This window comes from Gymnogyps californianus, unplaced genomic scaffold (assembly GCF_018139145.2).
Source record: "Gymnogyps californianus isolate 813 unplaced genomic scaffold, ASM1813914v2 HiC_scaffold_170, whole genome shotgun sequence".
Taxonomy (NCBI): domain Eukaryota; kingdom Metazoa; phylum Chordata; class Aves; order Accipitriformes; family Cathartidae; genus Gymnogyps; species Gymnogyps californianus.
This window is the reverse complement of record NW_026114051.1, coordinates 17201-88996: the sequence shown is the minus strand read 5'-3', so window position 1 is coordinate 88996 and position 71796 is coordinate 17201. Positions and strand designations below refer to the sequence as shown.

At 46.5% G+C, this 71796-nt stretch overlaps 1 protein-coding gene and 1 long non-coding RNA gene across 4 annotated transcripts; one reads left to right on the top strand and one right to left on the bottom strand.

Annotated features, from left to right (window-relative positions):
- Positions 1-3274: 3274 nt before the first annotated feature.
- Positions 3275-7377, bottom strand: LOC127028071 (uncharacterized). The gene is made up of 2 exons (XR_007767925.1): positions 7218-7377; positions 3275-4777 (listed from the first exon to the last, which is right to left on the bottom strand). It is a non-coding gene; the product is annotated as an uncharacterized LOC127028071 (long non-coding RNA).
- Positions 7378-15046: 7669 nt separating this feature from the next.
- LOC127028070 (arrestin domain-containing protein 3-like) lies at positions 15047-51170 on the top strand. Of its 3 annotated transcripts, none has more exons than XM_050913896.1 (3): positions 15047-15487; positions 19621-19702; positions 49918-51170. In XM_050913896.1, the coding sequence occupies exon 3, from the start codon at positions 50309-50311 to the stop codon at positions 51038-51040; it is 732 nt and encodes a 243-aa protein (XP_050769853.1). In that variant the 5' UTR covers positions 15047-15487; positions 19621-19702; positions 49918-50308; the 3' UTR covers positions 51041-51170. The 3 variants fall into 2 exon arrangements, with proteins under 3 accessions (XP_050769853.1, XP_050769855.1, XP_050769854.1); XM_050913897.1 differs by lacking the exon at positions 49918-51170 and adding an exon at positions 20192-20302.
- The last annotated feature ends 20626 nt before the right edge of the window (positions 51171-71796 follow it).

Here is a 71796-nt window from a genome sequence, read left to right as displayed (position 1 = left end):
AAAACAACTACAATAAACAGCAATATAGCAGGAGGATTTCCAGATCAGTCCATCCGTCCAGGGTGGTCCAGTAGTTGGGCCAAGTCAGCGGCTCTAGGCATTTGCAACAACTTCTAATCAGGGGCTAGGACATGGGGTAAGCAAAAGGGTCTGCCGGAAAACAGAGCTAGGAGGCGGATCTCCTTCTGGCAACGGATACCTGCCCACAGTTTCTGGCAGCACCTTAGAGAGGGAGGAAGGAGGGGCCAAAGGAGTTAACACTGGGGCGCTGGGAGGTGCTACAAGGCTCACGGAGGCCACCTGCCGATGGCCATTCAAAAGCTGTAGCAAAACATTGTTCGACAATTTATCAATTTGGGGCGAGGGGGGGTAAACCTCCTTTCCAGCAGGAGCCGCCAGAGGCAGCCTCTCTCTGTTTGGCTGGCAAAGGTGCCCCGTCCTCTGCTGGGGCGAGAATTCCTCCATATCTGACCGCTGGGCACAGAAGCCATTGCCACAGCATGCACTCGAGAAGTAGGGGTCTTATCAAAAACTGACCACTCATCCCCTCCCAGTCTGACAATTTCTGTCCACGTGGGGGGTCCACCATCAGTACCCTGTAGCTGCTGTAGCGCTACACCCAAGGGCGTCAGATGGGGGGCCACGGTTTTGGACAGGCAACACTGTCCCCCATAGGATGCCTGGAGGGCCAGGGGATTCCTTCTGATACCAGCTTGATGGAGTAAATCGTGGATGGCTAGAGTGCTCCACAGTAGTTTCAAACTGCTCGACTGTGGCCCATGATTTGGGTTTCCCTTCTCACTCATCACAGGGCAGAGCCCACACCATGCCCAAGGTGGCGTCCCATAGAGTGAAAACATTACCTGCCCCTGGGACTGGTTGCAACTGCATGCTGGGTCCAAAGGACAGGACAGCCACTTCCCCCTCATTGAGGTAAGTTTGAGCTGCCCCAGTGCGCCAGAGCCACCTGAGCCACTCCACCCAGCCTTCCCTGGCTTTTTATGAAACCGGATGCCCAGGAGTATAGGCTTGCATCCAGTGAGTACTTGAGGCAGGTAGGGGAGGGGCTTCTGCCTGGGCTACGACCATGCCAAGGCCTGGAGTAGGGTCAGCAATTTCCTCCTTAATCACAGGTACAGCAGTATGGGGTTTCAGGTCTATGTAATCTTGCTCATTCACGGCTATGAAAAGTCCAGAGGTGCAGACACTGCAATAGCGGAAAGTGGAGGCACCTCAATAAACAGGCTTTTCTCAATCCTGGTCTGTGCTGGGGACACTTCAAACAAATTCAGCTCAGATTTGGTACATTTTATGAGCAGCCATGAATGAAAGCCATCCCTTTTAAAATATATTCCTTTTCTAGCAGTAGACAGGACCTCTTTCTCTGGTTTTCTGTTTCATTTGCACTGTTTGGCCTGACTTGTTCTTTTTCTTCTTCTTGTACTGGTCAGACTGTTGTCTGGTGCCCTCCTACCTTTTCCTTTTAAAGGGCTGAAGCAGGCCTTCCCTTTGGGAGCGTGACATGGATTTCTTTCTTTTAAGGCTTTTTTCTTTGGATATAAGCAAGTTCTGAACCCTCCTGATTTGACAGTGTTTCCAACTTGTCCATGAGAAACTTGGAAACATGTCCAAACATGTTTCTTGCAATATCTTGAACAGCGCTTTTAACGTGTGGCTTAACACATTAAACACCTGCACCATTCTTCACAGGAATGCCTTGAAAACCAGGAGACCATTGCCGGCCTAGGCTCTGTAATAATTCATGTACAAAGTGTTGTCCCAAATCAGGATTCTTTCACCCGGTGTGCAAAAAAGCCGATTAACACACAGAGCGAGATATTTGTTTATTTCATGTCTGCGCAGAGATGGGTGCTAGGTGGTAACTCCACAAAGCTAGCACACATGGTTAACACACGGTAAAGCATTTTATACCTTTCAAGCAACAGTTATCAGTATTTTTACAGTTTTGCTTAGTTACTCTCGTTCCTATTGGTTCTCGCAAGTCTCATCTCCACTTAAAGTCGCAGCGTCCTCCTTTTTTACTGCGCATGTTCTGTGAGGAAGGGGCTTCTGTTGGTAGGGGGCTCTCCCTACTCAAGGGTGGGTTTTCTAGTATGTTAATTAGGATAGTTCACTCACAGTTCAAGTAGCTCTTTGATTGCCCCTGTGCTTATCTTGGTATGTCTTTACCCACTGACTTATGGTGTCATCTTGTTTCTCTTCTCAAGGTCACGCCTCGTTAACTAAATAGCATCCTTTGTTTTTGTTTCTCGCATATCTCCAACAATTCCCCCTTTGAGACTTAGATAAAGAGTTCTTATTTAAAATAAGTCTCACTTAGATATTTTCATTCTAAAACTTCAGTCTCTGGGAGATTTCAAAATTTCCAAAACTGCTCATAGGTTCCTTCCCATTGACATAGTCTCGCTGGAATTTTTCCCTGTCCTTTATAGGGAAGTTTTCAAGTTTGAGGGATTTATCTCCCTCTGTCATGAGCGTGCATACCCTGGGTGATTGCATTAGAGCAATTTGCTTCATCATGTGCCAAACCTTAAAATACAGTATGATTATAAGCAGTAAACATAAACATGTTAGCAATAACAAGATCACAACAGGGTGTAGCATGAGATTAAGAATGCCTGTTGTCTTGGGTGACCATCCAAGGAAGGCTTCCCACCACCTATGTTCTCCATCTTTCTTCACCCGGTCCAAAACACGATGTATCTCTTCTGTGTCATGGTGAACGGTGATTCAAGTCCTTTGTCCTCTTCTCGGGCACGTTCCAGCAACTGGCGTAGATCATTATGTTGTAAAAATTTTTTTCACCAGTGTGAGATCCATCCCAATGGGAGTAAGCAATAGATCCTTAACTAAAGTATAATTGGATTGTATTAGCTGATAAGTCGTAACCGGAGCTGAATAGTTGAAATCACATCCTATAATGTTAGTAAAGTTACAAATGCAAGTATTTGAGTGATTTTTTATCCCGACAGTAATATTATCTACAACTATAAAATTACATAGAGTTCTTATACACACACATCCTTTCCCAATGTATATGAGTACAGTTCCAGGGATTTCTTTTGGATGTATCTCGAAGTGACAAACATTTTGCTCAGTGTCAAGACAAATGTCTTGAGCTTTGATGGTATTACTTTCGCAAATAAATCCCTGTTGTTCCCGTACCATACATGCATCAACTTCAACAGTCTGCCATTTGTTATTGTCTCGTTGTGCCCATACTCTATGCTCTAGTGGATAGAGTACAGTCCCATTGTGATTTAAGCCTAACGCAACGATCGGGTAGATGGTTTTTACCGATGCATTCTGTATGGTTACAACAAAGGCCGTGGCTTTGTTATCGATAGGATTGTGAGTGAAATTGCCCAGATACCACCATGATTGGAATTCTCTTTCAAATGCAGTTGCCTTTTCCCAGATTATTTTCCGAATTTCAGTAGGTAAGGTGCCATCTTCACCTTCTCTTACAATTGCTGCTATTGTATATTGCACCCACAGTTGAGCTTGGATGCAACTAAGAGCTAGAGAAATATTGTTTTGGGCTATACCAAGTACATCTATGATTAATTGGTGGTCCTTTTCATTAACCCTTTCCCATTGAGGCAATATATCAGACAACAGCCATTGATGAGTTCCTAAAGCTGACAGGGAGGATTGCAATGGATGTTCTAGTTTTTTTAGATCATGTGTGGCTGTACTGAGTTTGTTTGCAAGTATTTCATATCTATGCTGTTTAAGACTCCCAATCCTGTCCCTAGGATATCAGTTACATTTCTTTTTACTCGATTTGGAAGGGTAAGAGACCGCCCATGTAACCACGCTAACCATCCTGTATAGGACGCACTTACGAATGGTGAACAGGCTGGTTTAACTGCAGAGATATTAATCTGCATTGATAGTTCTACCCGTTTGAGGGACCATGATGGATTAAACAAAAGTCGTTGTTGTCCAACCCTTTTAACGACATATGGTCCAACTCTAGCTATCTGGGGGGTTATTTCCTTTAGTAATATCCTAATTACTTCCCTAGCCCCATTGTTGCGACAAGGGAAAGTCTCAGGCCATCCGGAAAACGTATCCACTAGAACAAGTAGATACTTATGTTGTCCACATTTGGTAATTCAGAGAAATCTATTTGCCAGTATTCCCTAGGGGTTATTCCTCTTTTTACGTCACCTGCTGGCGGCTTTCTTTGTATTTTGGGATCATTTACACAAGTTTCATCTCTTTGCTATTATATCTGCATTTGTCTGCATTTTTTCCCTACAGCGTATCTCTTAACACTGCTTATCATAGCATTGGCTCCCATGTGAGTTTCTTCATGTAGTTTCTTGAGGAGAGCTTCCATCGTTTTTTTTAATTTCATCAAAACTACTCCGACACTCTGGAGTCCCTTCTAACAACTCCCCACAAGGCCCTTTGTGTCTGCGTATAAGGGCTTGGTTGTAAGTCCGAAATTGGGGATCCATATCCAGCAGAATCTGGCTATTCCCAGAAAGTTTAGCAGGCTTACTGTGGCTTCTGTACAAGTCTGTTCTGTATCTGCTCCAATTAAGATATCGTCCACATACTGTAAGAGAGTAACATTATCATTATTAGTTCGCCATTGTTCTAATTCTTTGGCCAGTACTTCACCGAACAAAGTGGGACTATTTTTAAATCCCTGGGGAAGAACAGTCCAACACAGTTGTCCTTTCCTTCCAGTAGTCGGATTCTCCCATTCAAAAAGCGAAGAGTGTTTGACTCTGTTCATCCACTGGGTTTTTTTTTTTTGAAGCCCATACCAGGGGAATTACTGCATTTAATACAGCATCTGGAATATTCTCTTCAATTTCTTCCAATGTTTCATCTGTCAGCAAGCAGATCTGAGCTCTCCAGGCGGTTTCAGGTGGGATATGGAGCTGTACAGCATTCTTAGAAAAGGTTACTTGTGCATTTAGTTTGCATAATAAATCTCGCCCCAATAAAGGTAGGGGGCATTCTGGCATGTATAGAAACTCATGAATTAATTTAGCTCCCCCAGTTGTGCATTCCATTGGTTGTAAAAATGGCCTTACTGTTCTTTTTCCCTTTGCCCCAACAATAGGTATAGTTACTTTACTTAGAGGTCCTTTACAAGTGGTGACTACTGAATGAGTAGCCCCACTGTCAATTAAAAAAATCTATGGTCTCGTTCCCCAGCTTAACTGGAACCAGGGGATCAGCTGGGAAGATTTTAATGTTCTCCCCCGGTCCCCTTCATTCATTGTCTGAATCTTCTAACAAGATTAGCATTTTCTGCATGATCCCGTTCCTTTGGCCCCTCTCGTTTCAGGCATTCATTCTTCCGGTGTCCCTCCTGTTCACAGACCGCACACTGATTTAGCCCTAAAGGGGTTCAGTTTTGCGGACCTCTTCCCTGCATTATTCCACCGCATCCTCCTCTTCCTTTACTTTTTCCTCTACCCTTCCCTTCAACATCATTTCCATTTATTGCCGCTGCCAGCAAAGATGCGTGCAACTTTATTTTGTTCTGTTTTTCTTTTCTTTCCCTCTCATCTCCATTGTCATAAACCTTATACTCTATCAATTGTGAGATTGACATTCCCCCAGCTCCATCAACTTTCTGCAACTTTCTCCTTATATCCTGAGTCGACTACCCAATAAACAACATATATTGAACATCCTCTGATTTGCCTCATCATCCGGATTCAAGTCTGTCCATTTTCTAGCTACCTCACATAGCCTTTCGTAAAAGGCAGATGGATTTTCCTCCGGACCCTGCCTTACCTCATAAAGCTTAGACACATTCTTCGATTTAGGCACTCCATGCTGAACCCCATATAGTATCAGCTGCTGATACTGCTTCAGTTGAGCCCTCATTCCCCCCCTGTTAGGATCCCATTCTGGGTCCCTTTAGTAGGCAGAAACTCCTCAGAATCTTCTTGCCTGTTTCTCCTTCCCCCTTCTTCCCTGGCCCTTTCAATCACCATTCTCTTTTCCTCTGCTGTAAAGCACGTATTTATCAAAGCCTGTATATCTCCCCAGTTGGGATTATGTGTTAACATTATAGTTTCTAATAGTTGATGTACTCCGTCAGGGTTTCCCTTATAGGATCCAACAGATTGTTTCCAATTTAACAGCTCAGAGGTAGTGAACGGAACATGTATAAAAACCAGCAGTCTTTCCGGTCCCACTGCTTGTCTCAGGGGAGCCTGTACAACTGGTTCAGCGTGCCCTCTAGTCCGGCTGGAAATGGGGCTAAAGTTATCATTGCCCGATTGTAAATTAGGATCGATTGGCAATTGTCCAGCACTGCTTTTGTATAGTGGTGGGGCTGTCGGGACTAACAGTTGCACATCTTTCTGCTCTTCTCCCCCTGCAGTCTTTCTATCATCACAGCCTATGCAACAACCGCTCTCCTTTTTCTCAGAAGCTGTATACATCACTAGGTCAGTCTTTAGCTTACATTTTTCCCGCATATCAGATTTTCTATACAAAGTCATAAAGGCATCAACATAAGGTACGTCGTCGCATTTCCCCATCCAACGGCAAAACGACATCAATTGTCATATAGTATTATAGTTTACCGATCCATTTTCTGGCCAGACTTCATCATAACCCAATTTATAATTTGGCCACCATTGATTACAATATCTTTTCATTTTATCTTTAGTCATTAGATTTCCCCCAAACTTATTCCAATTTTTCAAAATACACCCCAAAGGGCTACAGGGAGGAATCACGGATTGGCTTGCTCCCATTTTAACCGAATTTACCTATTTGCCGGCTTTGACTCCCTTGGTCGGTAATTACCCTTCTGACCCCTTTGGTCAGTAATTACCACTCTGACCGCTTTGGTCAGTAATTTCCTCTCTGACCCCCCTTGGTCAGTACCGCTCTGACCCCCTTGGTCAGTATGCGCACTCAGTTCTGACCCCCTGGTCAATTAAGGCAACCCTTGCCGAACGTCTACGTGCGACTTTATGCGCCCCCTGGCGACTTGATGCGCACTCGGCTCTGACCCCCCTGGTCAATTACGGCACCCTTTGCCAAGCGTCTACGTGCGACTTTATGCGCCCCACCGGCGACTTTATGCGCACTCGGCTCTGACCCCCCTGGTCAATTACGGCACCCCTTGCCGAGCGTCTACGTGCGACTTTACCCTTTAACCTTCCATGGGAGTCATTGAATTTGTAATTAAATTTTATACTCACCAATCCAAGGATTCATTCCCCTTTCACCCTGATACAAATATCTCTGGTTGGCGTTGCACCTTTGAGTCGCTTGTCGCCCCGGCTTCGGAGGGAATCCGGAGGAGTCCCCGATCAATAGGTCGGTGCGCGCTGGAGCTCAGTCCGGTCCGGTCCGCTGTCGGGGACGCAAGACGATCCGGGCAAGGCCTTATGGCCGTCCCATCTGGGTCGCCAAAATGTTGTCCCAAAAATCAGGATTCTTTCACCCGGTGTGCAAAAAAGCCGATTAACACACAGAGCCGAGATATTTGTTTATTTCATGTCTGCGCAGAGATGGGTGCTAGGTGGTAACTCCACAAAGCTAGCACATGGTTAACACACGGTAAAGCATTTTATACCTTTCAAGCAACAGTTATCAGTATTTTTACAGTTTTGCTTAGTTACTCTCGTTCCTATTGGTTCTCGCAAGTCTCATCTCCACTTAAAGTCGCAGCGTCCTCCTTTTTTACTGCGCATATTCTGTGAGGAAGGGGCTTCTGTTGGTAGGGGGCTCTCCCTACTCAAGGGTGGGTTTTCTAGTATGTTAATTAGGATAGTTCACTCACAGTTCAAGTAGCTCTTTGATTGCCCCTGTGCTTATCTTGGTATGTCTTTACCCACTGACTTATGGTGTCATCTTGTTTCTCTTCTCAAGGTCATGCCTCGTTAACTAAATAGCATCCTTTGTTTTTGTTTCTCGCATATCTCCAACACAAGGACGGGTCCCCAAAATTCTACCACTACCATTTTGGTGTGGTTTCTTTAAAATATCAGAGAATTCTGGGGGCCAAAGATGCGGCTTCACACTTTCTCAAAAGCGAAATGAGATGTGTTTGTTCTTTATTTCAGTGCTGATTGTGTCGATGTGCTGGCAGTTTACAGGCACATAGTGCGATTTATCATACGTCACCGTAACAACCTCATCGTTATTACCACCAGTCAGAACGCAGCAGAATAATGGAACTAAAAGTCTCTGACAAGCTGGTGCTCTACAAGATCCGTGTAGAGGTGAGTGAGTTAAACCCACCGGTGATGTCCACAAAAGGGAAATTTTTAGCAGCCAACATCCAGAGAAGCCCCCAAAATATGTGCTAGATCCCAGTAGTAGAAAAAGTGTAAGGCTTTTCATCCCTTTTGAGCTTTGTTCCTCATGACAGGGTCATAGACAGGCCCGCTGCTGGAGAGTCAATGGCTGAAGCTTTGTTTTGGGGTTAATAAGATGGTTTCATCGTTCCATCAACATGGAGAGGGACAGATAATAGCCTTTCCCCACAGTATACTACCATGTCTTACCCTGCAGCGCTATTTCAAAGATGGTGTCTTCATTGATGTTATTCCAGCTGTGTGGGTACTGTATTTCTGCCAGCCCCACCTCCACTTCCTTGAGAACTCCAGGGACGTCACCAGCTGTACAGTAAAGCTCAAGCTGGTGTTTGTGGGAGATTCTGGCGCTGGCATTGCTGAGTAGCGTGATGTGGAAACTGCCATCCTTCTTCCCCCCCCGCACTAGATGTCCTGAACTTGGAAGGCTCTATCCAGCTGCTAAATTTCTGGGGCCAGCAACCCACTTCACCAGCAGCTGTTTCTTTCTTCCTTTCCCTTTTGCAGCAATGTCTCTCAATTTTGTAGATTCTGTGCTCATCGGGATTCACTTTTGAAGTTCTTCAGGGTAAAAATGTCCCTCAGTGCTTCATGACCATAGTCTATTAAGTGGTATACAGGTATCTGTCCCCCTTCTCAATTTCAGCTACTATGAAATTCCATCTGTGAAAGTCTGCTCATAACCTTTATCAAATCTCTCTTTTGTTCTAGACACCCTGATGTGGCCTCCCTTTTTGAGCAGAGGCGCAAGTTCTTAATTTTAAACGCAGCCACATATACGGTTTTCCAAACCCTCGCAGAGTTTAAAGGGTTCATGTCCACAGGCCTGGCTCTGATAGTTCTGTGGAAGCTATGGTTATAGCTCTTTATAAACTCCGACAACACATCAATGTAGCGAAAATTGTTGCGTGCTGTAAAATATCTCCACAACTTGGTTTTGAGCATCCTGCTAAAACACTCTATGACAGAGGCTTTTACTTCATTATTAGTAACAAAAAGCGAACATTGCACTGCTTTAACAGTTTGTTTAAAGGCTGCTGTCGTGGTTTAACCCCAGTCAGCAACTCAGCACCACGCAGCCGCTTCCCCTCCCCCTCCCAGTGGGGTAGAAAGGAAAAAAAGTAAAACTCGTGGGTTGAGATAAGAACAGTTTAATAACTACAGTAAATATAATACTAACAATAGTAATAATGAAATATAATAATAATAGTAATGAAAAGGAATGCAACGGGGAGGAAGGAAAAAAACCAGTGATGCACAATGCAATTGCTCACCACCCGCTGACCGATGCTCAGTTAGTTCCCGAACCGCGATCCGCGCCTTCCGGGCAGCTCCCCCTGTTTATATACTGGGCATGACGTTCCGGTATGGAATACCCCTTTGGCTAGTTCAAGTCAGCTGCCCCGGCTCTGCTCCCTCCCAGCTCCTTGCACACCTGCTTGCTGGCAGAGCATGGGAAACTGAAAAGTCCTTGGCTTAAGATAAGCGCTACTTAGCAACAACTAAAACATCAGAGTGTTATCAACACTATTCTACACTAAATCCAAACACAGCAAGCTAAAAAAGAAAGTTAACTCTGTCCCAGCCGAAACCAGGACAGCTGGTTTAAAAATTCTTTTCCCTGGTCAGTCTGTAATTTCTGAGGCTTCTGCCCCCTGCCTAAAAATTGTTTTAAAAGCCCCAGCTATTTCAGAACCTGTTTTGCCTTTTAGACCAATAGCCCAGGCATGCTTGGATAATATGTCTATCACCGTTAAGAAGCACTTAACACCATCATTGTTTCTGGAAAACTGTTGCATATCCACTAAGCCTGCCTGCCATTGTGCATCTACCTCTGCCACATCATCCTGTTTCCTTTAAAGTGCTTTCTTGCCACTTGGTTTAAACTGTAAGCATCCTGGCTTGCAAGCCAGGTTGCCGCTTGGCATCTGTTCAGAACAGCTGTGTGAGCCGGCACAGGCAGGACACAGGAACAACCACAAAACCACGATGAAATGCAAAGAGTAAATTTATTTTCGTTACCTCGCGAACCGGGGGATCCCGAAGCAGCACCCGGGCAGAGGCACACAAGCAGGAACGCAGGCACCGCGGAGCTCGGTCCATGCTAGAGGATCGCCGAACCTGCTGTTTTCACCTGTTTTTCAGGGATTTGCGCAGGCACAGTTACCACTGTGCTTTGATCTTTCCCACAGCAGGGCAGGAATCTCAAGCATGTTTGATAGGGTGCCTCTAAGTCTATCACAGGCCTATGTTATCTGAACACAGATGTTCTACTTGTCAAACACACAAGGCTAAACAACAATTAGTATGATATATGTATTTTTCGACAGCCCAGCTGCAAGTCACTTGAGCATGTTTACAATCCTCCTCGCCATTCTTCCGTTATTTTCCTACAACAGCGATTCTTCCTTTTAGCACCTTCAAAAAGGGGTTTATACCCCAAAGCTTCCCACCTCCCCAGGAGCATAGTAAATATCTTTTAACAGAAGTGGCGGTGTGACATGCATACATAGCTGTTTCTCTCACATATTCTCACTCCTCTCTCTCTCAGCTGCTTGTGCAGTGCTTTTTTTTACCCTTTCTTAAATATGTTATCACAGAGGCGCTACCAATGTTGCTGATTGGCTCAGCTTTGGCCAGCGGCAGGTCCATCTTGGAGCCGGCTGAAACTGGCTCTGTCTGACATGGGGGCAGCTCCTGGGTGTCTTCTCACAGAAGCCACCCCTGCAGCCCCCCCCACCAAAACCTTGCCACGTAAACCAAATACAACAAGATATAAGGAGAGTGGAGGGGAATATGGAGGGGCAGGTGTGTCTTCCTCTGTAGGGTCGGAAGGGGTCAGGGTCTGGTCTGGGGCCAAAAATGTCCCCGTCCCAGTTATCATCATTATCATCGTCTTGGTAGATGGCGGCCCTAACTTGGGCTGTTGTAACAGGACGATCGCGCCGGGCCTCGAGGGAACTGGGCCAAGGGGGCTTACTTATGCTCCAATATTGATACGTGGATTTGAGAGGCCAGGCAGTTGGATCGCCATTCTGCTGCGTCCCTCTCGTCCTCTTGCTTAGCTTCTTCCTCCCATTCAAGGGCGCTACGCAGCCCGGTAATTTAAGCCCAGGCAGCATCTAGGGCACAACTCAGGAGGCCGATCAAGGCACCTTTGCCTTACCCTGTTTGCAATGGCTGGCCTCATGCCACTGTTCAAATTCATCCCTGATAGCCTGGTGGTTCATTCCAATTATCTCGGACCCAGTCCTCTACGCAAAGGGGAGAGCTCCAACCTCGCTCCTTTCTAAAGTCTCCAGCAGGTGTTGGAAACGCTCCATCCTGCCGACTATGCGAATTAGCGTGCTCCGAACAGTAATGGAGTCTGACAACACATTATAAACCAAACTTTACTGAGGCAGTAAGAAAGATGAGCATCAATGCACCCACGCGGCAACTCACCCGATCACTGATGGCAAACACAGGATCGTAAGCGATGCCATGGCTCTGGCGGACTATCAGGGACACTTGATGTCCGGGTCATCTGACAGCAACATCTTTATAAATGTATATATCTATCTATATGTAGATATACATATATAAGGATACATAAAAAATAGTGTATCTGTTGGAGATATGCGAGAAACAAAAACAAAGGATGCTACTTAGTTAATGAGGCACGACCTTGAGAAGAGAAACAAGATGACACCATAAGTCAGCCGGGTAAAGAAATACCAAGATCAGCACAGAGGCAACCAAAGAGCTACTTGGACTGTGAGTGAACTATCCTAAGTAACATACTAGAAAACCCGCCCTCGGGTAGGGAGAGCCCCTACCAACAGAAGCCCCTTCCTCACAGAACATGCGCAGTAAAAAAGGAGGACGCTGCGACTTTAAGTGGAGATGAGGCTTGCGAGAACCGATAGGAACGAGGGCAACTCAGCGAAGCTGTAAAAGTACTGATAACTGTTGCTCGAAAGGTATAAAATGCTTTACCGGTGTGTTAACCGGCTGTGCTAGCTTTGTGGAGTTACCACCTAGCACCCATCTCTGCGCAGACATGAAATAAACAAATATCTCGACTCTGCGTGTTAACCGGCTTTTTTGCACACTGGGTGAAAGAATCCTGAGTTTTGGGACAACATATCTATGTATACATAAATAAAATACATATTTATATATATTTGTACACTCCTTTATATATATTTCTATATATGTATATATTGTATACATTGTATATAAAAGTATATATTTTTATATCTGAGCATTCCTGGTCCAAAGGAAGCAGGCAGCCAACCAGAGGGAGAACTGAGAACACGTAGGTATGACAGTGTCAAAACCAGCCCTCAGCCAATCACAAACCAGTATGAAAACACATGGGGAGTGAGAGCAGGCTTCCTTGTCTGACATGCTTCTGTAAACAGAAAGGGGTGGCTGGTCCTGCCAGCCAATCACAGGGCTGCCTGAGAACACGTGGGTATGATGATATCAAGAAATGGCTGTCAGCCAATCACAGAGCAGTATGAAAACACACGAGTTTTAATGTTTAACAAAATGGCAGCTCCTGCCATAAAATGGCATCTAAAAAAAAAAAAAAGGTCCTCTGTGTATGTAGGGGGAAGGGACTTCCTGGTCTGATGTACTTATGGGTAAACTGGAAGGGGCAACTGGTCCTGCCACCCAATCGCAACAGAGCATGTGACCAGAAGAGGGGCATGACCTCCGGGGCAAATGGTACACATGGTTGCTTGGGGGAGGGGGGGCACCTGTTACTTCTTATCTTGGACAAAAGTTGTCTCTATACTACTAACTAGTCTTGAAAACTGGGTCACTTTCATGTAAATCAGTACATCTGATCACTCAGGATATCTTTTAATTAACTCAGAACAGCAGCATATCAATATATGCAAATTAGAGAGCTTCAAAGGTTGTGGATTTTTGCATTGCATAGAAATCCAAATTTCCCAGAAATTTCAATGGACTCAGTTCTATGTGTTTAGAAAAACATCCAAGAAGTCTGAACTATGCCTGCAGCCCCAGAAATTGCTCTGAATTGCTGCTGTGCCACTGCTGCAGTGAAACTTAGATTTTATATCAGTGCTGTTCTCAACATATCTAATATGTCTGAGAAGTAGGGTTACCATTCACTGCATTTTCCGCCAGACTATAATCCAGAAACTGGAAAGAGCTGTCTGCTGCCCAGTACGACATATGATCAGGATTCCAACAGTCTGCAAATTGCTTAAATCTAATATACTACAAGTTGGCTCACAAATGAAGTGATCTTCCTAGTAGGCCTACTCGCATGAAATGCTTAGAACACATCCCACATCATGACAGCAGCCATGTTATTCTGAAGTTGTGTGTCCAAAAATGGCTTGGCAAGAGACAGCAATTCTACTGAGGGAGGAAGGCAAGTTAGGGCTACACTGTCTGTAGATCATATATAATGCGGGGGGGTGGGGGGGTGTTACACCAGCAAACCAAAATGTTTTATCCATCTCCAACAAGCCTGGAATGGGCAAACCTAGCAAGTATACAAAATACATCATCTGTATTAAAAAAATAAATGAGAAAACACCATAATGCCATATCCAAATTATGTAAGAAGGTCCCCTTCCTTATCAACACGTATACAAAAAAATCCATATGAATATCCACTTGGTTAGCAAGATTTGCGTCTTTAAACTTCGCAGATCTTCGAGGACCTGCAGAAGGTAACTGCTGTGCACTTTAAATTCTGTGCAGATCCACACTGACAGAGGTACATGGCGACAATGAACCCAGAACTGGAAGGGCAGGAATTGTGATCCTCCTGTCTGAACTCCATGAATGGAAGAAATGGCACCACAGGGAAAAACAACAGCAGCAGCAAACAAACCAGACCCCAAACTAAGATACTGTAGAACAATTATATTTAAAAGGATTAACATAGAAAACTTCACCTTGATAGAGGTTTAAATGTTTACTTTTGCATAATGCCTCGCTTTTGTACCCTCACCCTCAGTGAATACGGCGGGTGCTGCTGGGGGGGAAGGGCCAGGCCGGCAAAGGCGGCCGTGCCCCGCTCACCTGCCGGCCTCGGCCCGGCTCCTGCCTACAACCTGCTCAGGACTAGCCGCTTCACGAACAAAAGCCTTGGGCGAGATCTGTAACTGAGCGACATGCCGAGCATTTCCCTGACAGAATCGTTGCTATTTGTGCTGTTAGCCAGGCAACCCGTGGCCGAGGGGAGAACCCGTGCCGGCCGCGGCCAGACTCCGGGGCCGGCACTCACCGCCCACTGCCCGCTGCCCGATTTCAGCTGCCAGCTCCTTCCGAGACGCCTCCCGCCGGCCAGCCAGGACCCCAGGCCGTGCCAGGCAGTGAGACGAGACGAGACGTCGAAGCCCTCCGGACAAAGAGCCCTCACACCCCCCACCGCAGATGTTTTTCTCTCAGTTCTTCAGTACCTATCTCAACACCGCACTGCGAGCTCGCAGTGGAACCCTGGCTCCACCAGGGAGTGCTCCGAATCTCTGCGCGAAACGGAAGCAATAACACAAGAAAAATGCACACGACAGGGAAGATACGCGCAAGCGGCGGAGGAAACCGCCGCCACGATTCGACTCGCGCATGCGCGGCGGGGTTGTTTTTCACAAAGCTGTTCTTAAAGTGAGCTGGTAGCGTGCGGGTAGCTGTCTTTGTAAGGAGATTGCAGTGCTGGGTGGCTGTTGTCGCGGTTTTCTCAGTAATTCTGATGAAGCGTTTGTAGGGGACACGCTGATCTTGTTGGCAGGCTCTTTGCATGGCGGAGGCGTTGTTCAGTGTAAAGTGAAGATCGCATTTTGTATGAGACCTTGACTTTTTTTTTTCTTACAGTATATTTTTATACACTTTGTTATAAAATATGGTGCTGGGGAAGGTGAAGAGTTTGACAATAAGCTTTGACTGTTTCAATGACAGCAATATCCCTGTCTATTCTAGCGGGGACACAGTCTCAGGAAGGGTCAGTTTAGAAGTTACTGGGGAAATTAGAGTAAAATCTCTTAAAATTCATGCGAGAGGGCATGCAAAAGTACGTTGGACTGAATCTAGAAATGCTGGATCCAACACTGCCTATACACAAAATTACACTGAAGAAGTAGAGTATTTTAACCATAAGGACGTTCTACTCGGGCATGAAAGAGGTAAGCTTTTCACTTATTCGTTCACTACATGCAGACGTCTTTCCAGAAAAAGACACATCTTTGCATCGTCTTGGTTTATCCCTTTTTAATATGCAGTCTTATAGAGTTCACTATTTCTAAAGATGAGGAAATGCCGGTTATGTTCTTAGGTTTTATTTTTAATTATTTGAACGTTTACTTAATATTAAAACTGTGTTGAGGTGCATTTTTAAAGTACCTGCAAACAGGACTTTCTTAAAATACCTGCCTTTTAACAGAGTCTTTTCATAAGGATTTGCATTTTTTAATACAGGTTTTTTTTTTTATATGCAATGTCGTTTTTTTCTTAGTGATATTAGCAGGATTTGTTTCTCTATGGGGAAAATAACTGTTAAATCAAAACCAGATATGCAATAAATTACTTTCTTGGTAGCATCCCATCGAATCATAAGTGTAATTATAACATAACACTCGACTTTTTGGCACATAATAGATACAGGTCTGACTTTCAGACCTGCATCTATGCGATGATTTTTAAGGTTGGTTCATTGTTGGCATATAAAAGATTCCCTGTGGCTTACTTTGACGTGCTATCACCACCCCACCTGTAATTTTCCATCTCTTCCTTTGTTCTAAACTAGTATACTTATAAATTACTTTCATTTCTTTTATTCAGCTCCTCTATGGGGGACCCAAATGTAAAAATCTGTCTGAAAGGCCAAATAAGAGGTCACGGTTGTGCGATCGGAGCATTGCTTCTGAGTTGGGGAGTTCTGGAACCTGCATTCAATGAAAACCTGGTCTGCTAAGCCCCTATAGAAACAGAAAGTGCCCTGCAAATTCCCTTATTTTGGGTATGGAAATGGAGTATTACATTGTGAGCAGGATTGTGGGTCTTAAGTTTGCTAATCTGTTGTTCACATAGTTACGCTGTGAAAGTATAAAGGACTCTAAGCTTGTTTTTTTTCTGAAGTTTCCACCCTTTGTTAGAAGCGGTTCAATCCTGTTTGGGACCGGTCCTGGGAAGAAGGGAGGGAGTACTCCTTCTCTCCGCAGATTGGTTGCACACGTCAGGTGGTGGCGATGACTTAATTCCTAGCACAAGAAAATGTTAAAACTGATTACATAATTTGGGTCGGGTGTTTTGGTGTGGTTTTTTGTTTGTTTGTTGGTGGTGTGTTTTTTTTTTTTAAATATGCAGCATATTTACTGCAGAGATCCTCTGCAGTAAAATGCAATTTTTAAAGAAGTTCGACTACAGATTGTATTGAGCCTTTTATTAAGCACTTCTGAAGTAAATACTGTAGCAGAGTGGAGTTGCTATTGATTTTAATTATGTTACCGTGATGCAAGCAAGCACGGGTCACTCATGAGGCGGTTTTGTAGCTCAAATGTTCTTTATACTGCCGCCTTAGAAAGAATTCTCTCATGTGAAAGTTCGTTCACCTCTGGTTTGCAGATGACAGAAACGTGCAAACATGCATGAGTCGTTCATAGCAGGATATATGCTTACAAGTAGGAGGGCGACCCCATGCTTCTAACTGTCTGCTTAAGCAGCAGCAATGACTTTGCATGTGGACTGTAGATCCAAATGCTGACCCCGATAGTAGGTGCTTGCCTCTGGCTGGAAAGGGAACAAAAGGTGGTAGGGAAGGGACAGATCTGACACGTTCCGACACCAGAAGCGAGACAGGGTGCGCACCGCTGCATGTGTGGCACGTAGAAACTTAAGCAGTTGTCCCGGGACACCGCTGCCCCTCCCTCGGCTGCAGGGGCAGAACTGCGAACACTCGCCGCACGGAGTGGAGTTTAACTCAACACCTCGTACCCTAGCATAGTCCGGAAGGCCGCTCCCTGTCCCCGCCTTGTCATTGGCCTGCTGGGGTTTGTTAGCTTGTTGCTAAGGCGATGCCAGCCGCTGATTATAGGGGCTGGGACGTGGGGGAAGAGCGAGGCTGAGGGAGCAGGTTCACTTGCCCGCACTCTGGGTGTGTGCTGGGGCGGGGCGAACGGGCTCTGGCCACCCCGAGGTCAGCCCTGTGCGGGTTGGGGGCGCTCCGGGCCCCGCTTCCCTGAGGAGTTAGCAGAGTATGCACGGTGGGGGAGGGCACTAGCTGTGAAGTGAGGAGTACAAGTTTACCTTGCTGGGAAACCGGGAGGTGGGGTGTTTCAATTCAGCAGTTACTGCTTTCTCCCTTGCTGCCTGCCTTCCTCCTCCCCCCTCCGTTATGGATCCGATCGCGGCCTTGGTAGGATGCTGGGGGTGCTGCACTGCTAAGGGTGCTGTCACCCTGGTCACTTTTTGTTGGGAACAGGGCCTGCCTGGCAATGGCGGCCTTGACAGCTCAGAGGGCACACTGCCTTTCTTGGGAAAGTCTATCTCTGGGGACAGACAGAAGCATTCAAGCTCCTGCTGCGCACATCCACTGGGCCACCAAGGGGCTGCAAGCAGGTGCAGCCATTGGGACACAAGGCCCTGCAGCCCCTCACATCCCTCACTCGGTTGTCTTTCCCCTCCCGTGCCCCTGGCCAGCACTATCCGTAATTGCCTTTCAGTAATGGTTAGCACGTGCTCCTGAAAGAAGTGCAGGATTGGGGTGTCACCTTGCACACAGCGCAGGGCAGGCTGGGGCAAGCCAGCAGCGTGGCCCTGTGGTATGAGGAGACCGGATGGTGAGGCATGGGTGGTGCCCCTCCCTCTCTCCTTACCTCTGTGGTAGTCAGGCTAGGCTGTGAGCGGAGTTGCTGAGCAAATGTGGTGGGGTGTAATGTATACTGTATGTATATGAGTGGCTGGCAGGGGATCTGCTCGCACCTGTTTAGGCCAGTCCTCTCCTGCTCCAGCCTAGTCTGTGATTGACAGCTCAGTACTTGTTTACCACAGTGGTGGTGCTGCTGCTCAGGCTCAATGGGACTGCTGATCTGGCAGGAAGGAAGTGAAGAAGGGATGAAAAAACTTATGTGCAAGGAAAAGATTATTATTTTTAATTTTTTTAAAAAACAAAGCCAAAACCTCCAAGTGTTTTTTAACAAAAAAAGCATTATACAAATTGGTTTGTTCTTTTGGTGTATTGAAGATTCTTATTTCATGATATTACGTGCTGAGGATGCATTTGTGTAAATAGCGTTCTAGTGTTTTTATATTTTTTGCATAGGTTTGTTTCAGCATTTCTGGTGCACTAAAGAAATTGGAGCATCAGCATTTTTGTAGGACAATGGGAACTAAAAAAAAAAAAATCTTAAAATGTACCAACATTCCTTCATGATGTTTCAGACTATTAACAATAGGTAGTGTCTTTTGCATAATCCCACTATATGTGTTTTTTATTACCCCAACCCTTTTGTATATGAGATGCTAAATTATTTTCTTTAAATAACTTTCTATTTTGATGGAATCGGCATTTTTCTGGTTTCATGGTGATTATATCAGAACAAACCACAAATTTGTTGGAGCATTTAAAGCAATACGAGGAATTATGACTACAAACCAAGGTCAGCTTTCTTGTTGAAATTAGGAAATGTTTGGGTCTCTGCTATCCAAGCAAAATCGAGCTAAACTTTGAATTTTTGATACATTAGCTCTAAACAACATTAATTGGACAGCTTGCCGCCTTTCGTGCCCCTGAATTTGTTTGGCACTTTCTAGGTGGTGCTTGTGCACTTTTTAAAAAAATCAATTTTTGGACACTTGCTAGGCAGGAGATAGAAGGAAGCTGAATTACTAAATTTAATCTATGAATGTAGCAGACTTAATACTAATATCACTTAAAATGAAATAGAGCTCTCTAATAGTATTAAGTTTTAACTAGAAATCATATTGGAAAACACAGTTTCCATTACAGATCTTTCAGGCAGACCTTGAAATGGCAGCAGTTACAACTGTGTCAGTACTCAGAATCAAGATCATAAATTAGAACAAGTTAACTTCTGCTTTTATGTCAGGTGAATCTTGGAATCTCACCTAACCTTAAAAATTCTGCAGCCATACATCTAGCAGTTAATACAAATGGACTGGAGAGACTTGTTTCTGGGACACTGTGTTCTTAGTATTGTAAAGAATGTATAAATCCCTCTTATTCTGGAAAAGAAACCTATATATTATGCTGTGTAAAATGTTCACAGGTGGAATAGCATATCGGGTTTTTCCCTCCTAGATGATGACAATTCTGAAGAAGGCCTTCACACCATTCATTCAGGAAGGCATGAATATGCATTCAGCTTTGAGCTTCCACAGATGTAAGTACTTACATGCAGTACACAGCTTGTGTGAGAGAAGGCTAAGATATATACCTGCTTAAGAAAAAACTTTTGTGGGTGGAGGGGAAACCTTTTCAATGGTAGTAGGAGTTGTGCTCAGACATGCAATAGAGGACATAATCTCATTAAACTGAAGAGGTTGCTTTTAAACTGGTTAAGAGTTTTTCACGAAACAGGAGCTCATTGTTGCCCAGTTGGTTACTCTCTCTCTTGACTGAGGTCTGTTGACTCATTGTGTCTTGTAGTATTTTACCCCTTCACAGGAGAAGGGAGGGGAATTTGTGTCATTTGAGTCCTGCAGAGTGGCTGAGGTATCTTCTAAATGAAACAAGATTTTACTGGAGCCATGCAGGCCGTCAGAACTAGTGATAACAGCTTAACTGTTTGGGCTCAGTCTGAAACAGATGTGGCAAGCTTAACCACATTTGGACAAAATAAGAGACTTTTTTTTTTTTCTTTTTTCTCTAGTTTAAATAGGATGTATGTACTCAGGCTGACCTTTATGCAAAAAGCCAGGATGGAAATAAACAAATGGATGGGTGGATGAAGCAAGAAACTTTCCCATACCTAATCCCGCTTGTCTCGGAAAGCAAAGGTGAAGCAAGAGTGATAGCAGAAGTCTTAAGATAAATTGCCACATGCACGCACACAAAAAAAGTTTGAGGTCTCTAATGTCTACATTGTGAGGGGAACACTTATACATAGAGGAGTTACCAACATGGAAATTAGCTAAAACACAAGTTGCAGGAAAATTAAATATAAAGGAACAGAGAGAGTCTGGAAATAGATGAAAGAAGGGAGGCAGGAGGAGCCTTTTACAGTAAAAAGCCAAGCGCTGAAGTCGTTAAAAAAAGTTGTCAGAATATTAGACTAATGCCTAATATTAAAGCTAATAAACCATCTGCTTATTAGAGGGCTGGCTTCAGCAGAACCTGTAGATGTGTCCTGGCTTTGGCTGGGACAGAGTTAACTCTCTTCTTAGTAGCTGGTACAGTGCTGGGTTTTGGATTTAGTGTGAGAATGATGTTGATAACACTCCGATGTTTCAGTTGTTGCTAAGGAGCGCTTATCTTAAGCCAAGGACTTTCCAGTTTCCCGTGCTCTGCCAGCAAGCAGGTGTGCAAGGAGCTGGAGGGAGCATGGCCAGGGCAGCTGACCCCAACTAGCCAAAGGGCTATTCCATGCCATGGAACCTCATGCCCAGTATATAAACTGGGGGGAGTTGGCTGGGAGGGCAGATCACTGCTCGGGAACTAACTGGGCATCGGTCAGCAGGTGGTGAGCAATTGCCTTGTGCATCACTTGTTTTGTATAGTCTAATTCTTTTAGTATTATTATTGTCGTCATGTTATTATTATCATTATTTTTCCTTCCTTTCTGTCCTATTAAACTGTCTTTATCTCAACCCACGAGGTTTTTCTTTTTTCCGACTCTCTCCCCCATCCCACTGGGTGGGGGAGTGAGCAAGTGGCTGCGTGGTGCTTAGCTGCCGGCTGGGGTTAAACCACGACAGTCCTTTTTGGCGCCCAACGTGAGGCTCGAACGGGTTGAGATAAAGACAAATCTGACTCGAATGTGTTAGAACAAATTTCTTAAACATTCATTATATTAGTTCAATAGTTGCTGGTCACAATGTTGATGTATTTGCTCTCAAAGTTGGCGTGCTTGTTCTTAAAGGTGCGTTATGTGATACCTTACTTGCAGTATATGCTCCCTGCTGTGCTGTTTATCACCCGTGGGAACTGGGCCAGAGTTATCATGGTGTTGTAATTTGTGACACTGGCTTATGATACAATAGAATTGCTGGTCGTGGGACTAATCTGGTATTTGTACTCAGCATTTCTGTCACCTCCGTACTTCGGGAGCCGTCTATCAGAAACTATTAATAATTACACCTTGTACCTTTTTTCATCGGAGAGCCAGTCCATGGGGGAGACACATTCCTTCACCTTCCCCTTCTCCTCCAGGCAAATTACAATAGCTCTTGAGAATTTTGAATATCCTTGGGATGTTCAAACCAGCATGTTCCTATTGTTATGTCTCCTGAATGTGTTCCAGGCCTTGTTTAAGGTTAAACAACTGTTTAAGAATACCTTTCGGAAATCTGCCCCGAGGCTGGATAGCCATGGGTGGCATGGCATGTGGGAGAACATGGGCAGGTATCTAGAGAACTTCTCACCTCCAATGGTTTGGAACTTCACTCCCGAACAACTACAGGACCCTGATGAAGTGATAGGCTATCTGAAAGGAAAATGCTGTGGCGATTCCAAAGAGGCACAACTTACTGTACTGTGCTGGGCCCTGGCCAGTATCTACCAAACACTGCTCGATACTGTGCAGCACCCTCAGGGGGAAGGGAGGGAAAACAGACCGAAAGGCACTGCGGCTGAACCAGAGAACCACCCTGTGCCGGTATCAGTTGCCTCTGTACAGAAGAAGAAATACACAAAAAAATCAGTTCGCTTAGTGAGGGATGAAGATGAACCAGGGCCATCACGAGAACAGGAGGAAGAGGCAGAACCAGAGGTAATCACCCGATCCCTATCCCTGAGTGAGCTGCGGGATATGCGAAAAGGCTTCAGCCGTCGTCCAGGCGAGCACATTCTCACCTGGCTGCTCCGCTGCTGGGACAATGGGGCTAGTAGCCTGGAATTAGAGGGTAGGGAAGCCAAGCAGCTGGGATCCCTTTCTAGGGAAGGGGGCATTGACAAGGTGATTGGAAAAGGGACACAAGCCCTCAGCCTCTGGAGGCGACTCCTGTCAAGCGTGAGGGAAAGGTACCCCTTCAAGGAAGATGTCATATGTCACCCAGGCAAGTGGACCACCATGGAAAGAGGTATCCAGTACCTGAGGGAATTAGCCGTGCTAGAGATGATTTATTATGACCCGGGCGGTGCACAATTACCCAGAGATCCAGACGAAGTCCACTGCACACGACCCATGTGGCGGAAGTTTGTACGGAGCGCGCCATCGTCGTATGCCAACCCATTGGCAGTACTGACCTGGAAAGACGAAGAGGCACTGATGGTGGATGAAATGGCTCGCCAACTCCGGCAATATGAAGGAAGTCTCTCTTCCTCCCTACGAGCCTGCGTCTCGGCTGTGGAAAAACTGTCCGAAAAGTCCAAAAAACTGATGGAACTGATCGAAAAGTCCTACTCCCCACCTGTACGGACCAGTATCGCAGCTATTAGGAGTGAGCGTTCCTCTGCTCAAGAGAGAGAATACAGAAGGTACACACCACGGGGTACCCTGTGGTTTTACCTGCGTGACCACGGAGAGGACATGAGGAAGTGGGATGGAAAACCTACGTTGACCCTAGATGCACGGGTATGTGAACTGAAAGGAAAAACACCCACAAAAGGGGATTCTTCCAGGAAAGATGCCACTCCAGTTTCCAGCGGGCAGTTCCCCAGACAGAGTAGAAGGGCTTCTGACCCTCTTGTAAAAATGACTTAGAAGTCCCTTCAAGCAGTGAGTAACGAACACTCTGACCAGGACTAGAGGGGCCCTGCCTCCAGCCAGGCGGAGGAAGGGGACAACCGGGTTTACTGGACTGTGTGGATCCGATGGCCTGGCACATCAGACCCACAGGAGTACAAGGCTCTAGTGGACACCGGTGCACAGTGTACTCTAATGCCATCAAGCTATAAAGGGGTAGAACCCATCTGTATTTCTGGGGTGACAGGGGGATCCCAACAGCTCACTGTATTGGAGGCTGAAGTGAGCCTAACTGGGAATGAGTGGCAGAAACACCCCATTGTGACTGGCCCAGAGGCCCCATGCATCCTTGGCATAGATTATCTCCGGAGAGGGTATTTCAAGGACCCAAAGGAGTACCTGTGGGCCTTTGGTATAGCTGCCTTGGAGACAGAGGCAATTGAACAGTTGTCCACCTTGCCCGGTCTCTCGGAGGACCCTTCGGTTGTGGGGTTGCTGAGGGTCGAAGAACAACGGGTGCCAATCGCTACCACAGCGGTGCACCGGCGGCAATATCGCACCAGCCGAGACTCCCTGATTCCCATCCATACGCTGATTCGTCGACTGGAGAGCCAAGGGGTGATCAGCAGGACTCGCTCACCCTTTAACAGCCCCATTTGGCCAGTGCGAAAGTCTAATGGAGAGCGGAGACTAACAGTAGGCTATCGTGGCCTGAATGAAGTCACGCCGCTGCTGAGTGCTGCTGTGCCAGACATGCTAGAACTTCAATATGAACTGGAGTCAAAGGCAGCCAAGTGGTACGCCACAAGTGATATCGCTAATGCATTTTTCTCAATCCCTTTGGCAGCAGAGTGCCGGCCACAGTTTGCTTTCGCTTGGAGGGGCGTCCAGTACACCTGGAATCGACTGCCCCAGGGGTGGAAACACAGCCCCACCATTTGCCATGGACTGATCCAGACTGCACTGGAACAGGGTGAAGCTCCGGAACACCTGCAGTACATTGATGACATCATCGTATGGGGCAACACAGCAGCAGAAGTTTTTGAGAAAGGGAAGAAAATAATCCAAATCCTTCTGAAAGCTGGTTTTGCCATAAAACAGAGTAAGGTGAAGGGACCCGCACAGGAGATTCAATTTTTAGGAATAAAATGGCAAGATGGACGTCGTCACATCCCAATGGATGTGATCAACAAAATAGCAGCTATGTCTCCACCGACTAGTAAACAGGAAACGCAAGCTTTCTTAGGGGTTGTGGGTTTTTGGAGAATGCACATTCCAAATTACAGTCTGATTGTAAGCCCTCTCTATCAAGTGACCCGGAAGAAGAATGATTTCAAATGGGGCCCTGAGCAACAACAAGCCTTTGAACAGATTAAACGGGAGACAGTTCATGCAGTAGCCCTTGGGCCGGTCCGGGCAGGACCAGATGTTAAAAATGTGCTCTACACCGCAGCCGGGGAGAATGGCCCTACCTGGAGTCTCTGGCAGAAAGCACCCGGGGAGACCCGAGGCCGACCCCTAGGGTTTTGGAGTCGGGGATATCGAGGATCTGAGGCCCGCTATACTCCAACTGAAAAGGAGATACTGGCAGCATATGAAGGAGTTCGAGCTGCTTCAGAAGTGGTTGGTACTGAAACACAGCTCCTCTTAGCACCCCGACTGCCGGTGCTGGGCTGGATGTTCAAAGGGAAGGTCCCTTCTACACATCATGCAACTGATGCCACCTGGAGTAAGTGGATTGCACTGATCACACAATGAAGTCGAATAGGAAACCCCAGTCGCCCAGGAATTCTGGAATTGATCACAGACTGTCCAGAAGGCAAAGATGTTGGAATATCGCCAGAGGAGGAGGTAACACGTGCTGAAGAGGCCCCACTGTATAATAAACTGCCAGAAAATGAGAGGCAATATGCCCTGTTCACTGATGGGTCCTGTCGCATTGTGGGAAAGCATCGGAGGTGGAAGGCGGCTGTATGGAGTCCTATACGACAAGCTGCAGAAACTGCAGAAGGAGAGGGTGAATCGAGTCAGTTTGCAGAGGTGAAAGCCATCCAGCTGGCTTTAGACATTGCTGAATGAGAAAAGTGGCCAATACTTTATCTCTATACTGACTCATGGATGGTGGCAAATGCTCTGTGGGGGTGGTTGCAGCAATGGAAGCAGAGTAACTGGCAATGCGGGGGTAAACCCATCTGGGCTGCCCCATTGTGGCAAGATATTGCTGCCCGGCTAGAGAACCTGGTTGTGGAAGTACATCATGTAGATGCCCACGTACCCAAGAGCCGGGCCACTGAAGAACATCAAAACAATCAACAGGTAGACAAGGCTGCTAGGATTGAAGTAGCTCAGGTGGATCTGGATTGGCAGCATAAGGGTGAATTATTCATGGCTCGGTGGGCCCATGACACCTCAGGCCATCAGGGAAGAGAGGCAACATATAGATGGGCTCGTGATCGAGGGGTGGACCTGACCATGGACACTATTGCACAGGTCATCCATGAATGTGAAACATGCGCTGCAATCAAGCAAGCCAAGCGGTTAAAGCCTCTTTGGTATGGGGGACGATGGCTGAAATAGAAATATGGGGAGGCCTGGCAGATTGACTATATCACACTCCCACAAACCTGCCAAGGCAAGCGCTATGTGCTTACAATGGTGGAAGCAACCACCGGCTGGCTGGAAACATATCCCGTGCCCCATGCCACCGCCCGGAACACTATCCTGGGCCTTGAGAAGCAAATCTTATGGCGACATGGTACCCCAGAAAGGATTGAGTCAGACAAGGGGACTCATTTCCGGAACAATCTCATAGACACCTGGGCCAAAGAGCACGGCACTGAGTGGGTGTATCACATCCCCTGTCATGCACCAGCCTCCGGGAAAATCGAGCGATACAATGGGTTGTTAAAGACTACATTGAGAGCAATGGGTGGTGGGACCTTCAAACATTGGGATACACATCTAGCAAAGGCCACCTGGTTAGTCAACACTAGAGGATCTGCCAATCGGGCTGGCCCTGCCCAATCAGAACTTTTACGTACTGTAGAAGGGGATAAAGTCCCTGTAGTGCACATGAAGAATATGCTAGGGAAGACAGTCTGGGTTACTCCTGCCTCAGGCAAAGGCAAACCCATTCGTGGGATTGCTTTTGCTCAAGGACCTGGATGCACTTGGTGGGTGATGTGGAAGGATGGGGAAGTCCGATGTGTGCCTCAAGGGGATTTGGTTTTAGGTGAGAATAGCCAGTGAATTAAATTGTATTAAGCTAATTGCTATATAATCCTGCTACTGTATGTCATCATTACTATAGTTGTTATATGCTATATCAACAGTATTACAGTAAGAATTATCTAGATTAATAAAGAATGAACTTTGACAAAACTGAGTGAAGTGCAGTAGTGATGGAACCAGGACTGACTTCAGCATGCAACAATCCAACACCACACACCATCCTCCTGCTGCGCCCAATGTCATCTGCCCGCTGTACTGCACCAAAGCCGGATCCTGCTCTGCCGACTGAGCGGACTTCGCACCATCCCTCCTGCCCAGACAGACTGTTATGACAGATGGAGTCCAAAGTCATGGACTGAATGAACTCAACAAACATTTTAAATGGACATTGTAAAGGCTTATACATTAAGGGAATGGTATCTGTGTGTATATGTATTAAAAGGCAGCAAAAGTGGTGGTGATTAATTGAAAATGCATTGGAAAGTGTGGGACCTGGACATGATGTAGATGGTATAGAATAAGGGGTGGATACTGTCCTGGTTTCAGCTAGGACAGAGTTAATTTTCTTCCTAGTAGCTGGTATAGTGCTGTGTTTTGGATTTAGTATGAGAATAATGTTGATAACACCCTGATGTTTTCAGTTGTTGCTAAGTAGTGTTTATCCTAAGTCAAGGATTTCTCAGCTTCTCCTGCCCAGCCAGCAAGAAGGCTGGAGGGGCACAAGAAGCTGGGAGGGGACACCGCCAGGACAGCTGACCCAAACTGGCCAAAGGGCTGTTCCATACCATATGGCATCCTGCCCAGTATATAAACTGGGGGAGTTAACTGGGAGGGGGGATCGCGGCTCGGGAACTAACTGGGCATCGGTCAACGAGTGGTGAGCAATTGCATTGTGCATCACTTGCTTTGTATAGTTTAATCCTTTTAGTATTGCTATTGTCATATTATTATTATCATTATCATTGTTTTTCATTCCTTTCTGTCCTATTAAACTGTCTTTATCTCAACTCACGAGGCTTTTTTTTCCCTGATTCTCTCCCCCATCCCAGGGGTGGGGGGCAGTGAGCGAGCGGCTGCGTGGTGCTTAGCTGCCGGCTGGGGTTAAACCACGACACTGTACAAAGTCATAAAGGCATCAACATAAGGTACTTTGTCCCATTTCCCCATCCAATGGCAAAACAACATCAATTGTCATATAGTATTATAGTTTACTGATCCATTTTCTGGCCAGACCTCATCATAACCCAATTTATAATTTGGCCACCATTGATTACAATATCTTTTCATTTTATCTTTAGTCAACAGATTTCCCCCAAACTTATTCCAATTTTTCAAAATACACCCCAAAGGGCTACAGGGAGGAATCGTGGATTGGCTTGCTCCCATTTTAGCCGAATTTACCTATTTGCTGGCTTTGACTCCCTTGGTCGGTAATTACCCTTCTGACCCCTTTGGTCAGTAATTTCCACTCTGACCCCCCTTGGTCAGTACCGCTCTGACCCCCCTTGGTCAGTATGCGCACTCAGTTCTGACCCCCCTGGTCAATTAAGGCAACCTTTGCCGAATGTCTATGTGCGACTTGATACGCCCCCCTGGCGACTTTATGCGCACTCGGCTCTGACCCCCCTGGTCAATTACGGCACCCCTTGCCGAGCGTCTACGTGCGACTTTACCCTTTCACCTTCCATGGGAGTCATTGAATTTGTAATTAAATTTTATACTCACCAATCCAAGGATTCATCCCCCTTTCACCCTGATACAAATATCTCTGGTCGGCGTTGCACCTTTGAGTCGCTTGTCACCCCGGCTTCGGAGGGAATCCGGAGGAGTCCCCGATCAATAGGTCAGTGCGCGCTGGAGCTCAGTCCGGTCTGGTCCCCTGTCGGGGACAGCAAGACGATCCGGGCAAGGCCTTATGGCCGTCCCATCTGGGGTGCCAAAATGTTGTCCCAAAACTCAGGATTCTTTCACCCGGTGTGCAAAAAAGCCAGTTAACACGCAGAGTCGAGATATTTGTTTATTTCATGTCTGCGCAGAGATGGGTGCTAGGTGGTAACTCCACAAAGCTAGCACAGCCGGTTAACACACGGTAAAGCATTTTATACCTTTCGAGCAACAGTTATCAGTACTTTTACAGTTTTGCTTAGTTACTCTCGTTCCTATCGGTTCTCGCAAGCCTCATCTCCACTTAAAGTCGCAGTGTCCTCCTTTTTTACTGCGCATGTTCTGTGAGGAAGGGGCTTCTGTTGGTAGGGGGCTCTCCCTACCTAAGGGCGGGTTTTCTAGTATGTTACTTAGGATAATACACTCAAAGTTCAAGTAGCTCTTTGATTGCCCCTGTGCTTATCTTGGTATTTCTTTACCCACTGACTTATGGTGTCATCTTGTTTCTCTTCTCAAGGTCACGCCTCCTTAACTAAATAGCATCCTTTGTTTTTGTTTCTCGCATATCTCCAACAGAGTCATCGCAAAGGGGCATAGGCTCTTGTTCTTCCTTCAGAAATTGCTTATGGTGCTATAGGGTCCTGTTCATTGCCACTCTGCACTTCAAACTTCATAACCACTGGAGTACTGCCATTGCAGCATCCAGGGTCTTCCATAGCTTTTCTCTTGACAGGACTTCAGAAAATTTCACCTTCCAGAAAATACTCTTTGGCAAAGCCTTGACTCTCATGTTACTATAATTAATCAGCTGATTAATGCATTCAAGTGTTTGTGGGTAGGTTTGAAATTAATTCTAACAGTGTTCACATAAATCTGTTGGGAAAACACAGCAGATGAAGGAAAAACCAGAGAGATAAATACGTATAGAAATCTTTTATGTTAAACTTTCTCTTGCTGTCTGCAATAAATTGTCACGTTTCTGGCAGGCATTACTGTCAACACAACTTGGGGAAAGAACGTGGTGATCTTAGAATAATTGCAATTCAGAGGTATAGGGAAGCAGGAAGGTGGATTAAAGTTGTAGTTGGCACAGTTTTAGTCTTGTAGCATACCTGGTAGGTAAAATGCCAGGAGACTGGCATATAGGAGGGTACTGTATTGAAAAGGGTCCCAGAATTTGAAAAAAAAAGTGAATGTGTGGTTCATTGAAGGTGGGAGAACGAGTGGGAAGGTTGGGAGGCTCATGAGAATGCTGAGGGGTTTTGGTGAGGAGGGTCCCCTCGACAGCAGTGAGGCCATGCGGGTGTCCCAGAGGCCAAGGGAGGTCATACTGTCAGGGATGAGCAAGCCCTGACATTTCAGCACCGAAGCGATCCTCTGGCTGTCTGGAGGAAGCTCTGTGGTTGAGTTATGCAATTGTACTTTATGAGGTTTTTCTCTGCAGAGTTTTTGCTACTCACAACTGTTGGAAAGTAGACAAAGTGGAGCCTTGGGATCAGCTTGTAGGACAGTGTCTCTGGGTTTAAGGAATTCTGACCGACTTCGGCATTACGGATGTAGAGAGAGGGGCTGCTGCAGGGAAATGGATCCCTTACCAAGTTCATCCTTTTTTAAAGCAATTTGATATGTTGGACTCTTTTACTCTCTTGGTTTCCTTTTGAAAGCTTCCACATTGGCAGGAGGTAGGTAAGGAGAGCAGCAGTTGCCTCTGGAATTAAGCAGGGTGTCCCAACCCCAGGTGTTCTGCTTTTCTGCTTTAGTCTTTTGCAGCTTGTTGTGCTGAGCATTTTATTTTTAAGGGAGCTACTACACTCTCCCTATTTACAGGAAACAGAATTAAAAAAAAAAGAAGGAAGAATTTGGCAAGGAGCCAAACCCAGTGACTGAAGTAAGAAATAGGAAACTTGGAGTAAGTTTAGTTACCAGGACATTGCATGGCAGAGTGGGTCTGCGGTGGATTTTAAGGGGCTTGGAGACAAGTACATGATGCCTATTTCACAGTGCAAAGAAGTTTTGCTTTCTTAGATGAACGTCCTCTTGCTGTGATTATGAGCGAAGCTGTTGATCTTGGGAGGGGATAAAGCTGCATGTAAATGAGGAAGAGGAGTGTACCAGAGTGCTATGGAGGGCAGCAACTTTGTTGCTGTGACTTTTACAAGCCTTCAAGGGTAAGATTTAATGATTTCCTTCCATTTGTTTGTTTTCTCTGTCAGTTTTTGGGGCAGAAAACTTGCATTTTTTTTTTAGACTCAAGAGCTTTGCAAAGCTTAATCAAAGTGCTTTGGGTTGAGGTTTTTATGTGAGTGAGCTGATAGACTTCTGGGTGGAGTGAGCTGAGCTGTGCATGATTTCAAGCAGCAGCAGCTGCCTGGGGAAGCTGCTATTGTTTGAATTGTTTTGGAGGGAGCAGACTGCAGCTTGTATTTCTGTCTGAATGCTCTCTTCCTCAGCTGTTGATCGGTAACTTGAGCATTGCAACTAACTTACCCAAAGGAGCTGAATGCAAATTTTGACTGCCATTCTGGTGTCAGTTTAAAGAGTGTTTTAATGAAGACAGATGGAGGATATTGGATCATTACTTTAAAACGTGGCAGATAACAGACTGAGTCTGTTTCCCAGCAATTATAGCTAATTGCATTGGCACATTTGAGTGTAGGGGGTAGGAGCACTTTGGTCTGCGCACAATTTCATGGGTTTCTGTATGTATAGCTTGGAACAGCACCACAAAATAGCTGAAGGGCTAGCTCACCTCATCCAAGATACCTCTTCAGGTATTTAAAAAGCTGAGGAGGTTTCAGGGATACTTTCAAACTCCTTGCAGTGAGTTAGTAGATTTAAACCTGTCAACACTTCTTTTGTGAATCCTGATGGCAAGAGTGACCATTTATAGTTTCTTAAACTTATTCCAGGTTGAATTCAGGCAAATCCAATTTCAGCCCCGAAACAGTGTTATTCTGGGATTAAAAACCCACATTTCAGTTGCCCATTCTGCAGCTTGCTCTCTATGTTTCCCACTTGCAAAGCAGGGAGTGGTACAACACATGCTACTCCCTGTTTTGCTTTTGAGGTGTTCAAACACAAGAGGATGTAAGGAGGGGTGGAGAAATACAAATGCAAATGTATTTCAGTGTTAAAGATGATTAGTACTAATTATTTCTAATGGCTGAAATTTTTGTGTTTGCTTTTGATAGGGGAAAGCAAATGCATCATATTCTTTGGAACCAAAATTTGAACAATTTGACTGAAACAGTTAATACATCAGAAGTTTAAAGGGGGCCCTTTGCAAACATGACTTTGTGTGGCACATTACAAGGTCAGTCCATGCTAGCTGTGCCAGGCCTTACATTGCTCTTGCCAGAGCATTAACAAACATTGCACCAAATGTGATGTCCTTCTCTGTGATACCTAGGAGTGAATGCGACTCTCCTGTTTTAGTGCCTGACATTGTGTGCCCCCTTAGCATGTGTGCAACTAAGGCATGGAGAAAACAGGGAGTTTGGGGACCTAATGTATTTTAAACCCTTAATATTTTCCCAGTTGTGCCTCCAAATCCAGTTTAAAGTGATACGTGTTCAAAATCTGGGGACTTGGATTTGGTTCATCTCGTGGTATTTAACAGCATTACTCCATCAAGAGCACTAGGCAGCACAGGCAGTCTTGAACCTTGTCTGTCACAATGCCCTGTGCTTGGGATCTACTTTCTCATATTGGTTGGATATTTAGTACTTTAGCATGAAAAAAAAGTTCTAAGACCTGTAGATATTTGTGATTGTTGCATCAGCTGAATATAGATAAAAAAAATTAACTTATAAATCTTGCTTATGTGCAAAAATTGACCTGATGTGTCCCGTCCCACTCAGTGGGTGAGGGTGAGGTTAACCTTTTGATTCTCTGTGCAGTAATCCGGAGCAACGACAATTACTCAAGAGGTTCAATCAGATCACAACTTTACTCAAAACTTGCTTAAAACTTGGCAGAAAACAGTGGATAGTGGCTTGGCAAAACTTGTAACAGTATAACCACGACAAACTCGCCACGATATTACCACAACAAACTCACGATATTGCCATGACAAGCTCACAATGATATTACCTTTATGTTCCCAGAATAAGGTGAAAGAGAAAGTGGTCTTAGGGACTTTCCAAGGAGCTACAAGCCCCCTCCTCAGATAAGCTTTGTGTGGCCTCTGGCCATATGTGGTGGGTTCCCAGGCTGGTTCTGCCAGAACCCAGGGCTGCACACCCTCCGGCACCCCCCTGTGTCCAGGCCAGCCAACTTCTTGCTAATGGCCCTCCATCTTTGTTATGCAGACCGCACCTTGGTTGCTACAATGTTTGAGACATTGACAGACATTAACTCTTTCAGTCCCTCACACCACCCCGTGGCTCGAACATTGTTTACATAGTCTTCTATAAGGTTGGTGATTTTCACATCCTAACATCAAAACTAAGAACTCACAAACAATCGTCATAACATCACCCTGTGGCTCAGACATCTCATCTTCTAGGGTGGTGATTCTTACATAGCGAACAGAGGGAGAAAAGAGAGAGGAGAGAGGGGAGATGGCACGGGTAATCATACAACGAACAATAGCTATGCTGATCATTAAAAATACAAAACCAACAACTAATGTTAATCCTATTTGTATTAACCAAGCCCCCAATCCTGTAAGTCCCAAGGATCGTAGGATGGACTGCAACCAAGCATTCGGAGTCCAGTTACCAAACCAGTCTTTTGGCTGCATGGACTGGAAAAGTTCTGCTGTTTGATCTGCTATCTCTTTCATCTTGGCTCGAGCTTCTTCTATTGAGGTAGTGGCGTTGTGTATGGTGATACAACATTCTCCGCCGGTGAGATTTAACATTCCACAGACTCCATTTTCCTTGAGCAGTATCATGTCCAGAGCCAGGCGATTCTGAAGAGTCATTTTCGATACCTGTTGGACCTGCAAATTTAATTCTCCAAAAGTGTATCTTGTCCAGTTACTCAAAAGATGTACCTGCCAGGTAATATTTTCTAAGACAAACTGGTGTCGTTTCAAAGTTACATATGGGGTAAAAATATTTTCAAACATTAATGAAGCTAATTGTCCATCAGTATAATAATCGGGAATCTTAATTCCACTAATCGCCCACTCGGGGTGGGTTTTAGGCTTATTTGCCTCCCTACGCGATCGTCAGGGGGATATCACAAAGTCAAAAACACGAGATGGACACAGAGAAGGGATACCCAATCCACACCTTAAACCACCATGATATTCTAATGTTAAATAAGAATAAAATCTTCCATTTGAGCACCCCCAAGCCAATCCTAAGGGGGCTGGATAAATGCTGGTTTCACAGGTATATTGATCTGTAAAATTCATAATGGTGATAACAGGTTCAGTGTCCAGTGGTGTCCCTCGTATAGGGTAATGGGTGTAGGGCACTCCACACTTTCCCGCAAGGTCACCATTGGTGGCATTACAAGTAATGTCATTATTTTGCCATCCTTTAGAGGGATATCCCCAACATGTACACATATCTTGAATTAAGGTTCCGAGACTATTGATATGCCAAGTTTCTGGTGGATCCCCTGGTCCTGAATCGCAGGTGATCATTTTAGAACAGTTAAAAAGGGAGCTTTCAGCCTCTCTGATAGGTGGATTAAATTTAGGGTTGGCAAAAGGTTGCGAGAGAGTTGATTTTGACCAAGCCCACATCAAATTCTTTCTATCCCGAGGGGTTATAGAGGTCTTATTTGGGAGTAAGATATACCACTCTGGGTCCCATCGGACAGAATAATTTGCCTCATAAAAATCAGGTTTTGTCAAGGGGTCAAACAGCGGGTCCCAGGGGTAAACTCTACAGGGGTAACTGCTAGTTTCTTTATCAAAGATAAAGTTACCAGCAGGGATGTTCCCCTTGTGGTTCTCAGTTAAAGGGTTTAATCCATCTATTGGAGAAAGAAAGGTAATATTTAGTTCCGGTACGATAAATTTACATCTTGCGCTATCCATCTCAACAGAGGTGTTTAGGACAGGGGGCTTATCCCACACCTGATACCAGGGGGGTCCTAACATTGGGGTTTGCACCCAATCGACCCATGCCTCCTCATAAGTCCAGCTTGTGGGTAGATAAATTGGAGAGGTGGCATTGGTCATATTAAATATAAACGACAAATTTACAGGCGACATAAAAAACCTTAAACCTTCTTCGGTTGATCTAGGTAGGGCAATACACAGGCCCTTATCTTGGTGCCCCCACATCCGGACGAAACCTTGAATGAGTTCCCAAGCTAAATTTGGGGTGTCTAAGCTTACAGGTTTTACCATGAACAGAGAAAAACAGAGGATAAGCAACCAAGTACATGGCTGCCGGCACAGATTAATATCAACAATCATGGTTTGGTTGCTTGCTCCCCAGCGATACCAAAACAAGTTATAATGGTCTAAGTTGCCAATTTCCAAAACAGCGTTCACGATAATGATAGATACAGAATATGAAAACTGTAAGACACAACAATACAACAGCAACCCAAATTCCCAAAACTAACATCGGCTTCAACTTCTGAGGAGAAATCTGCTTCTGGTACTTGGACCTGTTAAAAGAACAAAAGAAAATCCCGATTCTTTCAAACCGGTGATTAGAAAGACAGAATGATCCATCTGGTATTGATTCAATGCTCTTTCCCGTGGGCATCAGTTGCTACCCATGCATATATGTTAATTGGAGTTTTTAGGACTAGTGGTACTTGTCCTATTGTAGGTAATTCAACCAAGACCGGTTGTCCCGGATAGTGAAGAGGACTTACAGGGTTTTTGGTCTCACACTCCCCAGGGAGTATGGATGGAGGCTTAGGGCAAAATGCAGTGATTCGTGGACATCCATTAACTCCCCAGCGGTCATTTACTCTGGTCATAGCTTCCCAGAGTTGTGTGGACCACCCAGAGTTGTGGGGTCTCAGGAATCGTTTTAAGAGACCGTTTGTCCTCTCTACTATCCCATTAGCTTGGGGATAATAGGGGGTACGAAATATCCACGGTATTCCCTCAACTTTTGCCCACTCCTGGACCACCCCGGCAGTAAAGTGACTGCCGTTGTCCGATTGGATCGATTTAGGTTTAGGTAAAAAACTAAACCACAATTTTAACTCTTTTACTGTATTTTCCCCAGTCGCTCGTGTTACTGCTCCAGCCTGAACGAGTCCTGATACCACTTCCACCCCCACGAGCACATATTGTTTCCCTTCTGATTTTTTAAAAGGTCCTATGTAATCAACCTGCCATGTTTCCCATAATCCTTTCCCATCTTGCAGATGAAGTGGGGGATTTTGTAAAGGGTGTTTTTCCAGTCTAGTATGGCACAGACCACAGGCAGAAATTACAGTGTTACACAGCTCTCGGGTGACAGGCCACCCGAGAGCTGCCGCTTCTTTGAGAAGATCTCTGACTCCTGAGTGACCACACTCGATGTGCAGCCATTCCAGTAGGTTTTCCCAGTTTTCCTCTTCCCCCTCTTTTGCCAGCGTAGCCAAGCGGGTGAGTGAGTCTACCTGGTTATTCCAGTTGTGTGCTGGGCGATTTCCCCCTTGGTGGGCAGCCACCCATCCTACCCGTATAGGTTTCTGCTCGGCTACAGCTAATATCTCTTCCCGCTTTTCCCTTTGCCAGACGGGTACCCGGTTTACTTCCCATTGATTTTGCTTCCAAAAGGGGAGCCACTCGATACATCCTTTAAATACGGCATATGAATCCGTGTAAATATACACAGGTTCAGTGCTGTCTGTCTCTCTCGTTATTACACTCCAAACTGCTAGCAGTTCTCCCACCTGAGCGCTCCCTTCCCCTTCTGTTATAATCCGCTCCCCGGAATCAACGAGCAGAGCTACAGCCCGATACCTCCATGTTTTTCCCTCTCTTTTTGAAGAAGTGTCAGTGAACCACACGTTCTTCAGGTGAGGTTCAAATGGAGGAGCTTCCTTTATGTAGGAAGGAGGGGTTTCCTTATCTGTGGAAGCAAATGATCCTTCCTGTATTTGGAGTGTCTTGGGTGCCCCCTCCTCCACTTGATATATGTGACTGTAATGTTCTAACTGGGCATACCACTTCCTGACCATTTCGCATTGTGCAACTCCCACGGGAGGTTGCCAATACAGGCCTTAAGACTTTAAAAGGTCCCTGCAAGACAAATGACTGTCGCTGTATAATTCTTTCGGCTTCCTGCAAGGCTAAACTGACCACAAAAAGGCCTTTTTCCCAGATCGAGTATCGTTTCTCAGTATCTTTAAAGCTGCGGGAATAAAACTCATTGGGGCGGGTCGGACCTTCTGGTCCACACTGCCACATATGTATAGATGCCCCATGGATTGCAAAACCCCACTCAATTTGGAGTGGATCTGCTGGGTGTACTGGGCCCAAAGCCTGATAAGCCCCTGCCTCAAAGACTAACAACTTTAAGGCTTCCTCATGAATAGGGGTCCACTCCCAGGTAGCCCTTTTACGTGTTAGATGATACAGGGGAGGAGCTATGATCAAAAAATCCGGAATGTGCTTTCTCCAGAATACCAATAGGCCTAGGGCATGTTGCAGCTCCTTTTTGCTCTCTGGCATCTTTATCTGTTCTAAGGTAGTCAAGATTTCGGGGGGAATACACACTGCTCCTCCCTTCCACCATATGCCTAAAAACTTTACCTCAGGAGAGGGGAACTGTACCTTTTCTGCCGGAACCCGAAGTCCTAATTTTTCTAGGTGAGTAATTACTTTTGTTTGAGTTTGCCCCACTGCATTGGCATCAGGCCCACCTACCAATATATCATCAATGTACTGATACAGTTTAACTCCCTCCTCAGGAGTGATTTCTGCTAATGCCTGGGCCAGAGCGTGATGTGCCAAAGTAGGTGAATGTCGATATCCTTGGGGCAAACGAGTAAAGGTATATTGAATACCCTCCCACGTGAAAGCAAATTTATCTCAATCACTTTCTTGTAAAGGTACCATGAAGAACATATCCTTTACATCAATGGTAGCTAAGATTTGATGGGACTGCTCCTGTATAGTGGAGATCAGTTCCGCTATATTAGGTACGGCTGCCGTTAAGGGGCTGGTGCCTGCGTTTAAGCGCCGGTAATCAATTGTTAGTCTCCATTTTCCATTTGGTTTGCGAACTGGCCACACTGGGGAGTTGTAGGGGGAGTGGGTTTGAATAATTACTCCCTGTTCCTGCAGTTCCCTTATCACTGGAGCGATTCCTTCCCTTGCCCTCAGTGGCAAAGGGTAGGGTTTCACATTTACGATTTTGGACAGGGGCAGCGCAGGTGCAGTTTGCAAAAGCCTTATCAGGGTTGCTGGGGACCCAAACTTCCATTCCCTCCCTGCCGAATCCGTCCAGGCTTTACCTTTTAACAAATCTAATCCCAGAATATTTGCAGAAGTCCCCAATATCATCGTGGCTTCAGTGGGGGCAGTGTCTCCCGGCAACCAACATTTTACTCGGGCCGTGGGCTGGGGTTTGGAATAGCCAAACACGTCGGTAACCCATATCCATTTTTTGTCGGGGACAATCCCACTTCTGTCCACAGTATTGGAATTCAAAGCAGACATTTGGGCTCCTGTGTCTACCAGGAAAGTGACTGGAGTTTTGAAAGGGCCAAGGGGGAAAGTTACCAATAGGTCCCCCTGCCCGTTTTCAGTGAGCCGTCTAAAATACACCCACTCGCCGTCCCCTGGCTCACTTACTGGGGACGGCACAAGAAGTTTCCCGACTTTGGAGGGCCAGGTGATTCCTCTCTAGGGGCCGTGGGAACGGCTGATCTCTGAGATACAGGGGCTATGGGACTGTTTTCCTTTCCTGGCTGACTCCTATCTACCGGTTTCCACATCTTTACCAACAGCTGCAAATTGTGGAGGGGTAAGCCGTCCATTATTTCCCGGGGAATGCCTTTCTCTAGACCTTCCTTCCACAACTGATTTCTTGACGCTCCTCCCACAAGATTTCTATTTTGGGGGTGAGGTATTCTCTCATCTGTCTCAGTTCTGCAGACTACTGTTTGTGTCTTCCCCTCTTTCCCAACAAATCCCACGCGCTGGCCATAATTAATCGATTCTCGTGCAACCTCTCCCCAAGTGAGACCTGGTCCGGCCTGTGGCCCTCTCGCCACAATGGCTCTTAGCTGGTCTTGAATTTGTACAGCATAGATTTTTAGCGAGTCAGGTAGTCCTCTAATCAAGGGGGTCATCATGTCTGGGTTAGCAAACGACAACATTGGAGAAGGTTGACGAGGCACTAAACGCCTATCATACATCAATTGAAGGCAGGCTGCTTTCTGTACACTCTCGGTAAAATGGCTTACCCCAGGGGTGGGAATGGCAATGGGATCTCCCCTCTCCAAGGGGTCTAACCCTCCGGCCCAGTACGCCACCCTCTGAGTCAAGGACCAGGGTTCCTGATCGTCCTCCACCGTCAAAAATACTCCTGGACCCCAATATCCTTGAGCCTCTTCTTCCGAAAGCCTTATTCTATCCCTGCCAGTCAAAGAGACCCTCCACACATATTCGGTCTCAGTTTCCTTGGCCTGTCTACTATATTTTTCCTGTAACTTTGCCAGTTCAGTAACTGTATAAGGTGTCTCTTTAGTAGTAACGGCAGGTTCACTGTCTTCGTTATCATACACGACTTCAGTTTTAATAAGTGGATGGAGTTTGGGGGCAGGAGCGGGTTCTGTTACTGCCTCCATTTCCCTCCATGGGTAGTGAGGGGCAACCTCTCGGTAAGCTGGAAAATCCCAGCTCACTTTCCAGATCATCCCCACACCCAGCCAGTTTCAACTTCAACTCCCTTTCCCTCGCAAAAGCATCCTGCAGGCTGCCCTGTAAGTTTTCTGCGATTCGTTTCTCATTGGCTAACGCCTTCTCGGCTTGTTGCCGTTTCACCCGCTCTACTTCCAATTCTGCTTGCAATGATTTTACCCAATCTCACAAAGACTCACTTTCCTCCTGCTCAGCTTGTTTAACGACATGTTTATCTTTCTGGGCAGCTATCAATGCAGCTCCTAAAACACCACAAACCATAGCCTTCCCTTTTCCGAGCCTCCACCTGCTCTCTTTTGCCAAGTCTCTTATCCGTTCCGCCACAGTTGCCAGAGATTGCCAATGTTCCTCAGCCCTTTTCCTGTCTTTTAATATATACATATAGATATCATTCCTGCGGTCTATGGGCCATCTCTGTCAAATGTCTCTTGAGTTCATTCAGTCCATGACTTTGGACTCCATCTATCGTAACAGTCTGTCTGGGCAGGAGGGATGGTGTGAAGTCCGCTCAGTCGGCAGAGCAGGATCCGGCTTTGGTGTGATGTGGCAGGCAGGTGACATTGGGTGCAGCAGGAGGATGGTGTGTGATGTTGGATTGTTGCATGCTGCAGTCAGTCCTGGTTCCATCACTACTGCACTTCGCTTGGTTTTATCAAAGTTCATTCTTCATTAATTTAGATAATTCTTACTGTAATACTGTTGATATAGCATATAACAACTATAGTAGTGATGACATACAGTGGCAGGGTTATATAGCAATTAACATCATACCATTTAATCTATTGGCTGTTCTCACCTAAAATCAAATCCCCTTGAGGCACACATCGGACTTCCCCATCCTTCCGCATCACCCACCAAGTGCACCCAGGCCCTTGAGCAAAAGCAGTCCCACGAATGGGCTTGCCTTTGCCTGAGGCAGGAGTGACCCAGACTGTCTTCCCTAGCATATTTTTTATGTGCACTACAGGGACTTCATCCCCTTCTACAGTACGTAAAAGTTCTGATTGGGCAGGGCCAGCCCGATTGGCAGATCCTCTAGTGTTGACTAACCAGGTGGCCTTTGCTAGATGTGTGTCCCAATATCTGAAGGTCCCACCACCCATTGCTCTCAATGTAGTCTTTAACAACCCATGGTATCGCTCGATTTTCCCGGAGGCTGGTGCATGACAGGGGATGTGATATACCCACTCAGTGCCGTGCTCTTTGGCCCAGGTGTCTATGAGGTGGTTTCGGAAATGAGTCCCCTTGTCTGACTCAATCCTTTCTGGGGTGCCATGTCGCCATAAGACTTGCTTCTCAAGGCCCAGGATAGTGTTCCGGGCGGTGGCATGGGGCACGGGATATGTTTCCAGCCAGCCGGTGGTTGCTTCCACCATTGTAAGCACATGGCGCTTGCCTTGGCGGGTTTGTGGGAGTGTGATATAGTCAATCTGCCAGGCCTCCCCATATTTCTATTTCAGCCATCGTCCTCCATACCAAAGAGGCTTTAACCGCTTGGCTTGCTTGATTGCAGCGCATGTTTCACATTCATGGATAACCTGTGCGATAGTGTCCATGGTCAGGTCCACCCCTCGATCACGAGCCCATCTATATGTTGCATCTCTTCCCTGATGGCCTGAGGTGTCATGGGCCCACCGAGCCATGAATAATTCACCCTTATGCTGCCAATCCAGATCTACCTGAGCTACTTCAATCCTAGCAGCCTTGTCTACCTGCTGGTTGTTTTGATGTTCTTCAGTGGCCCGACTCTTGGGTACGTGGGCATCTACATGACGTACTTTCACAACCAGGTTCTCTAGCCGGGCAGAAATATCTTGCCACAATGGGGCAGCCCAGATGGGTTTACCCCCGCATTGCCAGTTACTCTGCTTCCATTGCTGCAACCACCCCCACAGAGCATTTGCCACCATCCATGAGTCAGTATAGAGATAAAGTATTGGCCATTTTTCTCGTTCAGCAATGTCTAAAGCCAGCTGGATGGCTTTCACCTCTGCAGACTGACTCGATTCACCTTCTCCTTCTGCAGTTTCTGCAACTTGTCCTATAGGACTCCATACAGCCGCCTTCCACCTCCGATGCTTTCCCACAATGCGACAGGACCCATCAGTGAACAGGGCATATTGCCTCTCACTTTCTGGCAGTTTATTATACAGTGGGGCCTCTTCAGCACGTGTTACCTCCTCCTCTGGTGATATTCCAACATCTTTGCCTTCTGGCCAGTCCGTGATCACTTCCAGGATTCCTGGGCGACTGGGGTTTCCTATTCGACTTCATTGTGTGATCAGTGCAACCCACTTACTCCAGGTGGCATCAGTTGCATGATGTGTAGAAGGGACCTTCCCTTTGAACATCCAGCCCAGCACTGGCAGTCGGGGTGCTAACAGGAGCTGTGCTTCAGTACCAACCGCTTCCGAGGCAGCTCGAACTCCTTCATATGCTGCCAATATCTCCTTTTCAGTTGGAGCATAGCGGGCCTCAGATCCTCGATATCCCCGACTCCAAAACCCTAGGGGTCGGCCTCGGGTCTCCCCGGGTGCTTTCTGCCAGAGACTCCAGGTAGGGCCATTCTCCCCGGCTGCGGTGTAGAGCACATTTTTCACATCTGGTCCTGCCCGGACCGGCCCAAGGGCTACTGCATGAACTGTCTCCCGTTTAATCTGTTCAAAGGCTTGTTGTTGCTCAGGGCCCCATTTGAAATCGTTCTTCTTCCGGGTCACTTGATAGAGAGGGCTTACAATCAGACTGTAATTTGGAATGTGCATTCTCCAAAAACCCACAACCCCTAAGAAAGCTTGCATTTCCTGTTTACTAGTCGGTGGAGACGTAGCTGCTATTTTGTTGATCACATCCATTGGGATGTGACGACGTCCATCTTGTCATTTCATTCCTAAAAACTGGATCTCCTGTGCAGGTCCCTTCACCTTACTCTGTTTTATGGCAAAACCGGCTTTCAGAAGGATTTGGATTATTTTCTCCCCTTTCTCAAAAACTTCTGCTGCTGTGTTGCCCCATACGATGATGTCATCAATGTACTGCAGGTGTTCTGGAGCTCCCCCTTTTTCCAGTGCATTTTGGATCAGTCCATGGCAAATGGTGGGGCTGTGTTTCCACCCCTGGGGCGGTCGATTCCAGGTGTACTGGACGCCCCTCCAAGCGAAAGCAAACTGTGGCCGGCACTCTGCTGCCAAAGGGATTGAGAAAAATGCATTCGCGATATCAATTGTGGCGTACCACTTGGCTGCCTTTGACTCCAGTTCATATTGAAGTTCCAGCATGTCTGGCACGGCAGCATTCAGCGGCGGCGTGACTTCATTCAGGCCACGATAGTCCACTGTTAGTCTCCGCTCTCCATTAGACTTTCGCACTGGCCAAATGGGGCTGTTAAAGGGTGAGCGAGTCCTGCTGATCACTCCTTGGCTCTCCAGTCGACGAATCAGCGTATGGATGGGAATCAGGGAGTCTCGGTTGGTGCGATATTGCCGCCGGTGCACCGCTGTGGTAGCGATTGGCACCCGTTGTTCTTCGACCCTCAGCAACCCCACAACCGAAGGGTCCTCCGAGAGACCGGGCAAGGTGGACAACTGTTCAATTCCCTCTGTCTCCAAGGCAGCTATACCAAAGGCCCACAGGTACCCCTTTGGGTCCTTGAAATACCCTCTCCGGAGATAATCTATGCCAAGGATGCATGGGGCCTCTGGGCCAGTCACAATGGGGTGTTTCTGCCACTCATTCCCAGTTAGGCTCACTTCAGCCTCCAATACCGTGAGCTGTTGGGATCCCCCTGTCACCCCAGAGATACAGATGGGTTCTGCCCCTTTATAGCTTGATGGCATTAGAGTACACTGTGCCCCGATGTCCACTAGAGCCTTGTACTCCTGTGGGTCTGATGTGCCAGGCCATCGGATCCACACAGTCCAGTAAACCCGGTTGTCCCTCTCCTCCACCTGGCTGGAGGCAGGGCCCCTCTAGTCCCGGTCATAGGATTCTCCACTCACCTTTTGTAAAAATGGATTAGAATTCCTTCTCATAGGATCAGGAATAAGATCAGCCCTTCCACTCTGTCGGCCACACCGCTCACAGTGCTCACTGGAGGCTGAAGCAGCAATTTTCCTGGAAGAACCCTCATTTGTAGATGTTTTTCCTCACAATTCACATACCTGTTCATCTAGGACCGAGGTAGGTTTTCCATCCCACTTCCTCATATCCTCTCCGTGGTCAAGCAGGTAAAACCACAGGATACCCCGTGGTGTGTACCTTCTCTCTCCTCTCTCTTGCCCAGAAGAATACCTTCTCCTAATAGCTGAGGTATTGGTCCGTACAGGTGGGCGGCCAAACTTATCCTCAAATCGCTGGAACTCTTGGGACCATTTCTCGGCTAGCGTGTCTGGCAGTCTCTCCACAGCCGCAACGAGGGAGGAAGTGAGACTTTCTTCGTATTGCCGAAGTCGGCGAGCCAATTCATCTACTGTTGGTCCCTCTTCATCTTTCCAGTCCATTACTGCCAATGCATTGGCAGACAACGATGGTGCGCTTCGTACAAACTTCTGCCACATGGGTCGTGTGGCGCCTGATAGAAGTCGCCTCCAGAGGCTGAGGGCTTGTGTCTTTTTTCCAATCGCCTTGTCAGTGCCCCCTTCCCTAGAAAGGGATCCCAGCTGCTTGGCTTCCTTACCCTCTAATTCCAAGCTACTAGCCCCATTGTCCCAGCATCGGAGCATCCAGGTGATAATGTGCTCGCCTGGACGACGGCTGAAGCCTTTTCGCATATCCCGCAGCTCACTCAGGGATAGGGATCGGGTGATTACCTCTGGTTCTGCCTCTTCCTCCTGTTCTCGTGATGACCCTGGTTCACCTTCATCCTTTGCTAAGCGAACTGATTTTTTTGTATATTTCTTCTTCTGTATAGGGGCGATGATTGATATTGACACCAGTTGATTCTCTAGTTCAGCTGCATCATCCATCGCCAGAGTTTGAGTAGCCACAGTGCCTGTTGCTTGGGTTTGAGTAGCCACAGTGCCTGTCACCAGGGTTGGAGTAGCTGCAGTCGTGGGAGCTGATCTCTGGGTGGTATTTTTAAATAGTTGTTTAACCCTAGGCAAGACCTGAACCACATTCAGGATCAGGCTGATTCCTAGCAATAGGACCATGCTGAGTTCAACATCCCAAGGAGATTCAAAATTTACAAACTCCTCCAATGCTATTGCAATTAACCTGGCAGAGAAAGGGAAGATGTGGGAAGATGTCTCCCCAATAGGTTGGCTCCCCGAGGAGAAAAGGTAGAAAGTGCAGTTATTAATATTCTGCAGGAGATAGCACCTGAAGTATGGAGATCTCTCCTCCACAGATTGGCTCCCAGAGGAGAAAAGGTCAAAGGTACAATTATTAATAGTCTCCCAGAGGTGGCTCCCGAAGTACAGAGGTGACAACAATGCCGAGTACAAACACCCGATTAGTTTCACGGCTTGCACTTCTATCATATCATAAACCAGTGTTACAAACAACAACAACGTGATAACTCTAGCCCGGTTCCCACAGGTGATAAACAGCACAACAGGGAGCATATACTGCAAGTAGGGCATTACATAACGCAACTTCAAGAACCACCACACCAACCTTGAGAGCAAAAGAACCCACATTGTAACCAGTGACTATCAAACCAATACAATGAATACTTATAACAAGTTTGTTTTAACACACTCTGGTCAGATCCGTTGTTATCTCAACCCTTCGTGCCCCACGTTGGGCGCCAAAAGGGCTGTCGTGGTTTAACCCCAGTCAGCAGCTCAGCACCACGCAGCCGCTTCCCCCTCCCCCCTCCCAGTGGGGTGAGGAGGAGGAAAGGAAAGAAAAAAAAAGTAAAACTCGTGGGTTGAGATAAGAACAGTTTAATAACTAAAGTAAAATATAATACTAACAATAGTAATAATGAAATATAATAATAATAATAGTAATGAAAAGGAATATAACAAAAAAAGGAAGGGGGGGGGAAGAAAAAAACCCACTGATGCACAATGCAATTGCTCACCACCTGCTGACCGATGCCCAGTTAGTTCCCGAGCCGCGATCCGCACTTCCTGGCCAACTCCCCCCAGTTTATATACTGGGCATGAGGTTCCATGGCATGGAATACCCCTTTGGCTAGTTGGGGTCAGCTGCCCTGGCCATGCTCCCTCCCAGCTTCTTGCACACCTGCTTGCTGGCAGAGCATGGGGAACTGGAAAGTCCTTGGCTTAAGATAAGCGCTCCTTAGCAACAACTAAACCATCAGCGTGTTATCAACATCATTCTCACACTAAATCCAAAACCCAGCACTGTACCAGCTACTAAGAAGAGAGTTAACTCTGTCCCAGCCGAAACCAGGACAAAGCTTTAAATAATTTTTGCTATAGGCTCTGGAAACATGGGGAAGTAACACGTGTCCTGTTAAGCAGAGGAGTTGGACCTGCGTGATTAATAAAGGTATCTCTCAAATACTGTGAGCCCCGGTTGATTATTGAACAGCACAGGGTACCTGGAGTAAACAGAAGTGAAAAAAACCAAAATAATCGAGTGGAAAATGGAACAGCAAAAAAAGTCCAGAAGGGCTTACACAGACTGTGGAAGGCAACTTGAGGAGATTTAAGCAGTGCTTCACTTTGCATCTGAAAATAGCTGGTGCCAGGGAAAATGAAGGCAAACAGAAATTGCCTTTTTTCTGACTATAGAAAGTTTTCATGTGTTTTATAGGTTTTCAATTAATTCAGGAATAGGAGGCTGTGAAAGTGTCTTACCAAAATTTGAGAAGTACTGTCGTGGTTTAACCCCAGCCAGCAACTAAGCACCACGCAGCCGCTTCCCCCTTCCCCCTCCCAGTGGGGTGAGGAGGAGGAAAGGGGAAAAAAAAAGTAAAACTCGTGGGTTGAGATAAGAACAGTTTAATAACTAAAGTAAAATATAATACTAACAATAGTAATAATGAAATACAATAATAATAATAGTAATGAAAAGGAATATAACAAAAAGGAGGGGGAGGAAGGGAAAAAAAACAAACAAACAACAACAAAAGAAAAAAAACCACCAGTGATGCACAATGCACAATGCAATTGCTCACCACCCGCTGACTGATGCCCAGTTAGCTCCCGAGCCGCGATCCGATCCCAGTTAACTCTCCCCAGTTTATATACTGGGCATGATGTCATATGGTATGGAATAGCTCTTTGGCCAGTTTGGGTCAGCTGTCTTGATGGTGTCCCCTCCCAGCTTCTTGTGCCCCTCCAGCCTTCTTGCTGGCTGGGCACGAGAAGCTGAGAAATCCTTGACTTAGGATAAACACTACTTAGCAACAACTAAAAACATCAGTGTGTTATCAACATTCTTTTCCTACTAAACCCAAAACCCAGCACTATACCAGCTACTAGGAAGAAAATTAACTCTGTCCTAGCCGAAACCAGGACATGCCACATGAAAATGAAACGAGACATCTTTTTTTTCCAGAAAGCACAAAGGGAAATTAAAACCATAGCAGTGTATGTGAGTGATATGAGGCTGAAGACCCATCATTGCAATTTTGGAAGGGAAGCTGAATTTCAAATTTAAAAAGTAGAGAGATACGTAAAGAAAACTGAACAGGGACATGAATTTTGATTACAAGTGGAGTCTGGGGAAAAAAAAAATACGCTGAGGGAGACTGTTGATAGATACAGGTGCAAAGATCTTGGACCTTGCAGGTAGGATTGAGAGTCCAAAATGCCCCAAGAAAAAGACCTGGGATTGAAAGGCAGGCAGAGCTAAGATCAGCCAAGAGACCACATCTGGCTGTAGAAGTTGTGATAACTAACACAAATGGGAGCAGTTCATGGAGCACCACCAAAAGGGACAACAACTCCACCATCATTTTCTTAGGTTTGTTTTCACACTTGCAGCTGAAGGTCAATGAACTCTCAGACTGACAACAGACACCTGGAAGTATGAAGGTGTACTGGCACAAACTGGGCTGTGAGCAGACAGGCACACAAAGAAGCTATAGCCAGTGTGAGATTGGTAAAGTTGCTAGGTAAAAGAGTATGAGGATTAGATGTGTGAGTCAATAACAAACCAGCAAAGAAAGAAAGATATTTGTAATATTATGAAAATAAAGGGTACACTTTAGTGCAATAGAGGTGTGTCAAGCCCTTAATGTCATGTGTGTGCCCATTGAATACTGACACATTCTCAAATGACATTGTGGTTTGGGCAAGCCAGGGACTGAGTTTTGCATAGAGGATCAGGTCAGCTTGGGAAGGATTCATAACTCCTGGGCTTTACCTAAAAGTAAGCAGCTATGATAAATCTGTGTGCTGAAAATGACGTACCAGAGAGGTAATTGGTACAAGTGGATATGGCAAAGTTATCATCCGTGTCTGCCCTAAAAGACAAGGTTTTATGGGAATGGTGAGCCTGTAAGGATATTTGTGCTTAATCAAGCTGGCCATGATGGTAACTTAAATTTGCTGCTGAGTGAAGATGTTCAATGAATGCAATCCTAATCAAACGCACTGAGAAGCTGAAGGAATTAAAGATGCCCTCCATGCCAAAATAGTGTATTGTTGCAGTCTTGTTGTCATACTGCGGTCACACCAGAAACCAATGATTAAAGAATCACAGTAATTAACAAAATCCATGTGTCAGAGCTGAAGGAAGTTTCAGGTTTTTGTTTGAGACGTGGATCTTAACTATTGTTTGTTTGATGTTATTACTGCTGAAAGAAGGCTTATAACCACCTTCTCTTCTCTGCTCCCCCACGAACATAAACATCCTTTTTTTCCCTCTACTGAAATTATATGCCTTGTCAATTGAGTACACAGCTGGGAGAGGTTTGGTAGCTGCGAAGTCTTTCTAAAACATTTGGCAAATACAGAAAAATCCAGAGTTCAGCAGTGTAGCCATATCAGATGATTAAAACCAGCCAACCTTTTGCATCCTTGTGCTGTCAGTGGACTGTGATTATCAGATATGCGGCTCCTGGTGCTTGAGGAAATCTGAGGTCTCTACCTCTAGGTGTGTGGGTAGTGTGCCTTGCTCCTCCCACCAGTTTATGTGGAGCTCTCAGTCCTAGTTAGGAGAGTTTTGTAAGACATAATAGTAATTCTAAAACATGGAAGAAATATGTTGAAAATGATAGACTGAGGTCAGTTAGGGATGGAAAGTAAGGTTGGTCAGCAGGGTTGAGAAAGCTTTAGATTGTAACACTGAGTATTGTAATTTTAAGTGGTTTAAGTGGCTCCATGGACAGAGGAAATTTTGGGGAGAGGTGTTGCCAAAGCATTTGTTCTGGTGAGCAGAAACAGTTGGATCTACATGAGTGAATAGAAAAAGGATCTCTTTCAAGCACAGTGGGCACAGAGGGGTTCCCAAACACCACAGTGAGCGGCAGGGAGCACCGTGCCAGGGCTGCTCTGTGCTCAGGGTGTACAGCACTTAGCTGGCTGGCTGTAGCTTACCTGCTGCTGTTTGCCTTATCTCAGGCTCATTGAATTGCAGCTGCTAAAAATAGCTCTGCTTTAGCATCTGGAATAGAGATCTGCACAGAAATGTTCAACCTATGCAATGATTGTAGAGTTTTCCTTAAAGTTTACCTTCAGTTTCTGAAAAGACGTGAAGCCTAACATTGCACCGGGCACGATCTGGTAATGTTGTATCAGGATTACATTTGAGCAGTGGCATAGGCTGTATTCACATTTGTGTGTTTCCAAAATACAATATATTATCTGCTATACTTGTCTCCTAAGACACCCTTGCTCTGGCACAGATAGCATAGGATTTTAAATAAGTGGTGCTTTAAAATTTTAACAGGAGGAATTGTTATGTTTTTGTATGAGAGACCATATGCATGTCTGCAAGTCACCATGGACTTGGTTTTGGTGTTCTTTATCCAGAATTTAAATTTTTTTTTTGTGAAACAGGAGTAGTGTCAAAGTGCAAAAACTTCATTCTGTCACCTAGAACAATTGTTCTAGATATATCATGATTCCTTCAAATGTCTCAGCTTGGCTCCACTGGCCGGTTAAGCAACTGATACAGCGTTCCTGTTGATTCAGGCTCCTGGTCAGCCAGACGTGCCGGACTGTGCTGGCTTTTCCCATGCTCACAGATCTTTGCAGGCTGTCAGCACCAACATGACCATTAAGTCCTTTAAATAAACTGTCCGATGCTTGGAACACCGAAAGTTTCATCACCGACAGATTTTGATGTGATTTTTTTAATGCTCAGTTCCTCTGCATATCAGGGTATATTCAGTGCCTTAAATGCATTTCTGGTGCCTGGCTTCTGGGCCAGGAAGTGTGCAGCCAGCAGGGGAGAAGTTTTACTCAGAGCTGTACAGGTTAGTCCACCCCAAACACAGAGGGTGACCAGCAGATGGACAACAGTGTGAGCCAGCACATGTTGAGCACAGGCAGATGTACAGGAAACCAGTGTTTCCTGCTGCTTCCTCCTCTTCAGGGAAGCTGGTCTTGCTCTGGGTAGTCACACAGCTCCTCTGTACCTTAAGTACAAGCCCTGTGAGTGTATTTCTCCTTTTCATATAGGGCCAAGGTAGTAGGAATGTCCTTTTCAGTCTCTCCTCCACCAGCCCCTTCTCTGTGCCATGTCAAGAGATGAACAGATCAAAATGTCCAAGGTAAAAGGTGGCCCACACCAATGCAGTGCAACTTGCAAACCTGAGATGGTTTTGCATTTAAAATATGCTATGTGATAAACTGTAGCTGTTGGCCATGGTGCTTAGGAACTAGGTTCTCCCATTTTAAGGGCACAGAATTACATGTATGTGCTGCATCATGTCATGCTGTGGGACTAGAAACCCCCATTGTGAATTACCTTCTCTTTTGTCTTGCAGAAATTCCATGGAGTTGGACTAAAATAAATTTTTGGGATGTCTCTATTTGGATTAAAATATGGAAAGAAGAAACTGAAAGGTGAGTGCGGTCTGGTAATGCCATTGTCACAGGTGACAACCTAAGGAATGAAAATACAGCACACGTGCGAGCCCTTGAGAGCATGCTTGGGAGCATGTCTTACACCTGCAGAGCAGGCAGAGGAAGACACTTTGTTTACTTTTCCTGCATTTCGTACTACCTTGGGGGAGTGCTGTGGACTGTGTGCCAGTGAACAGAAGGACATCTGCAACAGAACAGGCTGCAAAGTTTGTGCTCTGTCATGGTATATGATTGGCTTGACCAGCTACTCAGACCCCGGTGACAGGCAGTGTGGCTACTCAAACCTTGGCGATGGGTGATGCACCTGAACTAGAGAATCAACCAGTGCCAGTATCAATCGCCCCTATAAAGAAGAAGAAATATACAAAAAAATCAGTTCGCTTAGCAAAGGATGAAGGTGAACCAGGGTCATCACGAGAACAGGAGGAAGAGGCAGAACCAGAGGTAATCACCCGGTCACTATCCCCGAGTGAGCTGCGAGATATGCGAAAAGACTTCAGCCGTCATCCAGGCGAGCACATTATCACCTGGCTGCTCCGCTGCTGGGACAATGGGGCTAGTAGCCTGGAATTAGAGGGTAGGGAAGCCAAGCAGCTGGGATCCCTTTCTAGGGAAGGGGGCATTGACAAGGCGGTTGGAAAAGGGACACAAGCCCTCAGCCTCTGGAGGCGACTCCTGTCAAGCGTGAGGGAAAGGTATCCCTTCAAGGAAGATGTTATATGTCACCCAGGCAAGTGGACCACCATGGAGAGAGGTATTCAGTACCTGAGGGAATTAGCTGTGCAGGAGATGGTTTATTATGACCTGGACAATGTGCAGTTACCCACAGATCCAGATGAAGTCCAATGTGCACAACCCATGTGGCGGAAGTTTGTACAAAGCGCACCATCATCGTATGCCAATGCATTGGCAGTAATGGACTGGAAAGACGAGGAGGGACCAACAGTGGATGAATTGGCTGGCCGGCAATATGAAGAAAGTCTCACTTCCTCCCTGTCCTGGTTTCGGCTGGGACAGAGTTAACTCTCTTCTTAGTAGCTGGTACAGTGCTGGGTTTTGGATTTAGTGTGAGAATGATGTTGATAACACGCTGATGGTTTAGTTGTTGCTAAGGAGCGCTTATCTTAAGCCAAGGACTTTCCAGTTTCCCATGCTCTGCCAGCAAGCAGGTGTGCAAGAAGCTGGGAGGGAGCATGGCCAGGGCAGCTGACCCCAACTAGCCAAAGGGCTATTCCATACCATGGAACCTCATGCCCAGTATATAAACTGGGGGAGTTGGCCAGGAGGGGTGGATTGCTGCTCAGGCATCGGTCAGCGGGTGGTGAGCAATTGCATTGTGCATCACTTGTCTTTTCTTGGGTGATATTTCTTTTTTTTTTTGTTATATTCCTTTTCATTACAATTATTATTATTATATTATTATTATTATTCTTAGATAGTAGTGTATTTTATTTTACTTTAGTTATTAAACTGTTCTTATCTCAACCCACGAGTTTTACTTTTTTCTTCCTTTCCTCCTCCTCACCCCACTGGGAGGGGGGAGGGGGAAGCGGCTGCGTGGTGCTTAGCTGCTGACTGGGGTTAAACCATGACACTCCCTCGTTGCGGCTGTGGAGAAACTGCCAGACATACTAGCCGAGAAATGGTCCCAAGAGTTCCAGCGATTTGAGGATAAGTTTGGCCGCCCACCTGTACGGACCAATACCTCAGCTATTAGGAGAAGGTATTCCTCTGGGCAAGAGAGAGGAGAGAGAAGGTACACACCACGGGGTATCCTGTAGTTTTACCTGCTTGACCATGGAGAGGACATGAGGAAGTGGGATGGAAAACCTACCTCGGTCCTAGATGAACAGGTATGTGAATTGTGAGGAAAAACAATCACACATGAGGGTTCTTCCAGGAAAATTGCTGCTTCAGCCTCCAGTGAGCACTGCGAGCGGTGTGGCCGACAGAGTGGAAGGGCTGATCTTATTCCTGATCCTATGAAAAGGAATTCTAATCCATTTTTACAAAAGGTGAGTGGAGAATCCTATGACCGGGACTAGAGGGGCCCTGCCTCCAGCCAGGTGGAGGAGAGGGACAACCGGGTTTATTGGACTGTGTGGATCCGATGGCCTGGCACATCAGACCCACAGGAGTACAAGGCTCTAGTGGACACCGGTGCACAGTGTACTCTAATGCCATCAAGCTATAAAGGGGTAGAACCCATCTGTATTTCTGGGGTGACAGGGGGATCCCAACAGCTCACTGTATTGGAGGCTGAAGTGAGCCTAACTGGGAATGAGTGGCAGAAACACCCCATTGTGACTGGCCCAGAGGCCCCATGCATCCTTGGCATAGATTATCTCCGGAGAGGGTATTTCAAGGACCCAAAGGAGTACCTGTGGGCCTTTGGTATAGCTGCCTTGGAGACAGAGGGAATTGAACAGTTGTCCACCTTGCCCGGTCTCTCGGAGGACCCTTCGGTTCTGGGGTTGCTGAGGGTCGAAGAACAACAGGTGCCAATCGCTACCACAGCGGTGCACCGGTGGCAATATCGCACCAGCCGAGACTCCCTGATTCCCATCCATACGCTGATTCGTCGACTGGAGAGCCAAGGGGTGATCAGCAGGACTCGCTCACCCTTTAACAGCCCCATTTGGCCAGTGCGAAAGTCTAATGGAGAGTGGAGACTAACAGTAGGCTATCATGACCTGAATGAAGTCACGCCGCTGCTGAGTGCTGCTGTGCCAGACATGCTGGAACTTCAATATGAACTGGAGTCAAAGGCAGCCAAGTGGTACGCCACAAGGGATATTGCTAATGCATTTTTCTCAATCCCTTTGGCAGCAGAGTGCCGGCCACAGTTTGCTTTCGCTTGGAGGGGCGTCCAGTACACCTGGAATCGACTGCCCCAGGGGTGGAAACACAGCCCCACCATTTGCCATGGACTGATCCAGACTGCACTGGAACAGGGTGAAGCTCCGGAACACCTGCAGTACATTGATGACATCATCGTATGGGGCAACACAGCAGCAGAAGTTGTTTTTGAGAAAGGGGAGAAAATAATCCAAATCCTTCTGAAAGCTGGTTTTGCCATAAAACAGAGTAAGGTGAAGGGACCCGCACAGGAGATTCAATTTTTAGGAATGAAATGGCAAGATGGACGTCGTCATATCCCAATGGATGTGATCAACAAAATAGCAGCTACGTCTCCACCGACTAGTAAACAGGAAACGCAAGCTTTCTTAGGGGTTGTGGGTTTTTGGAGAATGCACATTCCAAATTACAGTCTGATTGTAAGCCCTCTCTATCAAGTGACCCGGAAGAAGAATGATTTCAAATGGGGCCCTGAACAACAACAAGCCTTTGAACAGATTAAACGGGAGACAGTTCATGCAGTAGCCCTTGGGCCAGTCCGGGCAGGACCAGATGTTAAAAATGTGCTCTACACCGCAGCCGGGGAGAATGGCCCTACCTGGAGTCTCTGGCAGAAAGCACCCGGGGAGACCCGAGGCCGACCCCTAGGGTTTTGGAGTCGGGGATATCGAGGATCTGAGGCCCGCTATACTCCAACTGAAAAGGAGATATTAGCAGCATATGAAGGAGTTCGAGCTGCCTCGGAAGTGCTTGGTACTGAAACACAGCTCCTCTTAGCACCCCGACTGCCAGTGCTGGGCTGGATGTTCAAAGGGAAGGTCCCTTCTACACATCATGCAACTGATGCTACATGGAGTAAGTGGGTTGCACTGATCACACAATGAAGTCGAATAGGAAACCCCAGTCGCCCAGGAATCCTGGAAGTGATCACGGACTGGCCAGAAGGCAAAGATTTTGGAATATCGCCAGAGGAGGAGGTAACACGTGCTGAAGAGGCCCCACTGTATAATAAACTGCCAGAAAATGAGAGGCAATATGCCCTGTTCACTGATGGGTCCTGTCGCATTGTGGGAAAGCATCGGAGGTGGAAGGCGGCTGTATGGAGTCCTATACGACAAGTTGCAGAAACTGCAGAAGGAGAGGGTGAATCGAGTCAGTTTGCAGAGGTGAAAGCCATCCAGCTGGCTTTAGACATTGCTGAACGAGAAAAATGGCCAATACTTTATCTCTATACTGACTCATGGATGGTGGCAAATGCTCTGTGGGGGTGGTTGCAGCAATGGAAGCAGAGTAACTGGCAACGCAGAGGTAAACCCATCTGGGCTGCCCCATTGTGGCAAGATATTGCTGCCCGGCTAGAGAACCTGGTTGTGGAAGTACATCATGTAGATGCCCACGTACCCAAGAGCCGGGCCACTGAAGAACATCAAAACAATGAACAGGTAGACAAGGCTGCTAGGATTGAAGGGGCTCAGGTGGATCTGGATTGGCAGCATAAGGGTGAATTATTTCTGGCTCAGTGGGCCCATGACACCTCAGGCCATCAGGGAAGAGATGCAACATATAGATGGGCTCGTGATCGAGGGGTGGACCTGACCATGGACACTATCGCACAGGTTATCCATGAATGTGAAACATGCGCTGCAATTAAGCAAGCCAAGCGGTTAAAGCCTCTTTGGTATGGGGGACGATGGCTGAAATAGAAATATGGGGAGGCCTGGCAGATTGACTATATCACACTCCCACAAACCCGCCAAGGCAAGCGCCATGTGCTTACAATGGTGGAAGCAACCACCGGCTGGCTGGAAACATATCCCGTGCCCCATGCCACCGCCCGGAACACTATCCTGGGCCTTGAGAAGCAAATCTTATGGCGACACGGTACCCCAGAAAGGATTGAGTCAGACAAGGGGACTCATTTCCGGAACAATCTCATAGACACCTGGGCCAAAGAGCACGGCACTGAGTGGGTGTATCACATCCCCTGCCATGCACCAGCCTCCGGGAAAATCGAGCGATACCATGGGTTGTTAAAGACTACATTGAGAGGAATGGGTGGTGGGACCTTCAAACATTGGGATACACATCTAGCAAAGGCCACCTGGTTAGTCAACACTAGAGGATCTGCCAATCGAGCTGGCCGTGCCCAATCAGAACTTTTACGTGCTGTAGAAGGGGCTAAAGTCCCTGTGGTGCACATGAAAAATATGCTAGGGAAAACGGTCTGGGTCACTCCTGCCTCAGGCAAAGGCAAACCCATTCGTGGGATTGCTTTTGCTCAAGGACCTGGGTGCACTTGGTGGGTGATGCGGAAGGATGGGGAAGTCCGATGTGTGCCTCAAGGGGATTTGGTTTTAGGTGAGAACAGCCAATAGATTAAATGGTATGCTATTAATTGCTATATAATCCTGCCACTGTATGTCATCATTATTATAGTTGTTATATGCTATATCAATGGTATTACAGTAAGAATCCCTTAGGTTAATGAAGGATGAACTTTGATAAAACTGAGTGAAGTGCAGTAGTGATGGAACCAGGACTGACTGCAGCATGCAACAATCCAACACCACACACCATCCTCCTGCTGCGCCCAATGTCATCCGCCCGCTGCACCGCACCGAAGCCCGATCCTGCTCTGCTGACTGAGCGGACTTTGCACCATCCCTCCTGCCCAGACAGACTGTTATGACAGATGGAGCCCAAAGTCATGGACTGAATGAACTCAACAGACATTGGATAGAGATGGCCCATAGACCGCGGGAATGATATCTGTGTGTATATATTAGAAGACAGGAAAAGCGGTGGTGATTAATTGGAAATGTATTAGAAAGTGTGGGATCTGGGCATGACATAAATGGTATAGAATAAGGGGTGGATATTGTCCTGGTTTCGGCTGGGATAGAGTTAACTTTCTTTTTAGTAGCTGGTACAGTGCTGGGTTTTGGATTTAGTCTGAGAATACTGTTGATAACACGCTGATGGTTTAGTTGTTGCTAAGGAGCGCTTATCTCAAGCCAAGGACTTTCCAGTCTCCCATGCTCTGCCAGCAAGCAGGTGTGCAGGAAGCTGGGAGGGAGCATGGCCAGGGCAGCTGACCCCAACTAGCCAAAGGTCTATTCCATGCCATGGAACCTCATGCCCAGTATATAAACTGGGGGGAGCTGTCCGGGAGGGGTGGATTGCTGCTCAGGCATCAGTCAGTGGGTGGTGAGCAATTGCATTGTACATCACTTGTCTTTTCTTGGGTGTTATTTCTTTTTTTTTTTTGTTATATTCCTTTTCATTACAATTATTATTATTATTTTATTATTATTATTCTTAGATAGTAGTGTATTTTATTTTACTTTAGTTATTAAACTGTTCTTATCTCAACCCACGAGTTTTACTTTTTTTTTTCCCTCCTCCTCCCCACCCCACTGGGAAGGGGGAGGGGGAAGTGGCTGCGTGGTGCTGAGTTGCTGACTGGGGTTAAACCATGACAGTGTACAACCTGTAAAACCAGTGCTGGCATTGCAGTGGGGTGTGAGCAGAGGAGACTTGTAGTATGGACGTACACTGCTATGGTACCAATCCACAGTGCTGCTCTATCAATCAGTGTCACCAGCCTCTTCAATTCACTGACATGGGATGGTTAGCACAGAGCACAGATTCCTGGTGACATTACCTTTTAGAAGCTCTGCTTGCTTTTTCTGATGCTTCATTCATGTCTGTATTGACTCTGCTTACCTTCAAGCATGTCTGATGTGTTTCCTCTTCTTTACAGAGGAAGAGAGACAACTTCAAGCAAACAACCGGGATTTTAATCTACAGTTTGAATATGCTGTAAGTAACCAGCATATGTTGTTTCATGCAGATGTAGTCACAGATGTAGCTGCATCTGCTTCATGTCTTCAGTGTTGTTTCAAGGGAGTGACATGACTGCACACTAGCTATGACTCTGCAAACAATGCAAACATGTGCCAGATGAACCATCAGAGAAATGGTTCATTACTGAGTCAACCATAGGGAGCTCTGCCTTTGGAGTCAACCCTGCAAATGGGCAGTCAAAGGAGATCTAATGCTGCAAGAGCATATGTATTGGGTTTGCATGGCAAGGTTTTGGTAGTGGGGGGGCTACAGGGGTGGCTTCTGTGAGAAGCTGCTAGAATCTTCCCCTATGGCCGATAAAGTTAATGCCAGCGGGTTCCAAGACGGACCCGCCGCTGGCCAAGGCTGAGCCAGTCATCAACAGTGGTAGCGCCTCTGGGATAACATATTTAAGAAAGGGAAAAGAAGTTACAGGGGAGTAGCAGTTGCAGCGAGAGAGCAGAGTGAGAAGATGTGAGAGGAACAACTCTGCAGACACCAAGGTCAGTGAGGAAGGAGGGGAGGAGGTGCTCCAGGCGCCAGAGCAGAGAGAGATTCCCCTGCAGCCCATGGGGAAGACCATGGTGAGGCAGGCTGTCCCCCTGCAGCCCATGGACGTCCAAGGTGGAGCAGATATCCACCTGCAGCCCATGGAGGACCCCATGCCGGAGCAGGGGGATGCCCGAAGGAGGCTGTGACCCCGTGGGAAGCCCGCGCTGGAGCAGGCTCCTGGCAGGACCCGTGGCCCCGTGGAGAGAGGAGCCCAGGCTGGAGCAGGTTTGCTGGCAGGGCTTGTGACCCCGCGGGGGATCCACGCTGGAGCAGTCTGTTCCTGAAGGACTGCAGCCCGTGGATGGGACCCATGCTGGAGCAGTTTGTGAAGAACTGCAGCCCGTGGGAAGGACTCACGTTGGAGAAGTTCATGGAGGACTGTCTCCCGTGGGAGGGACCCCACGCTGGAGCAGGGGCAGAGTGTGAGGAGTCCTCCCCCTGAGGAGGAAGGAGCGGCAGAGACAACGTGTGATGAACTGACCCAAACCCCCATTCCCCGTCCCCCTGCGCCGCTCGGGAGGAGGAGGTAGAGAAAATTGGGAGTGAAGTTGAGCCCGGGAAGAAGGGAGGGGTGGGGGGAAGGTGTTTTAAGATTTGGTTTTATTTCTCATTATCCTGCTCTGATTTGACTAGTAATAAATTAAATTAATTTTTCCCCAGGTCGAGTCTGTTTTGCCCGTGACGGTAATTGGTGAGTGATCTCCTTGTCCTTGTCTCGACCCACGAGCCTTTCGTTTTATTTTCTCTCCCCTGTCCAGCTGAGGAGGGGGAGTGATAGAGCGGCTTTGGTGGGCACCTGGCATCCAGCCAGGGTCAACCCACCACAGCATAACACAGTGACTTTACACACTTCCAGAAAATTATTTGTGAGTCAAAGTGCTTGCAGGATCAGGCTCCAAGGCCTTTCAATAATGGAACCTGGGGGGAGTTTTCTGTTGGAAATGTATCTCCATTTAAAGTAAAACATGAAAGGAAATGTGTCAGTCAGCTCTTGCAGTGAAATCCTCTCTGGCAGGAAGGTTTTGAATATGGCCTTTGTGGCTTCCTGCCAGCTGTATTTCCAGCTCCTTAAAAGCCTACTTAGGTTCACGTTGTGCCATGAAATCTGTGACTTCAAGGAGCACCATGACACCGGCTGGCTGTGACCCAAGTCTGCCGGGCTATGGTGCCAGGCAGCCCCTTGGGCAACTTGATTTCCAAAGCTTGGGGACCATTTGCTGATGCTGTGTGCAGAGGAGGGCTAGCTCAGCTGCTAGACCTGTACTGCCTGGCTGCAGGATCATCTCCTCCTTGAGGTGATCCTAAAGCTACATTCTTTCGAAGCGTTTGCAGCTGCCAACTAATATTGAAATGAATTTTGTGAATTTTTGTCCTCTGCATAAATAAATTCCAAAGGTGAAATTCATCCTTCAGTTTTACTCAGGAGCTCCTTTGAATCATGTTTTGTTTTAGGAACATCACAAGTATTTTCTCGGTAAGAACTGGAAAAACTCAACGTTTCAGAACATTGTAATTTCTCGTGAGATAAAAAGTCTGACTTGTCAACAGCTTTGACTAAGTCTGACTTGTCAACAGCTTTGACTAAAGATCTTAATGTAGTTGATCTGTTGGCAACATGAACTGGATGGTTTTCAGTGATCACCTTTCATCCATGAACTAACCAACACAGGTTAAAGACTTCCTAGGTACAGAGCTGCTGCACATGTCCTGAATATGAAATGCAGCACGAATCCCTTATCAAGCCTGGTGTTTTGAGACTGGGAAAGTGCATTTGATTTGCACAGAACCTGCCAGTAGAGTACTGGGGTGGGTATTGCCACTATGTATGGATTTATGATCTTTCATTGAATGATTCCAATGTAGACTATGTGCAGCAGTGGGGCAGGGAATTAGAAGGGAGATGTACAATGATGTCAGGGCAGAGAAAACAAGCAACTCTTCTGGTTCTGAGTCTATTTCTGTGAAAAGCCATTTATAAGGCTGACTTTGCATGTCACTGCTTCCCAGCTGATTGCTTACATGCCCAAGGATTTGCAAGCAACCAAAATTAAGGAGAGGACTGTGAGAGCTCTGGAGGGTTTCCGTAAGAGTCCATTGATTAGGTGTGAAAGTGCAGGCAGCCAAAAAGCCAGCTCAATATAATCTGTTAAAACTTGGCAGTGAATTTCAGTAATCCTACACCTCATTTTAGTCAGCTATGGCTCATGATTTCTGGAGTCCAGTGTAGACTGAGGCTTAGATATTCTAGAAAACTGTCCAGAAAAGAGCCAAGCCTTGAAGTGGTGAGTGGGTGGTGAGGTACTAAAAGACTTTAAGTGGTGATACAAGCACTGCCCTAACTGTACAGGGCTGAACATCATGTCCTGGGCTGCTTATTTCCAATAAGTCCTGGAAAAAGTTCAATTTATTAAACCCACATTACCATGGTGTATGAAAAGGACTAACCTTGCTCATAAGTTACTTCAGAACCCATGGTATAGATTACTGGGTACATCTGGAGATGCCAAAAAGGGAGAGAGTCTCCTGGTCCCCTCCCATCAACATATGCACGATGCTCCTGAAAGTTAGCTCTACAAATCCTGTAGTCCACTGAAAGGGTCAAATCTGGTCCCCTTCCTCACGTTCAGATTTGTCTGAATGTGGTGGGGTTGCACTGCTAAGCACTAGGATGTGGTCCAGGGGGACTGAGACTGTCTGGACTCCGGACCTTGCCCTGGGGTGCTTAGGCACAGCAGCTATTAGGCTCAGTTGTCATCTCTCAGTGTGCTGACATTTTCTGGACAGAATAATTTCTGTCTCCTGCAGTCGCAGGCATCCCTTCTCAAGATGTCTTCCCACCCGTATCTATTTAATTTGACCTGTGTATAAACGAATAACAGAAGTGTTTGGACTGTCTGTGCTTCATTGTGGTGCTCAGCTCTTTGGGATGGGAGAATCTGCATACATGGGTGTATTGGGTTTGCGTGGCAAGGTTTTGGTAGCGGGGGGGCTACAGGGGTGGCTTCTGTGAGAAGCTGCTAGAAGCTTCCCCTATGTCTGATAAAGTTAATGCCAGCGGGTTCCAAGATGGACCTGCTGCTGGCCAAGGCTGAGCCAATCAGCAACAGTGGTAGCGCCTCTGGGATAACATATTTAAGAAAGGGAAAAGAAGTTACAGGGGAGTGGCAGTTGCAGCCGGAGAGCGGAGTGAGAAGATGTGAGAGGAACAACTCTGCAGACACCAAGGTCAGTGAAGAAGGAAGGGGAGGAGGTGCTCCAGGCGCCGGAGCAGAGATTCCCCTGCAGCCGGTGGGGAAGACCATGGTGAGGCAGGCTGTCCCCCTGCAGCCCATGGAGGTCCACAGTGGAGCAGATATCCACCTGCAGCCCGTGGAGGACCCCACGCCGGAGCAGGGGGATGCCCGAAGGAGGCTGTGACCCCGTGGGAAGCCTGCACTGGAGCAGGCTCCTGGCAGGACCTGTGGCCCCGTGGCCCCGTGGCCCCGTGGAGAGAGGAGCCCAGGCTGGAGCAGGTTTGCTGGCAGGGCTTGTGACCCCGCGGGGGACCCACGCTGGAGCAGTCTGTTCCTGAAGGACTGCAGCCCGTGGATGGGACCCATGCTGGAGCAGTTTGTGAAGAACTGCAGCCCATGGGAAGGGCTCCCGTTGGAGAAGTTCATGAAGGACTGTCTCCCGTGGGAGGGACCCCACGCTGGAGCAGGGGAAGAGTGTGAGGAGTCCTCCCCCTGAGGAGGAAGGAGCGGCAGAGACAACGTGTGATGAACTGACCCAAACCCCCATTCCCCGTCCCCCTGCGCCGCTCGGGAGGAGGAGGTAGAGAAAATTGGGAGTGAAGTAGAGCCCGGGAAGAAGGGAGGGGTGGGGGGAAGGTGTTTTAAGATTTGGTTTTATTTCTCATTATCCTGCTCTAATTTGACTAGCAATAAATTAAATTAATTTTTCCTCAGGTCAAGTCGAGTCTGTTTTGCCTGTGATGGTAATTGGTGAGTGATCTCCTTGTCCTTATCTCAACCCACGAGCCTTTCGTTTTATTTTCTCTCCCTTGTCCAGTTGAGGAGGGGGAGTGATAGAGCAGCTTTGGTGGGCACCTGGCATCCAGCCAGGGTCAACCCACCACAATGGGCAGCGACATGGTGATTTGAGTCTTCTTTATAGGGGCCAGGAGGAGAACAGCTGTCCTCCAGCTCTCGGTCCCACAGCGAAGACCATTAGTCCTTGTCCTCGTGCGCAGGAGCCTTGTCTTCTGTCGAGGCACAAAGAAGGTTGCACCAATAGCTATTCCAGCCATATAAAAGGGACACTGGGCAGAAACTGGAAGGAAACCTAGCAATATAACAAAGCTTAGAAAGCATTTTAGACAGTGAAAGCCACAGGAGTGAGGTTTATTTTACTTGGTAACTTAAGGCCATGTTAGCCATAAAACCTATAGAACAGGTTCTTGTAACAAAGCTAGGTGAGGCGGTAACTGTTTCTTTAGGGTGAGGCAGTTGCTGAGAAAGGCCAGTAAGGAAAAGAAAGGGAAATGCAAACAGAGGCGTAGTGTATTGCCTTACTGCTGTGGCCACAGCTGGTGTGCAGGTTCAAGCCTTTCACTAAAAAGAGAGTTTCTTTTATGTAGGCATAGATCAAAGGTACAGAGATGCTTTGTCCTCGTTTAGGCACAGTGAGAACAGGGAAGTGGGAACATACAATCAGAGGTGGGTATGTTGGCCCTGAATAGTTGGTGGTTATCATCCTTTCCCAGTACAAAGTCTACAGGATATCTGTGAAGGGAGAAGAGAGGAGCTGAGAAAAACTTGAAAAATTGATTGTGTGTGGAGTGTGACATCAACTCTGCCAATTGATGAAAGCTGGCCCTCCTGATATGAAGCAAGACTCCCAAATACTCTCAAACCAGCTTTGCAGGAACCTGATGCTACACTGCAGAAAGTGGTGTCTGCCAATGCATGCAAGGGCACGTCCAGATCCATCACACTTGGACTTGCAGGAGACTTCAGAGGGCAAATTCCCTCCCAGAGCTCATCAGAAAACAATGCGAGAGGCCAAAGCTGCAGCATGTCCCTGCCACATTGCTCCAGCCAGCTGGGCAGGAAGGTTGGACAGTGCGGGAAGCTGGACTGATGGGGTAGGATGAGGATAAGAAGAGGATAGGAGCTGCACATAGTGGAAATCCCCTTAACACAGAGGCTTCACAGTGAGGTGGAGGAACAGTTTCAGAGGAAGAGTTGAAGGCCTGTTCCCGTGGGCATATGAGATGCATCATGCAGTGGGCTGGAAGATTGGCTTGGTCTCATTCATCTGCGTGAACGGAGGCAGTGCAGACTGAGAGGGGGACAAGGGAAGTGTCTCTTATCTGAAGAAGCTTCTTACATGTCTTCTGATTATTTTTTCTGTGATTAAATAATAGGAGGTTCCTGTGGTTAAGGGCAGCAGCTTCAAGCAATGGCTGCAGTTGTGCTTGGGTAGGTCAGGATTTATTTGCACTTAGTGTGAAGACTGAAGCTGAAACTAGAGCTCTCAGACTGGTGCAACCCCAGACATCCTTGGCCTTATCCTGCACAGCAAGAACACAGTAGCTTAGAAAAATAAAACAAACTTTAAAACAAAGTGCTGTGCAGTTAACTGGAAGGGCTGAGTGTGAAGGTATGTACTACCCACCAGCTCACAAAATTAGTTAGGAATGACTCAGAAACCAAGCGCAAATGAGTGACATGCAAAGGCACTTAGTGCAGCACAAAAATGGACTCAATATAGGTCTGTAAAAATGAAGTCAAGTCCTAATCCTGTGTTTATTCACACTGCAGACAGGAAGATCCTTCCTGACTTCAGTAAGAGATTTGCCTGTGTAAAGATTGAAATACAGTGAAAAGCAGGGTGCCAGATGTGGTTCAGCAAGATTTAATGGCTTTAATCAAGGTTCTTATCCGAGGCAATTCAATCTGGCTGCACTGTCCCCAGCACAGAGGCAAAGGGGACTGCCCGGTGTGGATCCACCACGATGGGCTCTCTGTCTATAGACACTCTGGAGAAGAAAATGTCTTCTGAAGGCTTTTAATGTTTGCTCTGATCCTAATTCCCTTTTATTTCTTCATTTTCACATTGGAATTTAGTACAGCTGCACTGGGATGTCACGAAGGGCTGCGAAAACAACTTTGAAATTGGCTTTCAAACAATAGGAGAGGAAATGCAGGGCCCATGAGTCAATGACAAATTTCATCTTGGATCAGGATCTAGGGTCAAACCAGCATCCTTTCTGCAGGGCCAGCAGCAAGGGGGCTGCTTGGACTCTGTTTTTTGTTTTCCCTGGTCACCTGATGAATTCTCTAGTGAAATAGGAGGGATGCATATAACTTCCTATGGCCAATACACATTGCCCTGGGCTGGAGCAGCAGCTGGGTTCTTATCTCTTTGAAATTTAATCAGAGAGCAAGGAGCTTGGGTAGCGGGCTCAGATTCTGCTCCACCTCCGCTTGCGTGCTTAGATCTGAGAAGGATGCCTGGTGGGTTATCCTCAAGGACCTTGTCAGTGTGGTCAGGATAGTGGCAACGGCTGCCCTCTCTTCCCATCCTCAACCTGCAAAAGTTTCCCAGTGTTCGTCACGCTCAAGGCTGAAGAGAGTGTTGTCTGATCATGTGAAAAGTGGTCTGAGAAGCCCCTGAAGGAATAGCTACAGCAGCAATCTGCACTACTTTTTCTGCATTTAGGAAGGTGTTAGCTGGATTCATCTGAAGACCAGCTGAGGCACTGTCAGAGAGCAACCAGAGCAGGGCTGCCCTATGATAGGGGATGAGCTGGGAGCTGAGGGTGACCTCAGTGCAGGCAATGCCCTCACTGATCAGGGTGCAGTCCTGCAGCATCTGGTCAGGGGGGACAGGGCAGGATGCTAGTAATGGGGTCCATCCTGACCATCCCAGACAAGGTGAGGTGATGAACCAGGTCCAGGGTCCATTTAGGGAGCCCAGTCAGGAGCAGCAGGAGACAGGGCTGAAGACAAGACTACACCATAGGTCCAAGGTCCATCTAGGAGGTAGGACTGGATAGGTCCATCTGGGAAACTAGGACAGACGTCAGGCTGGAGACTGGTACTCCTACAACGTAGCTCAGGCAAGGACTGAAGGCCCAGGGCCGGGGTTAAGTGGAGCTCCTGGGCCCTGAACAGGGGGTGTGGATGGAGGTGCCAGGTGAGGTCAAGGCCGTTAAGGCATATTAGGGCCCTGACAGGCACAGAAAGGTTGAGCTGTGCCAGACATGAGCTGTAGTGAAGTCCATAGACTCTCTTCGGACCGAGTCCTCCACTCTTCATCTTATCTTAAACTTCACGGAGATAAAACTCCTACCGTACTGGTTGGGAGTCTGGTTGTGTGAGACCTTAATGAACAGGGTACGGTGGCTTGGTGTTTGCCTCCTCTGCACCACGTGGCAGCACTCTGACCTCCCTTTCACTTCTCTTCCCTGCCTGACAGCAGCTTCAGGTACTGAGGAGAAGGCAATGTAGTCGGAGATGACTAAGAGACAAGGCTGTTAGATCCTGTACTTGGCCTGTCTGTGAGCGATGACGTAAGGTCAGCAAGCCATGTCACCTCCATCTGCCTCCATGCACTCTTCTGCACCACCACGATGAGGACATTCACCACAGTGATGTTACACGGATTAACAGCTCTGTAACAGGATGACTCCAGGCAGAAGGAACAGCATAGGAAAACAGAGTCAGTGACCACATTTTCCTAGAGATTTTCCTGGAATACCCAATGTGTGATGGGATCTTGGAACTCACTTTATTATTGCTGCCAAGAGGGAGAGTGAGTTGAGGGGTTACATATCTAAGAAATTCCTAAAGCTGTTAAAAAGAAAAAAAAAAGAAGAAAAAAACAAAAAAAGAAAAAAGAGGAGTGTGGGTTGGATATAGATCTTTCTATTTTTGATGTTCGACCAGTCTTTTACTTCTGGGAGTCAGGATGAGACCTTTACAGGGACCAGATGAACCCCATTGGCATCCTGTTGGCCTTTCTCAGTCTTCTGTTGAGTTGGTGCTGCTGCCCACCATCAGGAATAAGGCAGTGAACTTGGTAGGCTTAAAACTGATCTAGTCTGACTATTCTGTACTCCCTATGAAAACAAAACCTCTGTGGCACCGTGTGCCCTGTTACACAAGCTTATTAAATTATTAAATGTACTGTGGTCACATTTCTGCATATGGCAGCTGTGTGCTTTCAACTTGCACTATGGCAGTTAAACAAAGTGTCATTGAATTGCACTCCCACCATCTCCTTGCAAGGCTTTATCAAAGCACCTGGGGAAAGCTGTTTCTGCTTCTCAGCTGCTTCATCGGTCTGTACCTTGTGCTACACAGGTACCAGTGAAATTGCCAGGTGTCGTGGCACAACACCTCCCTGCAGGACGGCCAAGATTTCACTAAAATTTGCTTTGAGCCAGATTGTTCAGCTGCTAGAAACTAATATGTCACTGAGCCAGGGGTATAAATTCAGATGGTAAGTACCCTGCCATACCCTGCCTTTTCTGGGTATCATCACTCTTTAGCTCCTGTAATCTGACCACGAAGACAGCAATGTTTCTTATTTCCAGTGACTTTTATGTCAAGGAGATGATTTGTTTGCTCAGCAAACAAAGGTAGGAGCCATCTGCCAAGCATTTGCCCATGGGCAGACGTCACAGGCAGGCTTCTGAAAACACTCCCAAAGTAACAGCTCATCTGCCAGATCTGGACTTGTGTAACTGTGGTGCTATGAACACTATTCTTAGGGACAGCATTTTGGTGGAGTCACACCTCCAAGAGGTGTGAATCTAGCCCCTGAAAAGAGCAGATGAGAATAATCCCTCACCCACAGACAACGTTGCTCTCGTGTCAAGCTTTGCATCTGGAGAGCTTGAGGCTGACGGTGGGTAACCACGGTCATGCCTATTCTTTCAGAGCACAGGCGCACGCAGGGGCTGCCCAGGGTCAACCAGAAGTCTAGGGCAGATCTGGGAATAAGTGTAAATGTCCCAAGTCCCATCTTTGTGCTCGGCCCATAGAGCTGTTTTTCTCGGACGTTTGATTTTTATAAATCTATAGGAGAATCAGAAGCTCCTGTAAGGCCTCTTAATACTTAATTGCTGCTTCAAAGATATTTCCTCTCCATCACTTTTCCCATATGGGAGTCTCCCTCACTGAAGACAGAGCATGGGGGAGGTAAGGAGGATGATGCATTAAAAGCATTGCTTATAAAATGATGGCTGCATATGGACTGTTTAACACACTGCAGTGCTGCAGGTTTCTATAATATCTCTCCCATCCCAGAGTCAGGTTCTGGTACAGCTCTAAAGGAGTGACAGGGTGTGATGGTATATGCTGGTTTTGGCTGGGATAGAGTTAATTTTCTTCATAGTAGCTAGTATGGGCTATGTTTTGGATTTGTGCTGGAAACAGTGTTGATAACACAGGGATGTTTTAGTTATTGCTGAGCAGTGTTTACACAGAGTCAAGGCCTTTTCTGCTCCTCACACCACCCCACCAGCGAGGAGGCTGGGGGTGCACAAGGAGCTGGGAGGGGACACAGCTGGGACAGCTGACCCCAACTGCCCAAAGGGATATTCCAGACCATAGGACGTCATGCTCAGCATATAAAGCTGGGGGAAGAAGAAGGAAGGGGGGGACGTTCAGAGTGATGGCGTTTTGTCTTCCCAAGTCACCATTACGCGTGATGGAGCCCTGCTTTCCTGGAGATGGCTGAACACCTGCTTGCCCATGGGAAGTGGTGAATGAATTCCTTGTTTTGCTTTGCTTGTGCACACAGCTTTTGCTTTACTTATTAAACTGTCTTTATCTCAACCCACGAGTTTTCTCACTTTTACCCTTCTGATTCTCTCCCCCATCCCGACACAGGGGGAGTGAGTGAGCGGCTGTGTGGTGCTTAGTTGCCGGCTGGGGTTAAACCATGACAGTCCTTTTTGGTGTCCAACATGGAGCTTGAAGGGTTCGAGATAACAACAGGTTTGATTGGAATGTGCTAGATTGGATGGATGAAGGGAAGGCGGTAGATGTAGTTTTTCTGGATTCTAGTAAGGCTTTTGATATTGTCCCTCACAGCATCCTTCTGGACAAGTTGTCCAACTGTGGGATGAGCAGGTTCATGGTGTGCTGGGTGAAGAACTGGCTGAACGGCAGGGCTCAAAGGGTTGTAGTGAATGGGGCTACATCTGGCTGGCGACCGGTCACCAGCGGTGTTCCTCAGGGTTCAATTCTAGGGCCAGTTCTGATCAATATATTTATCAACGATCTGGATGCAGGAGTTGAATGCACCATTAGCAAGTTTGCTGAGGATACCAAACTGGGAGGTGCTGTTGACCCTCTTGAGGGACAAGAGGCCTTGCAGAGGGATCTGGATAGATTGGAGCATTGGGCTATGATTAATGGGATGAAATTTAACAAGTCGAAATGCCAGATTCTGCACCTAGGACGAAGTAACACCAGACACAAGTATAGACTGGGAGAGGAGTGGCTGGAGAGCAGCCCTGCAGAAAGGGATCTGGGGGTGCTGGTCGACAGCAGGCTCAATAGGAGTCAGCAGTGTGCCCTGGCAGCCAAGAGGACAAACTGCATCCTGGGGTGCATCAAACACAGCATAACCAGCCAATCAAAAGAGGTGATGATCCCACTGTATTCAGCGTTGGTGCGGCCTCACCTTGAGTACTGTGTGCAGTTCTGGGCCCCACAATTTAAAAGGGATGTGAAGGTCCTTGAATGTGTCCAGAGGAGGGCACCAAAGCTGGTGAAAGGGCTGGAAGGCATGTCCTATGAGGAGCAGCTAAGGACTCCGGGTTTGTCTAGTTTGGAGAAAAGGAGGCTGAGAGGGTAAGGAGGGCTTCCTCTTACAGATCTGTGCAGTAACTTGCTTCCACTCCTCCTTGTCCCTCGTAACACTGCCTTCATCCTGGCACAAAACAGATCCAGGATCTACCTCAGTAGTGGCCATGCTGAGTTGGCTTCTGTGTACCAGAGATGGCAGAGCACAGCTCCATTGGTCTATCTCCTTCTGCTTGCTGCCGCCACTGCTGCTGCTCCTCACACTGCTTGGGTGTCCGTTGCAACTAAATTTATGTCTTTGTTCTCTCTCCTAAGTCTGCCAGTCAGACTGAAAAGTTAACCACTGTCTAGCTCTGATGTATACAATATAGCAGTGTTGTTGGAAATGTACACAGTTTGGTACTCTTTAAAATCCATCTTCAGAAGGAGCATTTCTAGACACAAAATTTTTAACACAAAGGCACATTTGTGACTTGGAGCAAGTAGGAGATAGATAGCAAAAAAAAAGTCATACACTGAGTACGAAAGTTCATTTAGCTGTTTAGTGTCATGGTTGAATTTATTGATCTCTAGTTAAATGCATCACAGATAAAATGACAAGCAATGTACAACAAAGATAAATATAATTTATTATCTTCATGAGGATCTATGTAAGAGCTTATTTCACAAATATTCACTTATGATGCTACTGATCACTGTCTTAATGGAATTAGTTCAGGCATGACAATGTTTCATGTTGAGGCAGAATGAGTAAACCTGTCTGGTAAGTGCTTTAACAGAATGCATACAAAAACAATTTTCTGTATATTCCATATGACACATTAGCTATGCTGAATTAAAATACTATAACAATTCTAAATGTACTGGAATGTTGAGAAAGAAGTACCATTTCCCCATCGGTCATTTTGGTCATTAAGAAATAAAGATCAGTACCTTAAGTGAAACAGTGTATCTGTGGCAAGTGATTAATTTATTTGTCAGCACATAAATATGGTATTCAAATTTTTTTGAAGTTGGGTTTTTAAGCAGTAACAACAATAGAAACTTCAGGGCTAGGCACTCTTTTGCAGTTTGTTGAACAGCTGGATTTCACAGTCCAAGATTTAGCAACTTGAGCTTGTCATAAGCTGCTAGGACATCTTCCCTGACATTCGTATTGCTTCAGGTATGAAATCTGGCTGCTCAGCAAGAGGAAGATAAGGGCACATAGATGGAACCAGTAACTCTTGTGCACCTGCCCAGCTGAAATCCCACTGTTTGTTCTCCTGAGTACAAATAAAAGGGAGATCTGACAGTGCATGCAGGGTGAAACATCTCAGGGAACAGGGTCATTAGCAGCTGGAGACTGACACCGAGTAGCGTCTTAGAGCATGTTTCCCACCTGGCCCAGCTGCTCTGGCCCACTTCTGTCCTCCGTGAGCAGAGGGCCTCTGTGACTGCTGCTTTTGCACTGACATCTCTTTGCTCTGTATTGCATGTCTGCAGCTCTCAAGACTATAGCAGAGGTCAATTAAACAATGGAAATGTTTCCCTTTCTTCAAACAGTTCTAGTTTGTGCTCATGTTCAGAGCAGATTTTTCCTGAAGGACTGCAGCCGGTGGAAGGACCCATGCTGGAGTAGGGAAAAAGTGTGGGGAGGAAGGGGCGGCAGAGAGGAACTGTTATGTACTGACAGTAACCCTGTGCTGCTGAGGAAGGGGATAGAGGAGTCAGGAGTGAAGGACTGAAGTTGAGCCTTGGGAAAAAGGGTGTGGGAAGGTGTTGTTTTAATTTTTGGTTTTGTTTCTCACTATCCAAGCCTATTTTAATTTGCTATAAATTAAATTAATTTTCCCCAAGTCGAGTCTGTTTTGCCCATGGTGGTAATTGGTAAATGATCTCCCTGTCTTTATCTCTACCCACAGGCTTTTCCATCTTATTTTCTCCCTCTGTCCTGTTTGGGGAGGAGTAGTGGGAGTCTGGCAGCTGGCCAAGGTCAACCCACCAACCAGAGTGTTGCACATTGCTAATCTCTGAGAAAACTGAGAACCTTCTACATGAAAATAGAACATGTACATGACGTGGTTTTACACAAATAAGCCAGAAAGAAGGTAAACCCAGGATTTGTGGACAGTCTAATGTTGAAGAACCAGTTTCCTGTTTTTAGAGAGCTCACTACTATCTACTGATTAGAACAAAATACTGAGAGAAAAAGGGTAACAGTGAGACAGACAGGCAGACAGACAGAAAAAAGAAAAAAAGAAAGAATTTTTCATACTATTGCATACACAAATAAGAACTCTGACACTATAGATATGATAGAGATGCAAAAGGTTAAAAAAAATGTAATTCCTTAAAAAACAGAAATGCACTTTAGGTGAGAAATAACAAAAGACATGCTCACATGTGAAAAAAAGTTCAATGAATGGAGTGGATTGCATCACTTTCCAAGAGATTGCAAGCACCAGGAGAATGAGAAGATACTAAAGAATTTCTGTAGGTATAATGGAGAAAGTTGCAGCCAAAATGAATGCACTACCAGCTGACAAAGTTTTATTAATTTCAGTTGTATATGAACTAAATGTATGGGTAAAAACACACCACAGAATTTTTATTTTTAAATAATAGAAAAATTTAAAAAATTAATAGAAATAATAATAGAAAATTTAAAAAATGTTATTTGATAAAAAGTGAGATGCACATTTTGCAGTTTATGACTATACATGTACTGAAAAGGCAGGAGTAAATCTATTTGAAAAAGAGGTTAAAGATATTCAGGGAAACAGAAAAGATTTTAGCAGTACAGAAAGCTGAGCTGAAAAATTGTCTAATGAATTATGACCACAGCTTCCTTTCACCTGTGCTAGAATTGAAAATGGAATACTTCCCACTGCCTATTGAGGTTCCATTTTTGAACAAATGGATGCCAAATATTGTTTAATGCTTGATATATCAGCACAGTTATGGCTTGTGTTTTTGGGGAAAAAAGAGCTCATGTTCCTTAAATCTGTTTTGTAGAAGGGGCTGCATCTAACATCTTGCTTCTGAGATGTGTCCTAAGAAAGCGTATTCCATTTCTGTAGGTAGAAAGCAGGGAAATTCAGCTTCAGGCTGCTCAAGGGCAATTCTTTCCCTCCCACCTGCCCCATCCATGTGCTTGGGTGCCAGACTAGAATATTTGAATTATTTCAGTTGGCTCACTATGTGGGGTCAGGAAGGGTGGGGTATCTTGGATAATGCAAACATGCCGATTAGAAGGGTTCAGTGAGAGAACAGTGCAGAGTGGTCAAGACTTACGCTGGCTCTTGCAGATGGTTTCCATGACTGGTTCAGGTCTATCAGGATGTATTAAATTTGGTGGTGTCTGAAAGTGGTTGTGCCACTGTGGTGGGTTGACCTTGGCTGGCCTCCAGGTTCTCACCAAGCTGCTCTATCACTCCCCCTCCTCAGCAGGACAGAGGGAGAAAATAAGATGAAAAACTCATGGGTCAAGATAAACACAGTTTAACAAAGGAAAGAAAAGGCCACGCGTGAAAGCAAAGCAAAGTAAAAAGATTTATTCTCTACTTCCCATCAGCAGGTGATGTCCAGCCACTTCCTGGGAAGCAGGGCTTCAGTACACATAGCAGTTGCTTTGGAAGACAAACGCCTTAATAACGAATGCCCTCACCCCTCCTTTCTCTTAGCTTTTATTGCTGAGCAGATGTCATATGGTATGGAATATCCCTTTGGTCTGTT

Bases quoted from the DNA above. Each gene is read 5' to 3' on its own strand.
- LOC127028070 (XM_050913896.1), top strand. From the start codon at position 50,309: ATGGGTGATGCACCTGAACTAGAGAATCAACCAGTGCCAGTATCAATC.